The sequence below is a fragment of the Ammodytes marinus genome, assembly GCF_949987685.1.
Source record: "Ammodytes marinus genome assembly, chromosome: 16".
Lineage (NCBI taxonomy): Eukaryota > Metazoa > Chordata > Actinopteri > Uranoscopiformes > Ammodytidae > Ammodytes > Ammodytes marinus.
Genome location: NC_137220.1, coordinates 21,595,337 through 21,653,977, shown reverse-complemented (window position 1 = coordinate 21,653,977; position 58,641 = coordinate 21,595,337). Strand labels below are relative to the sequence as shown.

The window sequence follows — 58,641 nt, the reverse complement described above, 5'->3', positions numbered from 1 at the left end:
AGTATTGAATAATTATTTCATCTCAAATCAAAACCTTTTTTTTAGGGACCTGGAACCAAACGTAATCCCAGAATATGTTTGTAAACAAAACTGTGGGCCCTGCTACAAACCACCATGAAACTGTAACTTTTCTAATTTAAAACAGTGATCTAATTTTAATGCGGGGAAAGTGTGTTTATTCAGTTATGAGAATACTCAGAAAATGTTCACTTCTGCGTCATTCCCAGAGTGACATAGTACACCTTTAAAAGTATATAAATATATAAAAAAAATTCAGAGACAATTGGCAGCAGGTGACACGTTCACCGACTAGGCGCATTAAAATTAACAAATTTGGAATTGGATTGAATGTTTACGTCGGATTGGTCAAGTTTGCATTTGTACAAATAGGCTACCAGTCACAGAGACCTAACCACTGTTAGTATCATTTACTTTGAGCAACGAGACATATCCACAGATCTAGCTAGATTTTCAGCATGTATACTTTAAGCGAACAATTCATTACTTGTATCTATTTCAACCCCTAGCATTGATCTAGCTTTATATCAAAAATGTATCCATTTGGATAACTACTCATTGCATTGACTTATACATTTCAACCACTTATCCATTAGTTAGGCTAGTTTCCATGTACTGTCTATCACAATGTGTAGGCTATGTTCAGTTGCTACCAACTATATCTGCTTCTTTAGCTGGGGTTGTTTTAGTTATAGTGAGCAATTCCAGCATTCAACCCTGGTTAATAGAAGAAATATGGCTGGGTTAAAGTCCCTGGTTCAAAAGAAAGAATCTGAAAACACAGGAGATTATCAAATGGTGCGTGGCACACAAGAGTTGAAGCTTAATGAACATTGCCAGTGCAGGTTATCCTGGAATCACAAAACATACAGGTTTGATTTTGTTTCTTTTTTTTATTTATTAGCATTTGTCTTTCTCTATGTCATATATGGTAAACCCTCGAGTCCTTGCAAAATTAAGTTCCCAGAAATGTACAGCTTGATTTTTCTTTCTCCAGCGAACGCCCCCGCCTTTTTCTGTACAGCAAACCGTCGCGTCTTTAGAAGATCGCAGAGTTCCCTCTTCTCCGTGTCACGTGTGTCGAGCATCAAAAGCACTTTGTGTGACTGACCCAAGCTCTCGGTGGCCAGGTCTGTTCTCTTCTTACGTTATAAAAAAAGGGGGGTGGGGGCAGGGGACTGAATACATCAATGGATGAACAAGAGGCGCTTGGCAATGTTATATATACAAACAGTTATATATACAAACAGGAAGTAGGAATGCAAAGGGAAGAGGAGGGCTAATAGGAGACTCCATGGTGTGGTGTTAAACGTCCTCCTCTCCTTGTGTGGCGTGGTCCCCAAATGGACAGAAGAGCTAATTCCCTGTGTGGTCCACCAATCCCAGAATGCCATGTGAGTGAGACCGGGGGGGGGGGGGGGGGGCAAAGGTCATAGTCAGGATGTAAGGAGATTGAATGGGCTTGTTCGGATGGACTTTCAAAACCATTCTTCATGTGACTTTGGGGAGGGGGGGGGGGGACGCAAAAAAAAAACGTGAGAAATTCGAACATTCAGTTTCAGGGCTGGCATCACAGACAAACCAACCCAAGTTTACCCCCCCCCCCCGCCCCCTCCAGATTACACTCCAGAGAATGTGTGTTTTATTTTATATATATATATAATACATGTTTAAGTATTGTTTATGTTTTCTTTGTTGTTATTTTACAAGATTCCCTGATGGCCAGTGCAGAGGGGAAAAAAAAAAAAAAAACGGGAGGGGACAGGGAGGCTTATTGTCCAATTTTACATACAGTAGAAACCAGTGGTGGGAGAAGAGCAGAGGAGGGCACAGTGTCTGGATTTGTCCATAGGGAGGAGCAACGTTGAGTCAGATCAACCCCAGTCGCATTGAGAGGAGACCGGAGGGAGAGGAGAGCAGAGGGCTGGAGGAGGACTAGGAGGAGCCTGGTGCCTCGGTGGGTCTGTTGGCCCGGCCTCAGTCGCTCCGCTGGGTTGTAAAGTATTCTGTAGTCCTCCTCCTCTCCCCGGGTTGAAGTGAGCGATCAACGGAGCTCTGACTGGCCCATTAAAGTCCAAACAGGAGGACCCATGCTTTCACTCTCCCTGAAAGACAAGTTCAGGAGAATGAACAAGAGATTTTACAGAGACATACCTACATGGTAAATTAAGTTTATTTTTTACCAAACTACACCAAAATGTTTTCCAGACTAGCCAGGTTTGTTTCAACCAAAGGGTTGTACAAGTTTTTAAAGAGTAAAATGCAAGCACTTTTCCTGCCCTATTGAGATACAAGTTGAACTTTTTCATGAAGCCTGAAGCATTAAATATATATATATTTGCTAAAAAAAGAAAAATCATACCTAGCTATGGTTTTCATAAAATGTATAATGACAACCGCCTAATAAAGCTATCAAGAAAAACACATGAATCTTCCACAAAAAATATATATATAAAAAGAAGAAGAACTAAAATCTGATAGAAAGAGGAGTGTCCTCTGTAGTATTTATTTCTGGGTCTGATTTTATGACACTAAATGTGGAAGCTATTGAAGACAAATACATTTTTCCACATTATAAATCAAAATGAGTGTTCTACATTACAGTAAAGTAAAGTAGTACATTAAAATTGGTATCGGTCGATCCTGAGGAAAATAAATCTGTGATCGGTATCGCCCCCAAAAATCAAGTTTGTGGCATCCATCAATGGCAACTATTTAAACGGAAAGTTATTACATCATTGGGTAATCTATTACCATGTTAAAATCTCTGCACAATGGACAAAGAGGAATCTGAGACGCCTAAGTTCTATTCATGTCGACACAGGATCATCAAGTCATCAGTTGTACTGGGGGTTACCTTATGTTAGCTTCTTGGCTTTGTTGTAGAGCGAGTCCACCACTTTGCTCATGTTCTGAATGGTCTCCAGGGCCGCCGAGTATGTCTTGTCCACAACCGGCTCCTCAAAGACAATCAGCACTCCTTCGCCTTGGTCCAAAATACCTGTTAGGATGGGATGGGGTGATAAGGGAAGGAAAACAAGAGAGAGAAACTGTTAAAAAAAAAAGATATTGGAGTGCTGTCAATCACAAGAGCCAACTCACCAACTCACTTGAGTTCATTTCATTCAGTTACATTTACAACAATAAAGTCACTTGTATTTAGACGTGTCCTTGTGCAGTGTAAAACTAAAACAGCAGCAGACACGTACCGTGAAATTTCTCGTCCAGGATCATTTGTGATAATTTCCTCTCCACGTCTCCCTGCATGGCAGACACAATCACATTTGAAGGAATAGTATGTCAAAATCTTTAAGTAGGAAATTCAGGCGCAGAGTGGAAGTCTAAAAGGAAATATTGACAAAGACGAGGCAAATCTTACCTTGGAGAGTTTGATGAGGGAGGAAATGTGTGCTATCTGTTTGATAAAAAAATACAATTGAATAAGTATATTGCACATATGTTGGTTAATATTAGTCTTTGATGCGTTACATCAGTTTTTCAACAATAACCTTTTTCTAACAAAGTGACTGCGAGGAACTTTGTTGATTGCACAAAAGTGTTAATGTTTTTACGACACAAGTGCTTGCTGTCCTATGACCTTTGATAGCGTGTGTCGGCGGCGTGTGTATTTGTTGCGAGTGAAAGAGAGATGGCAGGATGCATGGAGATGAGGTTATGTATTTCTATGTGACTATGTTAGATCAATAATGGTAATATGACGCTGGTGAAGCAAAGTAAACTTTGATTTAGTACTGTTTGGGAAACACAGGCTTTTCGTTTTAATAACGAATATCGATATAGCATTATTTTTCACTGATGTTCTGGTTTGCCGTTACAGGTCATTAGTGATCAGAAAAAAATGAGGCCGTTTCATGAACATCTAAAGGTTCCTCGCAGTCTGTCCCTGAATCGGTCTGATTGATACACTATCCAGTAAAGTGTCCTGGATAAGGTTCTGTCCAATTACCTGGACCCTGGAGAAAGGCTCGATGACCCTGATGAGGTTCTGCTCCAGCAGGTTGTCATACAGTGTGTCCAGGTGGGTGCTGATGACAGGGTCATCCCTCAGCTCTGCTTTGTACTCTGTTAGTGCCTATGGGTGGAATGGGACAATTTAAAATCACAAATGAGGGGAGGAGAAGCTCCAGAGTCCACAGCCCCTAGAAAGTTACAACACAAACCTTTTCAAAGTCAGCCAGCGACCGGTTCTTGCTGGCTTGAGCCACACTTTTCAGAGAGTCCGTCTGTAGAAAAAGAATGGTGGGAAAAAGTTATGAGTACATGAAAAGCTGCTTGTTTCAGGCAAAACGTAGTCCCAGGGCTTGTAGTAAAACAAAAAAACTGCGCTATATCTAAGTAGTATCTAAGTAGCAAGACATATAGCAAACAGATCTCACATGACTTGAACTTGAACATTTTTAGGGAAAAAATAGTAATACCTGTCTGCCAGCGTGGCGCAGAGCCAGCTTGCCGCTGATGAGAGACTGGACATCCTCTGGCCTGAAACAGACATATAAGCATCAGACACATCAATACAATAAAATATAAATGAATCCGCTGCATTTTGGCAACTTAAATAAACATTTTATACATTCGCAACCGAGTCGAACATTCAATGTTTTAAAATGTAATATTCTGCAGAAATAAAATTATTCTAAATGAATTGTGCGGGGCTGTGTTATTTGGGAGTAGAGTAGCACTTACGCGTTGAGCATGATTTTGCAGAGCAGCATGTCTTTGAGGGCTGTGATGGCTCGGGGGCTGTCCACCGAGTCATAACCCTCGAAGGCCTCGTAGAAGTAGGAGTAAGCCGTCTTCCAGTCTTTGTCCTCCGCTGCGTGGATGATCCCTGGAGAAAAATACATCAATGTCTGGTTAACCACGGCAGGAAAAAGCAACTTAAAAAAAAGGTGCTACGAGGAACTTTTTAATATTTCTGAAACAGTCAAATTTTTCCTCTGATAATCATAAATTACATGTAAACGCAAACAAGACCATCCGTGCAAAGAATGCTATTTTTATATATTTTTTTTTCTTAATGGCTTTGTCATGGACGAGCTCACCCGGGAACAACAGCTGGCGTAGTGAAAAACACTTGCGTTTTTTGTCCAAAGGGGTTGCAAGAATTAACTAAAACTGAAAGTTCGTCGGAGCACCTTTAAGTTTTCTTCACCTACTGCTGTGATTTGTGTGAACATTATCTGAAGCTACTTTAGCGACAGTTAGCTCACGACCTGTGGCGCTGCATGGTACCTACCTGACTGCATGTCCAAAGCGGCTTGTAGTTTGGGCGGGCAGTAGATGGCGTTTGCGGTGGTCCGGGCAGACGTGAGTGCAGCGTGGGCCTTGGGCAGGTTGCTGAGCGCGTGGTACGTCTTACTCTCCAGCAGCTGCACCTCCACCAGCAGAGCCTTGTCGTCCATCTTCTTCAGCTCCTGCAGCAGCTGGGTGCCTGCACGGAGAAGCAAGTCAGTGTCACTGTCAACGCACCCTCAAGTTATTATTTATTTTCTGGCGCATATAGGGAACTAAAATGGGACTTTACACAAGTTTGAAATGTTATCTCAAGCTAACAATCTCACCTTGTTTATTTTTTTACACACATGTTTTCATTTGTTTTTATACACATTCTGATAAGTCAAACAACAAATTCAGGAGATCGGCCACCTACCAAGTGAAAGTGCCTCCTGGTAGCACTTTGTGTCGAAATACAGCGAGATGAGACGAGACTAAGGAGAGAGGAGAACAACAACATCTGAGTGCCAGGGGTCTTCAACCTGTTTTGTTTAAAGGGTCTGCCCGTAAAGTTCAGAGCTACATCATAGAAATGTGCATTAACTGTCGATTGAAGATAGAACATAAATCCACCAGATCAATCAACCGGAGTACAAGATTCTGAGCAGTGAAGAGCACAGTATGTGTTCACCGCTTCAATGCTTGTTACATGACTATTATTATACATGTTATATGTTACACACACAAACAGTGATAAATTGTTAAGAAAGCGTCCCAATAAAAAGTGCACATTGCTCCGTTGTAAATAATGTTTTTTTTAACTACTGTTGCAGCCAATAAATTGCCACACAATCCAAGTAAATAAAGCCTTTCAGCAACTGCTTTAATCAACATACTGACAAATGCTGCCAACAAATACAATAATATAGCCAATAATTCTGCACACCTTCCAGTCTCCATTTAGGGACATAAATCAGATATGATTAGCCACACTGGGCAGATCTAGCACTTCATAGATAGTTTGGCCATTTGTACTTGTACTACATGATTGCTGTTTGTTCACTGCATTTAGTCCAGCTGATGTAGACACCTGCTCTGGTGGAACAGTTCTTCTAAGTAGAAAAACTGTCATGCCAACGATTTTCTCAACATTTCACTTTGACCAGTCGTTTGAATGAATCCTCAAAGAAGGTGGGAATGAGAGTTAATGGCTTTTGTTTCAATAATGTTTGCCAGTATATATACTTCTCTCTACTGCCTTTGGCTAGCTTGCTAAACTGAAGTACTTCATAATTAATTAAATGAAAAAAGACAATTTCAAGTTAACCAGCTAGGGATGTCAAGTTGTTGGACCACATAGCTAACTAAACCAGACAGCCACAGGACAAGTCGATCCTAACCCCATCTATTGGGGAAACAATGAACCACGTCACAGATTGTATGGAACCGTTCTGAAAGCCAGAGGTCAGCGGGCATCTTGGCACGGCCGTGTGTTACCCGAGTCTGAACGAGCCCTGCGACAACAGCAAGTCTCACCTCTAGTGCCTGTCTGAGGAAGGTCCTCTTCTCAGCCTTGGCCCACTCTATGCACTCCAGACAGAGCTCCACCTCCTGGCCCGTGGCGGCCTCCATGTCCAGGAACAGGTCCAGCAGGGAGCGGACCAGCCGGGCTGCCTTGGCCTTGGAGATGGAGTTGAGGAAGGGCCGGACATACTTCAGCAGACCCCCGAGCTCTGAAACGAGGAAAGAACAAATCTATGTAGATGGAAAACTGCTGGAGATGAGGTGAAGAGCTAACATTTACAATTGACCTGCACTTTTGCCTTACAGGTGGAGTCAGTGATTCTGGAGAATGCTTGTCAAATTCACTGAATATCTCCTAACAATCTGCTATCTGTGCATAATGTGTGTGTGCTAAAGATAAAAACACAGTGTTCATAAACAGCCTAGACTCTGTAAACAGGCATGTTGCTAGTTAGGGTGGACCCCCTATTTTTACATACCAATTTACAGAGCCTAGGCGGTGTATTAACACTGGATATTCATTCAGCGCACACAAAGTTGGGACAGGTAGCGGACTGCCAGGAGATATTCACAGATTTTGACAACAGTGCTGACTCCACCCATAAGTGCCTTGCTGATCAGCATTTGGACTTTGTCAACATTTCACAAGTCACAATTAAAAAATGTTGAGGTGCTCCCATGTAAAAACATCCATTTTGTGAGTCCTTCCTGTTTGCAGAATAGAACTAATTGTGTTGTCAGCGAAAGAACAATCCAATTAGATCAACATGAGTGTCAAAGCCGGAAATGCTGGGTGACTCAGAGAGTTAGCATTTGTTTATAAGTGAGAGCACCATGTTGTGTTACCTGCAGCCTGTCCCGTCTTGGCCAGCAGCCCCCCCAGCTCCAGGATGCTCTGCTCTTTAACACGTACCGCCTCCTCATCGCTCTGGTGGATGTCCCGCTTCACTACGAGACACAAACACACACACAGAGAGTAAATGATCCGTATTGAAAAGCATCGGACAAATTGTGATAAAATGCTGATGTTGCCCTCTTTACATTAAGCTACATTACAGTGTGGAAATGCTAGTTACAATGGCACGCAGCCAAGTGGCTCGCGAGGCTATTAAACAACGGACCTGTCAACTTAAACAATACAACGACAATGACAGTTATACTACTACGCACGCTTAATTATCAACTGATGGCATCACACTAGCACAAACTAGAGGCCGTGACAGAGCAGGCGAGGTTGAGTGAGTCAGCTCAGTTTCATGTTAACATTACTCGTCGGTCCTGACACTTGACAGGACGAAGAACAGCGGCTTAACACCGGCTGGATGCTGACAGTAACTAGCCGGCTATCACCCCAGTTCCTGTCAAATGAATGAGCCAGGGCAGCTAACGCTAGCATGCTAATAAGCTAGCCGGTGCACTGCTAGCCAGCTAGCCCACTGCTGCTGACTCACCGTGCAAGCTAGGAGAAAAAAGACATGGCCAGCACTGGGCAAGCTAACCTAGCTTAGCTGCTACCTGGCTGCTCCACATATGATGGAGGGGTTGTACAACTTCAGCGTCTGGCCGTAACAACTATTCTTTTGTAGCGCCGCAATTTGTAGATTGTATTTACCTATTGAGTGTAAGATATCGATAGAAGCATTCCGGTCTGTTCCAAGAAGAGACTGTGCTCTCTGAAACTCAGCCACTGCCGCGGCTGCCATCTTTCCTCTGCCTGCCTCCGCTCCGCTCTGCCTGGCTGGCTGTTTTCCGGTCAGGTCGTTCACACGGTCGGAGCAATGCTTCCCCTTAGCGGTGATACCCAGTTCTGCCGCAAAACAAATGTAGCAATAAATCTGTGATTTGATAACATGAACTCAAACTGTGCATTCTCGTCCGATATTAGTCGGTAGCAGCAGGACATTACAGCCCGTACTCCAAGAGAGGTTGAGCAAAACTTTTACTTGGCAATTTGAAAATGCAGGGAAAGGATTATCCAGAAAAAAAGAGTAGGCCTATTTGCAATGCCATCATTGTGTCGTGAGGAGGGGTGGGAGGTTACAGGTAGGCTACAAGTAGGTGGGACTCAAGTGAAGTTTCAGCTTGGCTACTTCTGTCATGTAGCCTAACTATAGAAGTCAGGTTTCATTAAAGTAAACTGAACCTCTTAATAGTTTCAATCAAAATACCTTGAATGAGGCATAAACAAATATAGCTTAGAGAGGTGCTTTATTAGGTACACCTGTTCAATGGTTTATAAAAACAAAAAGCTTATCAGCCAATCACATGGCAGCAAAGTAATGCATTTATGCATTTAGACGTAGTCCAGACAATGTACTGAAGTCAAACCGAGCATCACAATGGGGAAGAAAGGGGGTTTAGGTGACTTTGAACATGAAGTGGTTGATGGTGCACGGCAGGATGGATCCATACTTTCATGTTGTTTACGCCAAATTCTGAACCTGCCATCTTAATGTCGCAACTGAAAACGAGACTCATCAGACCAGGCATGATTTTTCTATCTTCTGTCCAATATTGGTGATCCTTTGAGAATTGTAGCCTCATTTTCCTGTTTTTAGCTGACAGGAGTGGCACCCGGTGGGGTCTTCTGTTGCTGTAGCCCATCTGCAAGGTTGGTCGTGTTTTGCGTTCAGAGATGGTATTCTGCATACCCTGGTTGTAACGAGTGGTTATTTGAGTTACTTTTGCCTTTCTATCATCTCGAACCAGTATGCCCATCCTCCACTGACCTCTGACTTCAACAAGGCATTTTACGTCCGCAGAAATGCCGCTCACTGGATATTTCTTCTTTTTCTGACCATTCTCTGTAAACCCTAGAGATGGTTTAGAGTGAAAATCCCAGTAGATCAGCAGTTTCTGAGATACTCATACCAGCCCTCTTGGCACCCTCAACATTGCCATGTTCAAAGTTACTTAAAACCCCTTTCTTCCCCATTCTGTTGCTCGGTTTCAACCTCAATAAGTTATCCCGTCCAGGTCTGCATGCCTAAATGCATTGAGTTGCTGACATGTGATTGGATGATGAGTTATGTGTTAACAAGAAAATGAACCACTGTACTTAATAAAGTGGCCGGTGAGTGTAGAATGGTGCAATTAAACACATGGAATATAAAAAAATAGTCTTTATTTGACAAAACATACATATAGCACACAAAAATTCAAATAAAAAAATCACAAGTTGAGTCTCTCGCAACTGCTGTGTGGGCCTTCACAGGACGATGGACAGGTAGTCACAAACCTGAAAGACAAAAAAGCAACAATGAAATTGTACCATTTTGTGTTATTATCTTCTTTCTTTCTCTTCCGTCTTGGCAGTGACCATGCCGTACCTTGCAGCTTATCATGAGGTTGGGACCCCCGTCTGTGTTGGGAGCTACTGAGAAAACTGGGTTGTGGAGACAGTCCTCCATGTGCTCTGAAACCCTGGCCTCCAGGAGGTGCCGCAGGATATCGGGGGTGATGTTCTGTGTCTGGAGAAAAGCAGAACAACTTTGAAGCATGTCAGATAAAGACATTACTGACTCCATTGAACTCTACTTAAAGCCTGTACATGACCAGTCACCAAAACACATTTTCTATACAATTTACATATAAATGAGGTTGTGTTAGTCTACAGATTTTCAACACAAGGGCACATAGCTGTATTGTGTGACTGTGTCAGTGTTGAAGTGTTAACAGAATCATTTTGACGGGACTTTGCTGCTTCAGTCATACATTTTCCTTGCTTCTTTTTGGAGGAACATGCTCAATGTGTTGGAACTACAGATGTAAACAGGAAACATAATGGCGTCGGTACGCTGGCCATCCAGTATTTGTTGATATTTTGCACAGTTCAATGATGCCAAATTCATTATATATTGTTTTTTTGTTGTTGTTTTTTGCAATCTGGCTCTAAGGGCAACATAGTTTTCTTAAAAGACAACTATGGCATAGGTCATGATTCATTTCCTTGAAAGGATCATGTAATATAAACCAACTTCTCTTATTAAAAAAGGTGGAGTCAGCAATCCTGGAGATGGTCTCTGACAAAATCACTTTTAGTTAGTGAATATTTCCTCACAATCTGCTACCTCTGTCTGTCTGTCTGTCTGTCTGTCTGTCTGTCTGTCTGTCTGTCTGTCTGTCTGTCTGTCTGTCTGTCTGTCTGTCTGTGTGTGCTAAAAGAAAACACAACGTAGGCTCTGTAAACTGCCACGTTGCTGCCAGCGGTGGGGTTTGCTTTGTTGACATATACATTTAGAGAGCCTAGGATGTGTATTAACACTGTGTTTTTCTTTAGCTCACACACAGTACATACAGGTGGGAGATCGTGAGGATATATTAACATATTTTCACAAAAAGGGACTTACAAGCTTTCTCCAGAACAGTTGACTCCACCTACTTCTTAATAGGTAAAAGTTCAAACCTTAGTGTTAATGTACAGTCCACAGGTGCAGGAGATGAAATGGCTGTTGATGTTCACGTTGTTCCTGCGTGACACAAGACATGCTGAATCATAAACATGTATTTTATCATTATTGTTAACATCATTATAACCTTTATTTGGCTCTCCGGTGTAAAATTGAGGACAATACCTAATTTTCAATGTATGCATTTGCGCCTTTAAATACGAGAAACTCTCAGCGTTTATCATTTTCTTGGACTCACATGTGACATATGGGGCAAATAATATGCATCTCTTCCATCTCTTCCATCCCCTCGACGACAGACGATATGTACTGCTGCTCCCACTGCTGGTTCCTCTCGTACTCCTCGATGATAGACATTTCTGTGGCACAAACAAAGCAATAAGACCCAAGAGCATCTGCATGAGCATCTCGGTCATTGCCGCCACATTCAATCACTTTCGGTTTGCATTAATTTGAAGAAGAGGTTTCCATAGAGATGTGTACCGTGAGACAGGAGCTCCTGCTGGATTTCTTCGAGCACCGCCAGCTCATCGTACTCCTTCATGACGCTGAACATCTGTGAGTATAGAGGAAAGATAGCAGCAGATCTCTGCTTGTTATCAATGACAGATGTGAGCTACAGAGGATGACTCCTAGGGTGGAGTCAAGTCATTCTGGAGAATGCTGATTGTCAAAATCAGTGAACATCTTTTCACAATCAGCTACCTGTCCATACTGTGTGTGCGCTTAAAAGAAATCCAGTGTTAATACACAGCCTCGTATGTTTAAGCTACAGTAGACTACTTTGTTTACATAGTCCTTCCCTTTGTTTACATATCAGTTTACAGAGCCAAGGCTCCATGTTAGGGTCAGGGTGGATTGTTTTCCAGCGCATATACAGCAAGAACAGATAGATGATCCTGATGAGATATTCACTGATGTTGACAAAATGTGATTTTGACAAGTCTTCTTAAGAATCGATGTGTGAATTATTTTTTAGTTCTAAAATATGTCTGAAGGCATAGATAGATAGATAGATAGATAGATAGATAGATAGATAGATAGATAGATAGATAGATAGATAGATAGATAGATAGATAGATCTCTCTTGGAGATCATAGACTAGGCTACATCTGATATAGGGATACAACTTAAAAGACCAAGAGAAAGAGAGACATAATGGACAGATATAGAAATAAGAAACAGGAGCACAGAGGCCGTGTGCCTGCCCACTGAGATAGGGAACGACAGGAGAAAAAGATAGTGAGAACCGGGAGGGCCAGACCGACCTCTGCCATGCCGTGTGGTCCCCACAGAGAGGGCAGCCTCCGGTCCTCTGACTGCAGCGCGCTCCACTCCTCCTCCATCACCTCCTGGACAATGATGGAAGCCCCGGAGCCGCCGCCGAGCTGCTGGCTCTCCCCCATCTGCCGGTATCTGTCCAGCAACCTCGACCGGCTGTTTTTCAGTCTGTCCACACAGCGCTACAGAATACACATAAAAGTCACACAGTGTTCAACTCTGACAGCTACACATGCTAGCCGGCTAACTGACGACATAAACAGTTGCTTTTTCACCTTGCGGTAGGTTTCTTTCCATGGCGGAGTGGTTCCTTTATAAAGTGAGCGGTGTCTGTGCAACTCGTCCATCCGTAGAGCCACAAGCGAGTGTCAAACGGACACACATACAAAGACTTATTGAAACAAAGTGGCGAAAAAAGTGGGGCTGGACTTCAAAAACACAACATTTCAGCTTTTAACCCGGTGTCCCGGAAGTTGATGTGCGCCGCGGATTGCATGATGGGTAATGTAGTTTAAGGTCGCAGAAAAGGCAACTCCTGCCTCCAGTGGAGAGAATTAATGATTGAGAAAATGTCTTGTATGAATGCTCAACACAAGACATGTTCTCAATCACTTTTATTTTAACATTCACTTTTGTTTCCCCGCATAATCGCAATGCTTTTTAAATGCCAGGAATATCAATCTGGTGTAGAAATACTAATAGTAGATTCTTTATTTTTGTATTAGTTAAAAGTGGTCAAACATTATCCGTATATAATCCAATTAGCGTATTAAGTGATAATGTAAAAAAGTACTCAAACTCATTGAATTACCATGCATATTTAAATGCAGTCTATATCAGAAAACCAGAGAAACTATTCTTCAATTATGTGTTATACAGTAGGCCTATATAGGGGTAGGCGGGCATAGGTAAGACAGGCACTGGGAAGGGTCATGATTTTTACCAGCAGAACAAGAGAGACAAAGGAGTTGAGGTGGCAAATTCCCATTGTTGCACATTTGTTTGTTTGCTTGCTACATACTGGAAAATAAACCTTCAGTAACCCAAAAGCCTGACTGGACAGTTGACTCTTTCCCCCTCCCTGCGTAAGATTTGTCCCCCTGGTGCCTCAGTGGCTGTTTGATTATGTTGCTTATTTTGATTTCTTTATTTTCAAGTTTTATTGAAGACAAATCGCCGAGTTCTGTTTTTTTTTATTTCTAATTATTTCCACATCAAATCTCTTTGCAGGGGACTGACCTTTGTACTCGACCTCTGTCCAGTCTGAAACAAGCTGCTTTAGATATTTACAGTACATATACGGATATTTGTATCACTAAATTATGGGAAATTAAACCTTTCCGGCATTAGTGGACAGCTATTTAAAAACAGTTTTCTTGTATTTGCATGGATTATGATATTTGCAAGGCATTAATAAAATAAATAAGATATTAAAAGATTGTGCTCACAAGATGTGCGGTCACAGTGAAATTGACCTTTGACAGGCGACAATGTCACATTTGTCCACATTTGTGCAAACCTTTCTTGGGATATTGCATTCATAAGGCAACAACATCTAATCAACTCCTCTTTGAATCTGAGTGGACATTTGTGCAAAATTCCCCTCAAATAATCCCTCAAAGCGTTCATGAGATATTGCACTGACAGGAATGGCCTGGACAGACGGACAGAGAGCACAAACGCCTCCGGCCTCCAACTATTGCCGGCGCAGAGGCAAACAAATCCTGACTGGTTCGTTGTAACTTGTGCAATGATATCTCAAAGAGAGACAGGTGTACACCATGATGCCCAAGGTCAGACAATCAAAAGTTGAAAATGTTGCAGTATGGATGGATTATGTGCATATGCCCTGTCAATGCTACGCGCTACACTATTGCATCATAGTCAACGCATTTAGGCTATAAAAACTGTTTCAATGGATACCTTTATTATCATGTATGTCTGTTTTTCTGACTTTGTCCTTTTGAAAAATGTCAAACCAATAAATATACTCAATTAATCCATCACACCAAACATTAAATCAGGTTTAATTTCTAAACATCCTTTCTGATTTATATATCTGTATGTTTTTTTACACAGCCAGTTGACTCACTTTGCCCTATCATGGTCTAGAGCTCAGCTGGTGTGGTTCTCCTCAGCATTCAGATGCAGCAGCCTATTTAACAGGCTTTACTAATCCCCTACTCTCTTCCAACTCTGGGGCCTCCTTTGCCTGTAGGTATACCTATCTAGAGCTGTTTTTAGGGTTAAATTCAAATTCAAATAAATCCACCCTATCTCTGGCTTTCAAACTCCATACTTGCTTTTTGGTTGTGGCTAAAAAGGTAGAAAGTGTTGGTGTCATTAGATCACATACAGTATATGGCTCTGTCTATATGACTTCCATCTGGAGAAAGGACACCATGCTGATGTTCCCTTGGGTATTCATGGCTAGCAAATATCTGTGGCATTAGAGATGTGGATGTTGAGGATAACTTTTGAGGGTGGGAAACAACTAAACAGACAAAAATTTAAAGAGACACCTGTATTGATTTGGTAGCATTTAAGTAACGAATGGGGTACATGACAACCTGGGTAGTTCACCATCAAATTCAACATGAATGCACGTCACACTGTGTACCTCAAGGCTGCTTGGTAATATTGTGTGAATATCATTTGTCAGAAATGTTAAAAAATTGAGAGGAATTGTTCTTGTTGCAAAGAATAACCAATCAAATAGACAGACACTGACACTGCACGGAGATGTAAGGATCACGCTGCTTTTTTCACTTTTAACAAAAAATATCTTGTGTATCCAGACCACCCAGTCAGGGCCAGTAGAACTCAAGTTGAGACATGGCAGGCAAAACAATGTTTTTTCAAGAACTGGTCGATTTTGAGACTTTGACAAATTTGCTTTGATAATATGGCTTCATTCATACTAGTAGGCTATTAGATAAAGGTCCAAAGTGTACAATTTGGTGTTTTTCACTCAACCTTGTCTGTTTGTATATTTCTCCTATACAACCATCTCATCATTAGTTATTTTTTTATTTTTTACAATACTCTGAGCCAAATATCAAGTTCTTGAGCATTTACATCAACACAACTTCCCATAATGAATCCTAGCAGTAATTCAGAAGGGTATTACAGAAGGATTTGTTAATGGTCGGATTTGTGATTCATGTTGTACTTAAGAACATGTCAAAAATTGAATTTTAAGACCTGTACATATAATTTTTTCATTCATAAAATAAGTGTAACCAAAATCTGTTATTTAAAAACAATTGACACTAGGTTGTAAAAATGAAATAAAGATTAAGATTCCGGCTTTATCCAACATCTGAATTTGAGTTTATTAAAGAGATGCAAATTTAGTTAGATATTGCCAAACTTGCATGTTTATTCATACATTTCTGAAAAAGTTTCATGAAGATATCTAGGCTATAAATTGAAAATGTTACCTTATTCACCTGCAGGGACTCGCCTTTAATAATCACAGCAAGGGGGCGTCAAGCATTTTAGCACCCTGCACTGTCACAACAACACGTTTGTTTAAGGGCGGATTCAGAGCCTATATGACACTGATTCATAAAGTCCTCCGTGTAGGCTACAGCATCCCTCGCTCCCCCATCCCCCCGCCACAGCAGCATCAGAGGCGGCTTTAGACACATGTGCCGGGCTGGTTCAGTTCAGCACCTTGGACAGCGACCTCTCCCATAGGCTGGAGCCCGACGGCGGCCAATAACTGGCATAGAGGCGCACGCCTGTGACAGCCACAACCAGCAGCAGCAGGCAGCATCTCAGCGAGCAATCAGCCAATGAGAGGGCGCCGTTTCTCTCCCACATCCAACCCGAATAACTGCAGATGCCCGCATCTCTCTCTCTCTCTCTCTCTCTCTCTCTCTCTCTCTCTCTCTCTCTCTCTAGCTGAGGGTTTAAGCTGCTGTCTATTTTTGGAATTCATAGTGGCCATTTTTTCTCACTCTCGTCTTCTTGGTCGCCTTTGTTTTGATTTAGGGTTTTGCGGACCTACATGTAGTGATGTCCGGGGGATGTTTGAGCATCGTTAAGCAGGTACATTAGCGGCCGGATGATCGTCGGCTCTCAATGGAAGACGTCTTCCCACTTGCTGCGAGCGACGGGTCGAAGATCATTTGGCATCTGCTTCGCATCTGTATTCCCATAGGGGAGCGGGGGACTTTGAAGCCTATAAATGAAGATTTGTAGTTCACCAGGAGACAAACCTGTCGGCCTGTAACGCTGGGGGGCTCGCTACATTATCAGGGAGCGTATACTGGTTGAGCCTTGTGTCGGCAGCGGCGGTGTGGAAACCGAGCTGGAAAGCATTTTCTGACCGCATTTGCCCAAGCAGCAAGGGGGGTCAAGGTGTGATGTATGGATCCCACAAGAAGAGGCGATTTATTTTAAGGTAAGAAAGACACTAAGGAAATGGAAGATGCTAATGGAAGCACCATTTTTTTCTTAACCCTGCAAATGATAAAACACCAACCAGCCAAATGAGAAGGCACATGTAATAGCCCAATCAACCACCTAATGCACAGGTGTGTGTGTGTGTGAGAGAGTGTGTATGAGTTTATGTGAAAGCTGTCTTCTTTATACTTATGAATCAAAATGGATAATACAAACATTGAAGACAACAGCATCATATCCCCTATATGTGCAGGCCTGCAAGCTGGTGTTGCTGAAGCTGCCTTGTGTTGGAGGGGCTGTTTTCAAGGCTTCCATTTTGAAGCTAAGATGGATGCTTGCGCACATTTCTTTCTCCTTCCTCCGTGGCCTTATCTTGGTTCTTATATAAGACTGATGAACTGGTGCGGCGGCAGGCCCGCCTGTGAGAGGCGATTCATACGCTTTCTGTAGGCTAGAGGATTTAGGCAACACTGTTTAAATCAAAAACAGTGAGGCTCTGTTGGAGATTAAAAACGAATGAAAATTAAAATATATGGTTGATGAGGTCTCATCTGTTAAACTACAGAAGCATGCCCATCTTCTTTCACAAGAAAATAAAATGCAGTCTTCTGTTTTAAACCGATGTTTAGCATTTATTGCACAGGTGCACTGTTGTGTAGGCTACATTACCTCTGTGATGGAATGCTACCACATTAAGAAGCTGTATCATTTATAATAGCCAGGGTTTTTCTGTCACTTTAAGATCTGAAGTATATTTTGTAAAATTCAATGAATGAAAATTATTATTTTTTGCGTTGCCTTCTACAACATTTTGTGATGTTTCCTCAATAACCTTTCTCCTCACTCATTCCTTACAAAAACAAGGTAATCCTCAAGTGTATGAGTCTGCACTGTAGAAACAGCCGTTAATAATATATGATAACAAATAATGAAAAAGATCTTAACTTGTGGTACCCATAGGTATACATGATTCTTCTGTAGGTTTCAACTGCATCTCATGGTTTTTCCCTGGGGGAGGCACTTTGCTCAGTTGTCATGGTAGCTGCATGGGGGACAGTGACAGCACTGTGAAAGTAGCTAAAGTCCATCTTCTGAAGAAGAACCTGATAGACATTTTGAAGCTAAGAATGACCAGTAAGTTGACTTTGTGCTTAGGACTTCTTAATCAAATTAAATCTTGACAAATGTACTCTTTCATTACCTTAAAGGCCTACTTCACCGGTTTGAATATGAAGGTGTATTGAATTCTGAGATCCTATGTAGTATAAATGTGCAAAAAAAATTGAAATCGGTTCATCCTAGCCTGAGAAAAGGCAGAAAGAGTGTTTTTTTTAACCCTATACTTCTCTTTCTCGTGACATCACAGAAAGAGAAATATAGGGTTAAAAAAAACGTACTTTGTAAATATTACTGTGATGTCTTTTACTGTGACACCGGTGAAGTAGGCCTTTAACCTTGGTCATTTAGTCATTAAATATCAAGTTTGTTGATAATTGATTAATTTTGCATCGCTATCTACATGTATTTGAACTAATAGTTAATACTTCGACACCTCCCTATTCTTTGCTCACAGGTTGGACTTCCTCCAGAAGTAAGCTACCTTGGTCCTCTCAAAGCTCTTTGTCTCTAGACCAATCGGAGAGCTTTTCACCTCCGCTGCCCCGCCCCCTTTTCCTCTGACCCTAAGCTAACCCTCGCCCAGGCATCATCATGGGTACGGTGCTGTCGCTGTCTCCCAGCTACCGCAAGGCCGCGCTGTTTGAGGACGGTCCGGCCATGGTCGGTCACTACACCGCCGTCCAGAACAGCAAGAACTCCAAGGACGCCGCCGCGGCCGCCTCAAAGTCCCTCAAACGCCCCTCCATCATCAACGTGCTGCCATGGAAACGCATCGTGGCGGCGTCGGCCAAGAGGAAGGGCTCCAAGAAGCTGCAGTCGGAGGGCGGGGACGGCGGGAAAGGGAGCTCTCCGGAGGGCCACGCCGTCGCTATGGCTAACTCCAACAGCCTGAAGCTGAAGAAGAGTCAGTCCTGTGCCAACCTCTCCTCTTACACCTCGGGACAAGACCCCACGGCCACCAGCACCACTACCTCCTCCCACCTGCCCACCTCCAAGACCCTGACCAACGTGGTGACTGTCGCCGCCAAAAAGAATTCCATCACAGGCTCCGGGATCCAGCCAGCTACCGCAGCCGGCACACCCAAACGTGTCATCGTCCAGGTAACCCTAACCCGAACCCTAAACCTGACTCAACCCCTTACTGTTTCTTATAGTCGCTACATTTGTATATTGAAGTCATTCTATCATCTTTAGCTACTTTGAATGATATCAAATCAGTTTAATTTATACAGCCGAAAATTGGAAATAGCCATTTGCCTCAATGGGCTTCACAGCCCATACACTACATTACACCCTCTACCCTTATAGACTGAGGAAAACTCCCAGCAAACCATTTTACAGTGAAAGAAATATTGAGAAACCTCAGGGAGCGTTAAGAGATCCCCTCTCCCAGGATAGACAGACAAAGCAATGGAGTCCAGGTGTACAGAAAAATCACAAAGGACACACAAGCTTATCTCTGCTTTATTTCACAAATCCTTCCCCCTGAACCCACCAATCCTTACCCTTTATTTTCTTGTCTTTTTCTGGTTCTCTCGGTCCTCCCCAGGCCTCCACCAGCGAGCTGATGCGCAGCCTGGGTGAGTTCCTGTGCCGTCGCTGCTACCGGCTGAAGCGCCTCTCGCCCACCGACCCGGTGCTGTGGCTGCGCAGCGTGGACCGCTCCCTCCTGCTGCAGGGCTGGCAGGACCAGGGCTTCATCACGCCGGCCAACGTGGTCTTCCTCTACATGCTTTGCCGCGACGTGGTCTCCTCGGAGGTGGCGTCGGAGCGCGAGCTGCAGGCCTCGCTGCTCACCTGCCTCTACCTGTCCTACTCCTACATGGGCAACGAGATCTCCTACCCGCTCAAGCCCTTCCTGGTGGAGGCGGAGAAGGAGGCCTTCTGGGACCGCTGCCTGGAGATCATCAACCGCATGAGCGGCAAGATGCTGCAGATCAACACCGACCCGCACTACTTCACCCAGGTGTTCGCCGACCTGAAGAACGAGAGCAAGAAGGAGGAGGAGAAGACCAAGCTCCTCATAGGCCTCGACCGATAGGGAGGGAGCTGCAGGGAGGGGGAGATGGAAGGATGGATGGAAGGATGAATGGATGGATATATAGCAAGAAATATGATATGAATAGGTTGAGTGGACGACTAATGTGTTGCGTTGTATAGCGATACCTTGGAGCACTATGTTGTCTGGCGTCTCTACTGGTTTATCATGGTTTTATCACATTTGTTTACATCATTCGAGTGTGGCAGTGAGACACCTGATCTCTCACAGGCTTTTTAGACAGAGGCAATAACCCATCTGTATTGTCTCGCCCGAAGGCAGCAATTGGCTCACGGGGCAATTTTACAGCAACAAAGTAGATCAAATCAGGCTTGTTGTGGTGCTGGCTACATAATTTGACATGATTGGATCTGATGAGGGTTCTCAAGGCTGACAGGCTACTGGTGGGTAGCGCCTGGGTCACAGGATATGGCATTAAAAAGCTGTAAGGCGAAGATAGGATCTTTCCCTTTTCGTCACTGACAACACAGACGAGAGAAGCCGTGTCATGTCAAAAGCCTGGCCAGCAGGGTTAGTGATGTGACATTAAAATGCTGCGAGAAAATGATAGTTATCATTTTTATCTTTTGCCTCAGGCCCAGTGACACGCATCAGTCAGATCTTTACCTTGTTTCCGTGAGATAAGGAAATAAATCTGATTGATGTATCGGAAATATTTTGGATCCAAACAAATGGGGTGAAAAACGCCAGACAACACAGATTGGCCATTTAGGCAAATATTATATATATATACATAGAGATACATAATATTGATACAATGGTAATGTGTGTGATAGCATCCAGGCAATTTCGCTATAGAGAAATGTCAGGGTAAAGAAAAAACAAGAACCACCTTGCATGAGGTCACTTCATATGTCCATTTGCACATGACCACCTGCTTATTGCCAACTCCATTTGACCTTATTCCTTATTGTCCTGCCCAAGCTTGTTGCACTCAACGACACTGGTTTCAAGGTCCACTGTTGAAACTTTAAAAGCAGTCAATAACACCATAACATGGATGAGCTAGGATTCACCAAAACCTGACCTACTTTGCAAAAGTGCAGGACTGTGAAATTGAATTGCGTAATCCTACTGTGGTGGAATAATTAATCCGCATCTAACATAAACTGTACGTATAGGTGAAAATTTAGGCTCATACAGTCAAATGTGCTATGAATTGGGAGACGAGTTATTTATTTTTTAAGAGTATGAAATGCTAATCCCCTGGGCACAGATTAAGAATCATTGCACAAGCCCTCCTGTAAACTGTGTTTACAAAAATATGGGAAACTGCAATCGTGACCACTCCACAGTGTATTTCACAAGGGGAACTATTTCATTCCTTCCTAGTTCGGTTCCCCTTGCACTTTCTCCCACAGTCCATATTGGTGCTGTTCAGAAAGAAAGAAAGAAAGAAAGAAAGAAAGAAAGAAAGAAAGAAAGAAAGAAAGAAAGAAAGAAAGAAAGAAAGAAAGAAAGATTCCGGTTTTGAAACACTGCACTCGTGATGTGTGCTTCATACTGTATGAATGATTGGTTGAGCTGGGTCCTCGGCGGACGTGTTCAAAGAGTAGACAGAGTAATCTGTCTCTGGCAATGACAAAACGCACGTCAGAATGAAAGAACATGTAATTATATTTCAGGTGTGTGCGGCCTGGGCCAGAAAGCTACAAGTGTACATGTGACTTTTCTTCCAAAACCCCTTCTCTTTCATCTTTTTCTCTGCTCATTTCTCTGCGCAGAAAAACACGACAAACTAAAACCAGACGGATTCTCTCTCTCTATGTGTCCACCCGTTCCACTCTGCTCTAAACCGGTCCCATCCGGTCTGGTCCAATCCAGATGTCCTATATTTAGACACTCCCTGGTCCACTGACCTGATGGCTTACATATTCACCGAGTTGTTTGACATGCATGTGTGCTTCTATAGGTTTTCCCCTAGCATGCTGCTTTGTGTTGGGCACGCCGCGCCACAGGACACAGAAGAGACTGAGCGGTCACCCTGCGCTGAACTGCCCAAAGTTAGACTCAGTGATGTGACATCCAGGCCAATGAGCAAGAGGACTCCAATGAAGGACTGTGTGAACAGCTAGTCGTATCCTTGCCTATGCTGCACACACATTGATAAAAGCAAGTGAAAGTATCAGGACCCCTAATCAGGATTCACATTGTTCTTTGTTCAGTTGTGCATAGAGAACCCACCAGAACCTTAAAAACTCCTTACCACTTTCAGAAAGCACTTATATAGCCTAGAGAGGTTGGATCAGTTTGAGAGGATATTTAAGGGGTTCACAAATGATCCAGGATTGCAGTTCAATAACATTGTGGGCTTCACGTGAGACACATTTACGAAAAATCAAAATCTAAGCTAGGGATGCCGACTGCCGAGATAGCCTGATTTTTGGCCCCTAGTATCGGTGTGGGTCAGGCTCCGAAAATGCTGGATCCTGCATTTCCAACAATGCAAATGGTTAGGGCATTCCCTGTTCTTGCGAACACCTCACCTTATGGCTTTCAGTTCAAAACTTTAAGTCTAAAGCCCAAGCAGGGATTACCCTGATAACATTGTCTGGATATATATATTTTTTTAAGTTTTAAAAGCTCCCTTTCAAAGTCATTGAAGATCTGAAACATCTGAACATCATGTAAAAAACAAAAAATCAATTAATGGAGTGCCTGAAGAGATTCCTTGCCTTGATGATGTCACATCACTAAATCTAACCGTAGCCAATAAATTGTCTACAATTTTAGAAGAAAAAAAAGCTCCGCCTTCCCTGAGACAGGGCAGAGATCTTGTGCCATATCGTTCTAAAGACTCATCATCGCAACATCATCACACTCAAAAAAAAAAACAATCAAAGACAACGAAACATGAGCCTACTTCAAAGTCTCCGACTGTGGATCAAGAAAAGACTGTAAAGGAATCATGATGAACAAGCTTTTTCACAACGTTGCTACGTCATGTGTCAGAGAATGCAGACCTGGAAAAGAGGGGGCTGCTTGGTTGGCAAAGATGTGCGGGGTCGAACATAGAAAGCTTGTGATTTTAATACACAGTGAGGTTTTTATGTTATCACTTGTGTTATTTGTGTAATCCAAAATTGGAGTCACCCAAAGCTGGAGCATTCAGCATTCTGTAAGTGAAATTATAGTTAGTTAAAATTGATCATTTGGCCCGTCTATTGGTGTGTCAAAAAAAACGCTGAGGAAAGTTCCCCATTTACTTCAAAAAGATTTTTTTTAAAAAGTGTTACAAAAAAAGAATGCCCTGCTTGTCTCCAGCCTGGGTGTCTCCATGCTACAGGTGATGTTTTAACTCTGCTTGTGTTCTGATAATAAGCCATTGGGCTGCAGTAGGTATACCATGCTGTAAACAATAATGTAGCCTTGGTGATACAGAGTCAGACCTCACCAGACAAATATGCACATGACGTGTGAATCCGTGGCAAACAAGCTTGTTTTACACGACCTCACTCCTATAAGCTGTTTCTGATGGCTTAAACAGTACAACAAAGTAGCATTTACTCCCAATGGCATTCCTGTGACGATGATGAATCATCATTCTTTTTCTTAATTTGTTGTTCTGAGAAGTCCAAACTGTGGGTTTGGTTTGGGAGTTACATTACAGTAACCCTAATGGATTGAGACATGTTCAAAGGTGACAAGACATTATGTGAACTGAAAGAAGTCACAGGGATGAATATAAAAGTGAGTTCCTAAAACACGGTACTATCATCTAGATTTGGTTGAGTGGTGAATTTGTCGTTGTGGGAAACCTAGGTTAAATTGACCGTTCGCTAAACCCTGCCACTTTTAGCTACTGTTGCTACGCCTATCGAGCTTTCTGGTTTGTCACAGCACATACGCAGTTTATAATGTGTAAGGCTATGAATGAAACGATGGTTCCTTGATTTCCGACAGAAGTAGACCAAGGATTTGTTCGTCAGCTTCTTATATTAAACAGAGCAGTGGTTCGATTTTGCTGGCTAAAATGGCGACTGGCAGTTTTGGTCAGGGTCCTGGCCCCATTAGGATTAAAACACTGTCTTCAGATGACCTCTTAAACATTAAGTTAATGTTTCCAGCTGAGCCGTTTGAAACATGTGTTGAAAAGCTCTTCAATATGCACAGTCCACATACAATATGTGCTTTGGTGCTAAATAGATGGTGAGGCTGGGGAGAAAAAAGGTGAGGCAACGCTAAAATGTTAGCATCACCCATCATGTAGAATCCATGAAAATACAGAAATGGTATTGGAGCCATTTAGTCCTTATACTATTACTATGATATACTCTTATTTTACTCACAACGCCAAATCCAATAAAGAACAGGACAAGAGGGGCTTACATCTTATCTCAACTTTAATGGCATCCAGGATTGGTTTGTGTCAGTTTTGGAAAGTCTTAAGAAAATAAAAACTCTTGAAATGTACATACTATGTATATTGCTTCATCCAATAGAGAAACCAAAAGGTATGGGATTCAGCAAATGGACAGTTCTATTCAAAAATGTAAATGTGACACCTTATCTTAGGTAGAAAAACACACCCTCAACACGCTCAAGAGTAATATATTTTGGTTATTCACTACCATTGATGTCAGATGATTGCTTTTGACTGATAAGAAGGAGGAAATTATATATCGTATCTGTGAAACAAAAGAACTGATGAGCGAAACACCCTCTATGTTGTCCACCATTATTGCTTCCATCCGCTCAGGTCCTGCCAGCATTACGGGGAGAATGAAAAAGCGGGACTAGGAAAGCCAGAACGGTGGGCCAGCAAAGGAGACTTTTCCTCTGAATGGACCCAGAATTGGAGGGAGAAGTACAGGGTTGACTACAACTCACCCCCCCCCCCCATACATCCCCCTAGCATTGATCAACTCATAACTATGTGCCATATTTTATCTTGCAACACGTACAAGACAAAAAACAAACTGAAGTGTAAGCCTATGATAGTGATGATGAAGTTATACATGGTTTTTCCTCCCTCTTTTCATTTGTGAATCACATTGTGTAAACAAGAATCTTTGTTGAACAAAAGTCGAGGCTACCAGTGTTACTAGAGTGCTGCTGACGCTGCAGTCTGTTACTATGTGGATGTATGAAATATGTATGTGAGAAATAAGAATAATTTGATCAACTGTGACAGGTACTTTATATAAAAACCTTTACAAGCATGGTCTCGCTCTGTTTTATTTTTTCCTGGTGGTGTCATTTTTAGATAGGAGGATGTTCTCAGTTGGACCACAGCATTGGCTAATCAGGCGAATATTATATTATATAGCACTAAACTTGAAGCTGCTGAGGAGGAGTTTTGGTTCATGTCAGGGTTGATGTGGTATTTTGGGAGTTTAGAAAAGAACAAACATCACACTATGCAATGCAATGATTGTTCTCTGAAATACAATACAACAACTGGAGCAAGGAGAACTTCCTGTCTACATATTTGAAACGGTGTGGGCAACATAAACTTGACTTGTTCAGGTTAACACAGTCTGCACACTTGACAACAGAGAGCTACACAAGTTCAATTTCGTCATTCCATAATTTGACTCCCAGAACGGAAACACATCTGTATTTTACATTGGTTCTTAATTTACATGTTTCAGAAATACACAAAAAGTTAAAATGTATTATTCTTCAAGTTGGTATTATTGTTGTTGTTGTTGTTGTTGTTTTTTAATAAGCAGGGATGGGGTTTACAATTACATTTAAACTACTGTTCTCCGAGCTACCATTCAGGATATGAAATACACACACAATAGATTGATCACGATAAAGTTACTAAATCCATTATAATCCATTGACCATTATGACTATAGCTGAAAACGTCAACTGACTATTTGCTTCAAACTCAGCTTGCGTTGGCGTTGCAGCAATTTAGTGGCTCATATTGTGTCCAACTGTCTGTTGTTATTTTCCCCTGTACACTATGTTTGGCATTGTATCATTTTCAGTTTTTATCCATCTGCGTGCTTACACAGTTTCTTACTCTTCTCAGCAGCATTTTGATGCTGCGGTGTGACCGTGACTCAACAGGGTCGCTCAGTGTGTGCAGCAGGGGCGCTGTCCGTGGTGCTGGAGCACAGAAGTGCGATATCTACCAAAATAAAAGACCATGTTGAAAGTGGTATCAAAGGTGGGATATAATAAGTGGTAGGCACAACTTTAAAAATAAACGATTAGTTTCAATTCAGAAGTATTACACAAACAGCGTGTTACACATTTTTCAATGAAAAACTGGCTACGCACGTCTCAAGTGCATGGGCATCATTTGTCTGTGGGCAACACGACGCCTACTGTGTTTATGCAGAATCCTGTCAGTCCGACACGTGAGTGAGTCACGTCTTTATCACGGCATAGGACCACCACGGCACGGACAGATGCAACGACGAGAGATCCTCCTCAACCGCAAGCAAGCACCCAGATAACATGGTGACGTCACTGTCGTCCCTTCCGCCTGACTCAGCCAATCAGAGCGAGATGCGCTGAAGCTTATAAAGCCCTCTGCTGCCGAGCATTTCAGCTCACCGTCTCCGCTGTCCTATGAATCATTGACCCGAGCTGCATCCCTGATCTACCGCAACCGTGAAGATGGCGGCCCGGGTAAGATAAATATATTATTGGGGAAAACGTAGGCTAATTAATTAGAATAAAATTCCCGTTTCTACCTAGGGAGAAAATGAGGGGGGTAAACCTTGCAGGGCGTAAAATGTCGGGCGAACCATGTCTACCATCGAATTGTAAGCGGTCTTTGGTGCCTATAAGCGCCTGAATGTCACCGTGAGAGCAGTATAATACAGTGTTTATATTTCACATGATGCTGCAGAACCACGACAGGTGGAATAATGTCCTCCTTGAATGCTGATTAGCCCCGGAATGAGACGCCCCCTCAGCCCTGCTAAACGCCGCCTTGTATGTGAGGACCGCGGCTTAATCCCAGGCTCTGTTTGTCCTTGAACCGACACTGAAAAGCTTTTACGGGCTATGCATTAAAAGACGACAGCCGTGTTCGGTTTGAGCGGAACAGCGCGGCCCGCCGGTTACAACCAGCCCGTGTCAGCATGCATTTAATAATAACGGTAATAAACAGTACAGTGAGGAACAGCGTTGCCTCGTTGTAGCTGCGTAGGTGAGCGGCGTGGTGGAGCAGCAGCGCAGGCATGGCTGACTGATTCATTCGAAATGGTCGTGCAGGACCTGTCGACGTACCAGTTTCCATCTGAGCTCCTGTCTGTCACCTTCCTCATCCCAAACCTTACTGTATAGGGAGGTGGTTTCATTAAACAGGCAGGGCCAGACATAGCCCATGGCCCCCCTGGAAATCCCCCATCCCCTTTCCAAAAAATATCCTCCTTCATTTGTTTGATTTGCTGCATCTTGAAAGAAGCATCGACAGATTCCAAACCTGGCTATGAATACTGACTGAGGGGTAGGGCAGTGCTGCAGCAAATCTGCAGTAAATGTAGTGAACTGAGCACAGACGGAGAAGCCTTGCTAGGTAACAATGCTTTCAGGTTTACCATATAAGCATCCAAAGTTTGTTTCTTTCTTATAGCTCTGGACCAGTGGTTCCCAAATGCGTTGCTTCATGACCCGTTAAAGGTGGAGTCAGCGATTCTGGAGTATGCTTGTTGTCAAAATCACCTTTTGTCAACATCAGTGAATATCTTGTAACGGTCCACTACCTGTCCGTAGGCCTACTGTGTGAGTGCTGACAAATAAGTCCACTCTTAATATGCAGCTAGACTCTATAAACTGGTATGTAAACAAAGGGGCCCATTGTAGCTAGCAACATATCAGTTTACAGTGCCTAGGCTGTGTATTAACACTGAGGTTTTTTTTTCCAGCGCTCAAACGGTAGCCTACAACAAGCATTCTGCAGAATTGCTGACTCCACCTTTAAACAAAGAGCTATAATAGGCCCTATCTATATAGACCTTTTGAAATAAGCATTCTCCGGTACAGAGTTGGATAAAAAGATTGATACCACTCTCATGTGTGCACAGTAAATTTGAAGCTACCTACCACCAAGAATTATTTAGCTTAGCTTAGCTTAAAGACTGGAAACAAGGGGAAACAGTTAGCCTGGCTCCGACCAAACCTAAAGGTAATACAATCCACCAGCAGCAGCTCTGACTGATTACCACATTATGCCTCTAGTTTAATACGTTCATAAAAACATAGTGTTGAAAGGACAAAGCCGCACAGTCATTATTTCATCCGATAGTTCGCTGATGGGTTACCTCACTAACTGGCCTGGGCTTTGCCAAAGCTCTAACTCGTGTTGCACTGTCCTTTTTCTAAGGGTCAATATTAGTTTCAAATGATATAGCAGGTTTGTGGTGTTGTGCGTCTTAGCCGGCAAGTGGCATACGGTCTGCAGTGATTAGTTTTTTTTGTCAGATTTTGAAAAAGCCAAATAGTTCCAAAACTACTTAAAAGGAGGGACTATTCTTCTTGTGGATGATGGCTTTGAACTGATTCCAGCTGCTCATTGGCACCCATTTTGGCACGGCAGTATCTTTATTCCACTCTGACTGCAAGCCCGTCTGCCAAACTTACCTCTATTCCTGCGACGTGATTGGCTGATCTTCTTTTTCTGGTTCATGGCGGTTGGCAACTAGCAGTTAAGGTGCATTAGTGACCCCCCCCCCTCCAGGTGTTTTGGTGGATTCATTATATCAAACTTTTAACAAACATTTGTTACGTTTGTATCGAGGAAAATTATTTTGAAATATTGAGATAATTATAATTTTTATCTCCCAGCCCTACAGGTAAAGCTCCATGTTAAACGGAGCATATTGCTTTGGCACCCTTTGTGCTAAGCTAAGCTAAGAAGAACGACTGTGGTTGGAGGTTCGATCCCTGCCCTGCCACCTGTGTCATAGTTGTTGTGTCAAGACACTTCACCCACCTTGCCTTGTGTGAATGTTGATAGTTAGCCTGCTATCGGTATGTGTGAATGGTAACGTGGGAAAGGAAAACAGGTCTCTCTTGCAAAAGAGTCTTCGGTCTCAATGGGATATACCTGTATAAATAAAGGTAAAAAAAAACACAAGCTCAGGGCAGTAGCTTCACATTTACTGTGCAGACATGAGAGTGGTGTCTTCTCATCTTATTCTAACAGGATGCAAATAGGTTGAGCCCAAAATGTTAAATGTAGCTCAAAATCCAGTTATTTCTCCCATTCTGACATACGTGTATTTGAGTTTATTTTTTCTATCTGTGTTTATTTTGGTGATATCGCAGTGCAGGCTTCATGCTGAGTCATGAATCGAGGTGCTAATAGTCGTAGCATTACGCAGCAAGATGGTTTGATTTTGCTCGCGTCATGCTACTGGGACAGTGACCATAAATCGTGTACATCGGTGAATGATGGTGTGCCTTTGTTCTGGGTGACTCAGCATATTTAAGCAGGGGGCTCATTCATAACATCTGAGAGCACGCCAACAATCATTTTAGCTGAAGGGAGATGCTGACCCTGGCCCATTTTTACTGCAGAGAACAGCAGCACATAACAAACTGACCACTGGCTGACTAGTGCAGGGGCTTGAAAAGAACTTCAAAATATAAAATGTTTTAAACAAAATGTAGGGTTTAAAGCAATGACTGACTGAATACGCTTTGAATGGATTCTGCACCACACAATAGAGAATATTATAAAACTGGATCACATTTAGAGAGTGGTACATTATTCCTCCTCATCCAGCATGAGTCAAAAAATGCCCAATGGCATGATCTCCGCTGACACACACACACACACACACACACACACACACACACACACACACACACACACACACACACACACACACACACACACACACACACACACACACACACACACACACACACACACACACATAACCTTCACCCTAACATGCCCAGCAGACCATGTACTGTTGCTGGGCATAATGCAGCTTGTCATAGGGAGTCAGGACAAAACAAACAGTTCCACACACTGACATCATGACACTATGGACTCAACATCACAAAGAAAGCATAAAAGGTAATTATTTATAAAACAAGTACAATGTAGTATGGGATATTAATGCTTTGAAGGTGACTGTGATGATTGGTTAAGGGGTTGGTAATTCTCTATCATTTCACCGTTTATGTCGTCACCAATTTGCCCAATGGTGTTGATACGTTGTGTTGTAAATCAGCACTCCTAAATCTCACTTCCAAAGCAAGTGGTTTTCTAAAGGCTGCCTGTTCATCAAATGTATTCTTGAATCTTTTGTGGATATCATGATTATACCGCCAGGAAAGCAGGGAAAGCTTTCAGCAGGGAAAGAAGATGATTTGTAGCCTGACAGTTGTCAAGCCTCTGGCACTGACTTCCGTTGCTGATTTTGCTGCAGAGGGGTAAAAGGCAGAAAGATAATTCATCACTGATGCCATAATGAGAAACACTGTGGTTTGCCTGCTCTAATGCTGCTGATCTCAGGCAGGGAGAGCTTCAGGCTAGGCATGTTAGGGGCATGAAGCTGACAAGGACTGTCCGACAGTGTGGGACGATGCAGAGACAGTGTACATGTGCCTAGCTGCTAGCCCGTCACTGTGCATCTGCTCTATTCATCCACTGTGCAGCAATTGATTTGCTTTGATGATGATACATTGCACACATCACTCTCACTACAACCCCATGCACACGCTACAGAATGTAGAGATATCTTAAGTATGAAAGGTCGGCTGTGCCTTGTTACAGTTGCTTAGCTAAGACTGGACAATTGTTGTTAGCAGTATATAGCCTACTTATAAAGGAATAATGGAAATAATACTTACTTTCTACAACAGGTTTAAGGGCCCAGAAAATCTTTATCAAAGCATGCGGCACCGTTAAGATTAAGCTAGCATTTTGGTGATCAGTCTGTCCATCTCAAACAATAGTGTGCACTATCGAGACGTTAATGGATTATTTATCTGTTTTCTTAAATGGTGCTGACCTCAGGATTCACAGGGGGATTTCCTGTCTTTGCCTTGAGAGGGAGAGGGAGAGCAAAAAGGGTCAGTGACTTGCACCGACTCTTGGCTGTGGTGTATGGTGGACCAATGACCTTTCGTCCACTATAGGCAGTCTCACCAGCCATCTGGACTTCATACAGATGCTGGATTAGAGAGCAGCCACTCAAAGACTTATACACATGTATACAGTAGGCTGCATATATGTTGAAGAATAATACGGTTAAAGCCATACTTACCTGAAGCTGACCACACTACCTGATTTTTACGCTATTATTGTGGGTCCCCTGTGGTGCAAAAACATGTTGCGGTTTTCGTTTGTTTTTTGTCAATTTTGATTCGCTGTCTTAGAGGAAAACCTGACATTTTCTTTTTGGTCATAAAGAAGCATTTTCCACACCTTTTCGCTGGCAAACAGTTGACTTTTGCAACCACTCTGCTTGCGGGACTGTTAAATTGCTAATTGCTAAACCCCATTGACAACCTGTAGTGGGTTACTCTGCCCATGGCAAAATAAACAGCAACACTATTGTATATTGACTCTGTGTACTGTGTGGTAGGATATAGGAGGGCATCAAAGTAATTAATTATAGCTATATTTACATACAGATGGTTTCTGCAGCATGTCCAATTTTTCTCCATTGCTGTCAACACTTATTTTCTCTCCCGACAGTGGCAGAGATGGTGTTTTCGGTGTGTTACTAAGACAACCCGATTGATTTAGCGTCAGATAGATATAGCTGGGTTGCTTTTGATCCTACGATCACAGAAGAAGAAGAAAAAAAACACCAATGCACTTAATTGTGTGATGGAACAAGTGAGTGGGCTGCAAAAGATGGCAGCGCTGCCGTTATGTGTGTATATGTTCCCGTTTGTTAGTCAGCTATCCTTTGCTCACCAGCGTTTCGTCAAGAGCCTGTTGTCTTGTTTCACGACTCCCGCTTGTGTTTTTAGCGCCCACACCCAATTCTTGGAGGTTGCAGACTGCATCACCGACGTGTGAGGCCGTTAAAACGCCTCTGCAGTGGTTGGCATTTGACAAACGCATCCCTCCCTGTAACCTGCTGCAACCTACTTTACCTACAGCTGCAGCAGCACCAACCCATTGAATTAAACCATTTCTTTCCAGTAATCATCCAGCATTTATTTATTTTCCTTTCCTTTTCCTCCCTTTCACACATGTACACACATTAGTGTATAGATTAAAAAAAAACATACAGACCCTGTAAGAAGTCTCCTCTTATTTAGTCCTAAGATTTACCAACATGTAAAATACTGAAATCCAATGACGAATCAGTCCCTTCACACATTTGGCATCTTGCAATTGAAACAATGAACACAAATTGACAACAGGTATGCATGCATATTTTACCACCATATTCAGTGTTCAGTATAAGAGCAGGTGTGTGGTGTCTAGGAATGTATAAAGTGTATGTGCGAGACAGAGAGGGAAAGAGAGAGAGAGAGAGAGAGAGAGAGTAATGGTTAATCCGTGGTTGCAGGCCCTTCTGTGAGCTGTTGCTATATTTAGAGACCTGTGTGCAGTCAACAAAACAACACGCTAGCAAATACACGAATGCACACGCATTGTGTGTCTGTGAGTGTCGTTTGGGCCGGACTGTGGGTTCGCTGAAGACAAGAGCGACCTTCAGAGAGTATTTGCTTTGTAGGCTGAGTGGGTGCAGTCTTAATATGTCTTGCTGATTAATTAATCATGTGTATCTTCGGCCTCCTTTGGGGCTTAATAACAATGTCATCATCAGTGGGGCCACACGTTTTCATACATTTTTGCGTTTCTACATGCAGTAGTTTAGGAGGAGGAGCGTATACAAAAAGTGGCGAAAGAATAATAATAAACTGAAGAATTTGGGATAATAATATATGCTGGCCCTCAAGCACAAAATTTCTGAGCTTACGAGGTACTGATAGGTGGGTTTTATTACTTCAGTACAGGGCCAGACTAGCCGGCACGGTTTTACAATACAGATTTGCCTCTTTGGTAAGAGGGAGGGTATGTGTAAAACCATTGACGTTACAGTTTAAACCACTGTATAATGTAGATCCTTAATTCAATTCCCACTTTCCTGCAACAAGCCCAGACAGTTTTTTAAGCATACTTTGGGTATGTCTTTTTAATTATTTGCAACACTTTCTTATATCTATTTTTTATATCCATTACTTAAGATCCTGTGAATCCCATCCTGACACTTAGTTATGTAGTTTTTTTTTTCGGACAATTCCACACAATACACAATTTTCTCTTTCACATATTCATACATATTACTTTGTGTTGTCCGAAGGGTAACAGGAGAAGCCAAAGGCTTATCAGGTCCCGCCCCCATTTTCATCAGATTCAGATTCAGATACACAGTTACTGATACAGAAAAAAAACACAATTTTGTTGATGTTGATGTTGATGTTGATGTTGATGTTGATGTTGATGTTGATGTTTTTTTTTTTTGTTTTTTTTTTTAAGAAGCTGCAGTCCAATACACAGTCAATTTTAGGTCTCCTTAGAGACCAACTTAGCAGTTCCATGATCAATCTGACAAATGACTACACAGTGCGCCCAGATACCTTCTTGATGTAATACCGTCTTAAACAGAGGCCTGACAAGGAATTACTTACTGTGATTTATTTGAAATGGGAAATTGATTTGGCTCTGTTATGCAGCTTATTTATTTCCCAATGTGGTCTCTGAGGGCTGATGGTTGATATTGAATGTGTTGGTCTGTTGGTAATTACCAAGCAGGAACTGAACAAATCCTTTGTTGTAATTTGGCTTTTTATCAAACGTGCACTGGTGAACATCAGTATAAGGAGGTACAAGTATGCACTTAAGCCCTGCTTGTGCTTAATGTGTAGTTCTTATACATGTTATTGTGTCAATTACAAACATCCTACAAATCAAAAATCTTCCATATACAATGGGCTTGACTCATAATTCATTGACTTGGAAAACTTCAACAAGAACAATTTCAAATTGAATTGCAGTGCAGCAAATGCAAACTCATTGGTTTGACATTTATTTTTCTGATCTTATGTTGCCAGACCGAGCCCAGGGCCTGCCATGCTTTCACTTAAGTGATTAAGATTGCAAGATTGAAGATCACACTGCATAATGTTTTACTGGTCTACAAAATAAATTGGCAACTCAGTGTATATTCTATTCTTTTTTTTAAATATTTTCCAGAGTAATTATATTGCTTTTTTTTTTTTTTTTTTTTTTTTATAATTTCATGGGTGGATTATATTAAAACTCTCAAACTCCCTGGAGCTGAGGGACACTGCAGAGTTAGCTTCAGCTCTCTTTGGGTTCAAACAAGTGACCTCATTCATATTACACACCCGTTGTCCAAGTAAAAAATATTGATTAGTGAAAGCTTCCACCTCAAGAGAGAGTCCAGAAATAATGGTATGCCAGGGTGAGAGGTAGAGAACATAAAATGAATGACAAGGTGCTTGACAAGTCCAGAGCCAGGTAACATTGACCATTAATTCAATAAAAGCAAAAAAAGGAATGTAGTAGTCTGGCCGCAGCATCCTCGTTACCAATGGATTGCTGGTGCAGATATCTGACGCCCCCACAGGCGCAGCGGGATGAATAATTTAATGCTTGGAATAAAAGGGAACACTGAGAAGGAGCTGCAGGGAGTGATTGTTTGTGTTTGAGGCCACACCCTTCCAATATGGAGGAAAACACTTTCTGAATAAAATATTTCAGAAATAGGAGGTGTGTTGGAGGCTTGGGGAGTCGGACAGAATTGCTAGTAATTAGTGGGGAGGGGGGGGGGGGGGGGGCAATTAAAACGGTAGGAGAGGAAATGAATCTACTGGAGATAATGTTTGCTGAAATGGAGGCATTAAGTGATTACATGAGGGCAACGCAGTGACGCAAAGTCATTACCCAGAGAGCTCTGAGCATTGGGAGATTGAACCAAATGAGATGATGTATTTGGAGCTGGAAAATAGAAACATTGAAGCGATTGCAGGGAGAGAGGGGGGGGGGGGGCTTTTCTAAGTGCATATTACACATTGCTAACTAAGGGGACTCACAACAAACTGTAGCTTTTTAAATTAATAAAAGAAGCAACTGAGCACGCAGCAACTCCTTGGACGGCAGGCGTTTTCTAATCAGCAATCCAGATGGGGTTAATCAAACAGAGAGACTGTTGAAGATGTTTATCATCTACAAGGAGAGCCCATTGAGAAAATCTCCATAATGGAGGAAAGGCAGCAAGAAGGGATGAAGAAAGGAAACAAGGAACTATGGAAGGACAGTCCTGATGTTACCAGATCCTGGAAGTATTTAGAAACTAGATAACTGTCTCTATACTGTATCTAGCGTTAATATATGGAACCTCGCAATAGCTCTCCAGATAAATAAAAAATGTGCATGATGATTCACGAGATAGAAACGAAGAAATAAAAAAACATATTTTTTGCTACTATTTCATCTGATTTATAGTCTAATCTTTATATATTCACTGGTGAAAGTATATTAGCAGCATAGTTATTGGAGAGGGTAAAAGACCCGACCGTATCGGATTGATATTGGTATCAACAGATTCTCAAGTTTGCAATACCAGTATAAATTTCCCACTCGTGAAAAAGTGTTATTTAGTCGAGCCATCCCTGGTTGAGACCTGAGACATGAGAGCGGTATCTTCCTTGGAACTCTTGGTGAATCGGCGTATTTCCCGTAAGGTCAAAACATTTTCTCTTAACATTAAAAATCGAGAATCCCTCCGATTTCAATTCAAGCCAATACTACCAAGTATTCACAATTCACAGAAGCTGAGACTTGCATTTTGGCTTTGTTCTGCTGAGTTTAAAGAGCTGTCAGGGCTACCTTGAGGCAAATGTAGACGCAGCTCGGCTCTGAAAATGAAGCAGGGAATCAAACATGGAATTCCTGCAAGGCAAAATGATATTAACCTGACTACTTAAAAACATGTGTTCATGTATTTCCTTCTGACAGTGTTCCAATACCTGTGATGTCTTGTCTTTTTGAGCATGCCGGCTAACGCATACTGATCCAATGCTAACAGTCATAGCAAGGAAGCGGTAGACTAAACACAAAGCAATAACTAAAAACTAGTACTGTTGTGAGTCACCATCCTTTACTGTAAGGGAATGTAATTCAATATCGTAAAGTATGGATTTTCAAATGTTTATTCACGATTGACTGATTTATGGATCGGATGAAATGTGAAATGAAATAACAAGACTAAATGAACCTTTTTGAGTTAAGACTACCATAAGGGCATTTAACAGTAACAGTTCCCATTCCCAGTATGGTCACATTACGGACATTTCCCCTCTTATCCATCTTACCACAATAGGACAGTTGGCTCTCTATTGTGGGAAAGGGATACAGCCTTATCACGCACATAACGCTTTATGTTTGGCATGGCATTCTGCACACGGCTCACACCATCATACCTTCATACCAGATTTGGGGTGTCATTTGTAAGTGGAGAAAGTCTAAAATTGGCATTTGGTAAAGAAAAGACACAAAGTCAAGTGTCACAGAAAGAATTGGAAAAAAAAGAAGACATTTGATTGCAAAAATGTTTTTTGAACCCAACCCAACTCTGGCCTGCATGCACCATCCCATGTGACCTCTCTCTATGAGAGTTTGCTGCATGAGTGAATCCACACATGTGAATGCCACCCGACCGCAACCCGTCTCCAGCCACCAAAGCTTCGCACCTCAACCCTCAGCAGCTTGCTTCCGTCTCAAATACTGTCTTCTGTCCTTCCTCTCTGCTTGCCCACACTGGCGCCCACAAGGTCGTAATATTTTTCAAGGTATGTATGGATACACACCTGTTGAACATTCAGAAAAACGAGCTGCTGCTGCCACACCTCCTCGTCATGTGGAATATATCTGTTCTTTTCCGCTCGATAGTGTGCTACTAACCGTCTGGATGGCTGCGTAGAGGAGACGCGTCACTGCTTTCAGCCCCCTGCTGCAAGGATGGATAGCTGGCTATAGCACCTCAGGGTGGGGCAGGCAACCATACACATAGCAGTAACCGTAGAATGTCCGGCGACCATTGCAACCAGTGACTGAGCTGCAATGTCAAGCTGGTGTCACATGCAGGCCGAACGCACACGCTAACTCATTAGCATCCATTAATCACCTCCCCTGTCGCACTGCAAACTCTGAAACGCTTTGTATCTAAAGCCCAGAACAAAATGGACTTGTTCCGTCAGGAGCTTTGCCATTTTGATTCAAGGGGCAGGTAGTCTGAGTACAGATGCAACCCCTCAAGCTAGATTGGTATTATAGCAATTTAGCCACGTTTGCAAGTCCTAAATGTGAAATGAAAAGTGATATTTATTATAGATATTTGGTAATATTGCCATATCAGGCCACAAATAATGCGGTTCACTAATGTAAAGAGTATATACAACATAACTACCTTCTAAAAGTTGTCTGTGAAGGTTTGCTCCACCACAGTGGTTCTCACTGTAAAAAGAACGCTTCAAGCTAATAAATTCATCGCCCGCATTCATCGGCCCCTTCCAGAGATTGAACCTTCACCTAAACTTTCAACCCAGATTTCCTACAAATTCAGCAACAAGCACTTGTCATGTTTAGCCATCGTCAATCAATCTTTTTTATTTTCCAAACTGTAGACAAATGTGATGCTTATTTGTTTCTTTTTCACTCGTCATGCATTGGTTTGCGCATAGTAAATTGCTTAAAAGAACAAAGTTTCTCTGATAAGATGTGACGCAAATGCTCCTGTGTGATGGGAAAGGGAAAGTGTTTTCTAAAGACAACAGGAAGCTGGTTATTGTGGGTGTACTCTGAGCCCCAGCAGTGGCTCTGACAGAGCTCATGGAGGCAATTAAGGCATTTTGTCACAATGTGTAGTTTACGTTAAGACCACATCGCCTACAACATCCCAGGCACACTTTGATACTGATGTCAAAGCTTGATACTGTATGTTTAGATATGCATAGGGTTGCACTTGTAGTGCAGTTCAAGGGAAACCATCATCATTAATATTTGATTTCTTTGGAAGAGAAACATATAAAGGAATCGCTGTGAAAAAACTTTATTTTCATACTTTATTTCTTCAAACGGTGTTGCTTTGGGTTATAAATAAACCATCTCACAACGTTTGATTTTTCTAGGTTACCCAGATAATCTCTAGTTTGACCCAATTGGGATGCAGTTGCAGATAAGCACAGCAAGCCCGTATTTACAGTTTATTCCAGCCATGTTATCCATATCCACTTTGCTGTCCCCGCTGAAAGAAATAATTCCATTTCATATCCATTACCACTCAATGTTTTTCACCACATTTGTACTCCGTTCCATTCCCCAGATTATGGCACCGCCTTTTCAAGAGAAAATGGCTTAGCTTGATTGCCCATAATAATATTTGAGATATTTGCAAGTCAAATACGAGGGTAACATGACAACATAACATGATATCCATATGGCTGTTCAGTGCACTATACTGCAGTATTCAAAATAACCAAATTAATATCTCATAATAACTCATCGGCTGGTATTGCAATAGAATGTGAAAATATAAAACTGAAATAATCAATATTTCTGCTTTGCTTGTTTGGACTAACAGACAATTATCACCTGACTCTGAAGTGTTGATTAGCATCAGTGTAAATGTGCCGTGGTTAGCTTGAATGCTAATCTGCCACCGTAGTCCCGAGACGCGCTCACCGCAACCACTCAAAATGTGATGGTGTTGTCATTGTATTGTTCACACCTTGTTAGTGGCAAAAAAGGAGAGATAAATAATTTAATGCAGCTTTCATTTTGCCAAGTTTTAACTCATTCAGACAAAAAGCCTATACATTATGATTTTGAGAGGTTATCTTTAACATTCTAAAATTGCCTTATAGGCTTCTGTTGGTTGTGTTTCTGTATTGGTTTGTACATTATTACTATCTATGGTTTATACCTATTATTTACTATCTATGGTTTATACTAGGATAATCAAACAATTCTATTTGGAATAAAAAATCAAAACATTGTAATCAAATATATCTTTCCAGTGATGTAATCCTTTCCTGGAGGAAAATATATACAACTACAGAAAATAATTGGGAAGAATGATAATTTATTTGGAGTGGTGGGCCCCTTTAAGGCTTGTGTGACACGTCGGTTTTGCTCTGTTTCACCTGTCTGGCCACACTACGGGAGAGAAGGTGATGTGGGCACGATGCCAGCACTGCAGTGTTTCCTCCCAGTCCCTCTCATTATTCACTGTCTTCTTATGTTCTTATTTAGAAATACACACACAGCTAGTCTAGAAAATATGTATAAGATGTACTGTTCCTATCTTTAGCTCTTTATCACTGTCTCTAGCCCTCCCCCCCCCCCCCCATCTCTGTCTGTGTAACTAAACCTCAGGGTGCGGCGACCATTTTAACTTATGTCGTCTTTTCCCTGTGACTGATGACGATTTCTCTGTCATCAACAGGTTAATAGGCACAGTTATTGGTGGAGAAATTAAAAGCTGCTTCAAATCTTATATCTAGTTTGCCCCTTTTGTCTTATTCTGAAAAAATTATGTCAATTCAAATGTGTTGTTGTAGCTGTAAAAAGGATAGAAAACTTATTTCGTCTGTTTTTGCATGTTCCAGATAAGAGATTAACAAATGGGCTTGGCAATAATTTGGATTTGGGATTTCGCACATGAAACCGTTTTCTATCCGTTGCTTTTGCTCTCTCTTAGCAAGGACTTTAGACAATTTAGCGGACACACAGCACTCATAGACTGCTACCGAATGCTTACACAGCGACAGATGTGTGTTTATACATACTGTACAACAACAGAGTGACTTAAAAAGTCGATGCCCCCACAGCTATATTACATGGCCCTAATCCTAACTTACTTTTCAGTTGTCCACATGCATCTGCTCTATAGCTTGGTATCGACTCATTGTTTTCACTTACCGGCCTGAAACTTCACTGGTTTCGTTGATTCTCTCCGCTCCCATAGCGTTGTTTCGGGCGCAGAAAACGCAGCAGTTTTTAGAAAAAAATCTCGGAACAAAAAACTGCAAATGGTCTGCACAACACCAAACAGCAGACAGACACAGTTGGCCACTAGATTGTGAACAAGGTGGAGCATTCAGTGTTATTCAAGCTGAAAAAAAACGCTCTTTAAGTGTGGAGGTTTCAACAGGTATTTGTAGAAATGAAACACTTTGGTTAAAGCCATACACAGAAGAACACTGAGATAAGAGCGTATCAGTGTAGACAGTGAGTCCAGGTCTGTTGTTTTTGCTTTTAAAAGCCTCGCTGGAATACATTACATTAAAACAACATTTGCTTGATCTTTGGCTATGCTGCCATTCAAAGCCGTGATGAATCGGCCAGCACTGAAAGCCTGATTTATCGTCACTGGCTCTGCATGACTGCTCAGTGCAGTTCCCATGGTTACCCCCTTTCACGTGCTATCTCGCTTCAGTCATGTGCTTTGGAATTTCTCTGTCTTCTCAACCTTGAGTCGGATTCAGGTACCTGGACCAAGCCACAGAATGGCAGTGTGTGTGTGTGTGTGTTCTCGGTAGAAATTCCAAATTTTAACATTCATCATACCTGTGTTAGTAGGAGGCTCTCTGAAAGATGAGGCTCAAGTGACATTGTTGAATGTTGTAATGAGAAGTATGGGGTTGAACACACACAGAAGAGATAACAAAGACAAAGTCATGGGCTTTTGTGAGGTGGATTCTACTGCTTTATTTCCTTTACGTCCAGCCTGAATAAGGGAGAACAGATTTGGTTTTCATTCTTGAAACAACCGAAAGATCCCAAATATTATCTGGCCATATACCACCCATCTGGTGATGTAAGAGCTCATAAAGCTAATGGCCATACCACTTTTCTTCACCGCCTCTGAAGCACTGAAAGGTTTTCCAGAATTGATTCTTAACTCACTTAAGAGTCTGATACAGTTATTAAGAACCTCTTCAGATTGCTTTTTTTTTGTTGTTTTATCCCAGTACTGTTTGGAGGGCTGCTGGAACTGGTTCAGTTGGAATGTTCATTTAGATTAGTTGTGCTCTCATTTTTCTATGTAGACTTAGAGTGCTTGGTGTAAATCAGAAACTAATGTTCTGATTTAATCAGGCTGTGTTGTAGAGCATCCTTAGGTAGGGCATATCTGCGTGGCATGGACGGTAACCTCTGTGTTCAGTTCAAATCTAAACGTGCTGGTGCAGTCTGCCATGCAGGTGATGGGGAGGACTGAACACCTCTCCTACCGTCCATCTATGAGCAGTGTGTGGCCTACTCGGACAAGTACAGAGAGTTTTATTGATTGAGTGATTCCTAAGGGTTGTCCAATAGCGTCACAGTGTTCTATGTATGTGGCTCACGTTGAGATGCATTTTGTTTACATACGGTTGTTGTTTTTTAATTTTTCTCTATTTGATTATCTATTTTGATCTATTCTATTGTCTTCTTTTATTGATTTTATTTATTGATCTCTGTTTTTTTACTGTTTCTATTTATCTCTCCTAATTGTTAGTGAATCCAAGTTGTTAATGGCCGGTGAGCAAGACAAGTTTCCCCAAGGGGACATTAAAGTGTATTGAATTATGCCATGTTTTCATTTATTTTCTTTATAGTAATTACAGTGCGTAGTGCGTACCACGGTGAGACATGATAAGGAATGCCTGTATGTCACGGTTGTTTTCATGACTGAACGGTTGTCGACTCAACTTATTATGTCAGTGCTTTTGAGCTATTTGTTTTTAATGTTCAATTAACTCACGGTAACACAAGTTTTTTAAGTTGAACCGTCTTTTAGCGAAATCAGTCCGATTTGTGCTTTAAAAAATAAATAAAGTTAATATCCCGATAAACTGACAAGATTTTGCTTCCTTCCCAATAGCCGTTTCAGACGAAAAGGCGACATTCCACTTGCGTTGTCGCATGTGAAAAGACAGGCAAAGGAGCACAATTCGGATTTCATTCATCAATGTAGTCACTAATCTGATCTCAGGCTGCGCAAAGAACATCTTCAATTGATTTATAACAGCTTTGGTCAAAGTGGGTGTTCGTCACAAATCGTCGATCCGTAGGCTAGTTTTACAAAAATCGCCATGAATTCGTGTTCAGCAACGAACAAAGGCTTAAACATAAAATAAAGAACTCTCTGCTGGAATACAACATTGTCTCTAGTATTTCTTTAACATGGCTCTGTTTCTCTTCCTCTTGGCAGACCATGCAAGCGGCGCGCTGCCCGACGGACGAGCTGTCGCTGACTAACTGTGCCGTGGTGAACGAGAAGGACCTGCAGTCAGGACAGTGAGTTATCGCCCTGGCATCTCTGCAATAGTTTTTTCATCTATCTAATACTTGCAGTGTATGATTAGCCTGATTATTTAGATGGATATGGAAATGAGAGTTATCGAAGCTATTTTGATTTAAAAAAAATAAAAACATATTCAGCCTGATCTGTTTTGATAAGCGTTTTAGTGTAAGCTCTTAGTGTATTTATTCCTAATTCTTCACTCCACCACCAGGACAAAGACACATACGCCTACATTTTGATTCCCACGAAAAGTACCTGTGATCATTTTAACAATAAGATAAATGATTGTTTATCCAAAACAATACAAGCACACACTGTGCTTGTTATTAAGTGAAAAGCCACCGGTCTCAAAATAAATGTGTAACCTTACTTTTTCCTACACTTTCACTGCCATGGCAACTGTAGCCTGGTCGATTTGGCTTGTGTGAGGAGACGGTACCTGTTTCCTAGTAACCAGTGGAGATGAACAGGTTACCACTATTCAATAATGCCTCTGGGAAAATTGTCCAATTAAATAGTGCTGCATGGATATTGATGAAGGCAATGTGTTTGCTAAAACATAAGTCATTGTCAAAAAATCATTAAAAAATCTATAAAAAAACGTCAAATAAGTTAGTTTTTTTAAGATGAGTTAGCACAGGGCTATAGGACATATGATTGAGCAATGTCCATCTGTCTCCTCTCTCTTCAGACATGTGACAGTGAAGACCACACCCAATCACAAGTTTGTGTTTACAGTCAAGACCCACAACACTGTGCCAGCTGGAAGCATCGCCTTCAGCCTTCCACAGGTACAAACACACACACACACACACACACACACACACACACACACACACACACACACACACACACACACACACACAGACGATAACTCCCTTACTTACACAGTTTAATCCCTCATTGGTTTCGATGTTCGGATTTTTCTAATCTCTCTTTCCCTGATCTCTCCTGTAGAGGAAATGGGCGGGTCTTTCCATCGGCCAGGAGGTGGAAGGTAAAATATCCTATATTTGAATATTGAAAATGATGATTAAAGGTGGAGTCAGCCATTCTGGAGAATGCTTGTTGTCAAAAAACACTATTTGTCAAAATCAGTGAATATCTATACACACGGTCTGCTAACTATCCGTACTGTGTGCACCATGAAAAAAGAATCCAGTGCTAATACGCAGCCTATAGGCTCTGTAAAGGGTTATGTTGCTAGCTACCAGGTGGGCCCCCTTTGTTTAAATACCAGTTTGCAGAGCCTGACATTTTTTCCCTAGCACACACTACAATATATTGTGTGCTAGTCTGAAGTCTGAAGAGGTTGTATTTATCTATCTGGGTTCCATGTGATCCATCAATTTGTCCCTTTGTCTGTCCCTTCAGTGGCCAACTACAACTTTGACAAGTCCAAGCAGTGCATCGGCGCCATGACAATCGAGATCGACTTCCTGCAAAAGAAGAGCACCGACACCTCGCCCTACGACTCGGACAAGATGGCCGCCGAGTTTATCCAGCAGTTCAACAACCAGGGCTTCACCGTCACCCAGCAGGTTAGCATTCACGTGACTCAGAATATCTACAAACACACACACACACACACACACACACACACTAATACTGAATTTAGTGAAATACTGTGCATTATCTGTATAGCGTGCAATATCATTACTCTCATGGTCCAATATCCGCTACTTACTGGTTTTTGACCATTTATACTGTGTCATTTGCAATATGTGCATAACCCATACTGTATATAGAAATCCTATTTATTCTATTATATTTATTCTTTTATGGATATTTATATAGCACCGCAGAACTGTGCACTTTATGCACTTTTTTTGCACTATTTATTACATTTTATATCTTATTTTTTTATTCTACATACATCTCTGCACTGAGTAGGAGCTGCTTTTAATTTCATTGTACATGTGTACAGTGACAATAAAATGCATTCTGATTCTGATAATAACACAGACTTTGAAGCCTTTGGACTTTTTTTGTTCATTACTCTTTCGATGTTGCTTTTTTTTCCCGATTTCTTCGATCATCCTCTGGCGTTTTCTCCCCCGTCTCTCAGCTGGTGTTCAGTTTCTGCGACAAGCTGTTTGGCTTGATGGTGAAGGATATCGAGGCCATGGACGCCAGCATTCTCAAAGGAGAGCCGGCCACTGGAAAGAAACAAAAGGTACCTGAAACCTGTTCTTTTGATCGGGTCAGAGATTAAACATAAAAAAAAAATCGGTGAAATGGAAAACTCAGGGCGGCGCTATTCGCACGCCTCTCTCCAATCAAGCTTCTGTTCAAATGACTAATCTGACCTGGCCTATTCAGAAGGAGAGTCTTTATTTAGAAATCTCCACAAGTCAGACAGAGGAATGGTGACACGCTGTTATTATAATGAGTATGAAACTTTGTAGTATAGCACGGTTCTAAAAATGTAATTCAGCTCAAAGTGCTCTACAATATAGAAATGACATGCATGCATCACAAAAGTGATTTGCATTGAAATAGAAAATGGAATGAACATAAAAACAGGGATTGAAATGAAAAAGAAAATAAGAATAAGAATTTTTTCAGAAATATTTGAACACAAATGAATTTCTAAATCATTGGTCGATTTCCGGGAATGGGCGGCCTGAAGTGTTTGATTGACAAGCGGTCTCTGGCTCTAGAAATAAACAAACACATGAAAAAGATTGATTCGTCCTCCTGTTTGATGCCATTGCTGCCGTGTGAATAATGTCTACGGTGTGGATTTGACAAGGTGCAAACAATGCCACTTCTCTGAATGGAGCATGGCTTGAACGTGACTCTTGATTTCTCTTGACAGATCGACAGCGGGCTGATGGTGGGCAACAGCCAGGTGATTTTTGAAAAGGCAGAGACTTCTTCCCTCACACTTGTCGGTACGGTTCCTTATTTCTCCTTTTCAGGGAGCGGATATTTCCCTCAAAAAGCCTTTTTTGGGGGGGCTTCTGAGGGGCTAAGAAAAGCAAAAATAGGGGAAAACATGTTCTATTGTTTTAAAGAAACCTGGGATATTTTAGTACAACCATCATAAACCTGACCCATGCAGCTGTCATGTAAAAACCCCCGTAACTATTTCCTCCACTGGATGGCAGTAAGAACACATGGCAGTATCTCTCACACTGACACATCCTAAATCCCCTCATAAGACAATCAGTCCTGCAAAGGGACAAGAGAAAGTCTTATAAAGCAAACGCGGCTTTAATTTTTTGTGATTTTTGAATATATTGTCCAGCTCCTCAGAAGTCCCCTCATCCTTTCCATCTGGATAAATCCTTTTGTTTTAGTGTTGAACAAATATCTATCGAAATCTAATCCATCTAAATATTCATTCCTTTGTGGTGTTTGAACAGGTAAGGCAAAGACCAAGGAGCAGCGACAGACAATCATCAACCCAGACTGGAACTTTGAGAAGATGGGAATCGGAGGCCTGGACAGAGAGTTCTCCGACATTTTCCGCAGAGCCTTCGCCTCCCGAGTCTTCCCTCCCGACATCGTGGAGCAGATGGGTGAGAAAACCACGCCTATCCTCAGTCGTCATTTTTTTAATCTAAATGTTCACATTTTATATGTTTTTGGTCTTACTTACTCCACATCCTTTATCCTTTGATCATTTTGATGAATTTTCCTCCGGATTTAAGATATTTAAAATGTCGCTGTCCTATTATGACGTACATGTGAATGAAGGTATACTTTTCTTTTTTACTATAAAAGTCAGCGATTCTGGGAAACGCTTGTTGTCGATATCCTTTTTGTCAAAATCTTTAATATTTCCTCACGATCCGCTACCTGCCGATACCGTGTGTGCGCTGAAAAACAAATCCAGTGGTAATACACAGCCTAGGTTCTGTAAACGGGCATGTTGCTAGCTACAGTTGGCCCCCTTTGTTTACACACTAGTTTTCAGAGCCTAGAGGCTTTGTATTAACACCAGAGTTTTTTCCGCGCACATACAGTACGTACAGGTAGCGGATCGTGAGGAGATATATTTACAGATTTTGACAAAAAGTTATTTTGACAACAATCGTTCTCCACAACTGATGGTTTTTCCCATCAGCAAATGAATGTAATTAGATACATTGATTTGATTTGATGGTTGAAACAGTTGGATAGTATAACCTTTTTTTTTTTCTTTATTTTGTTCTCGCATCCCTCGAATCTGATTCTTTTTCGCACTCCTCAATGCCTGTTCTCTCTGTTTCCAGGCTGTAAGCACGTGAAGGGCATCATGCTGTTTGGTCCTCCCGGCTGTGGTAAAACCCTAATGGCCCGGCAGATCGGCAAGATGCTCAACTCCCGCGAGCCCAAGGTGGTCAACGGGCCCGAGATCCTCAACAAGTTTGTGGGAGAGTCGGAGGCCAACATCCGCAAACTGTTTGCTGACGCAGAGGAGGAGCAGAAGAGGGTGAGAGACCCTATTTGTTGAATAAAGAAAAACAAGTGTATACTGTATATTTCAAAAAACAGGTTGCAGAATATTTCACATTTCTGTAGTACATTAACATTATTTTTCTAAAGTAGCTTTTGCGTTACCTCTGTAAACGGGACATGGTTGATTTTTACAACCACACAAAGGTTAAATAGAGCCGATACTGAAGGGCTTTGTCAAGACGGGATCGAATAAAAAAATTCCAGGGACCTTGAGTATCATCCTGCCTATATCACCTTTGAAGAGTTAAGGCAGCCTGTTCCATAGATAACAAGTCCTTGCGCCACTAATCCAGTCTGAAACAATTTGGTTTGCGTTCTTTCCAGTTATATTAAAATAAGCTGTTGGGCAGATTTTAAAAAAGCCAGTGCAATAATACTGCTGTATCATTTCTGTATGGACATGGGCAGTGGATGTTTGTGCAATCCACATTTTTAATCATCCATTTATTTTTCCAGCTGGGAGCCAACAGTGGCCTTCATATCATCATCTTTGACGAGCTGGACGCCATCTGCAAGCAGAGAGGAACGGGCGCCAGCAGCACGGGCGTGCACGACACCGTGGTCAACCAGCTGCTGTCTAAGATTGACGGCGTGGAGCAGCTCAACAACATCCTGGTTATCGGTCAGTAGCATCACCCAGTCACTGCCCTTACACCTCACTACTCAGTATGGATGCACCGATCCACTATATGTCAGAACCATCCGATTCCCATATCTGGGTTTTGGATATCAGCTGATACCGATACTGCCCGATATCATACTTATTATACATTTCTTTGTTGGTGGTGATGTTATGTGTAAGGATAGGAAGGCTTAAGCAACACAGCAATTCTAATTCAAAGAGCAACAAATATACACAAATGCATGTAGGTTTATCTTAACTGCTTTGAAGGATTTGAATGCAGAAGAACATCAGAACTCAACTTTTGAATTGCTAAATTCTAATATTAATGTGTGCTGTATAACATAGCTATGGTCTGAAAATGAAATGGATTTAATAGTTGAAATCATTTAGATTAAAAAAAAAAATAAAAATAAAAAAATCAGATCATACAACATTCTGGGACCCCAACGCATCAGCGTCTGCTCACGCGCCAAACAAATCCCTCTTATGAAATGGGCCCCGGATCTTTAATGATGCAGTGATATTTTGGGATATCTTCTATTTCTCCATAATACGGTCACTTACTCCTGTTACTGTTTGCAATGGTCTCAGTCTGTTGTTGTTCTCTTCTCTTCTCTCTGCAGGAATGACCAACAGGCCAGACCTGATAGACGACGCCCTGATGAGGCCCGGCAGGTTTGAGGTCAAGATGGAAATCAGTGAGTGTTTTGATAGGATCCTTCAAGTGCAAAAATCTATCTATCCATTCCGTTTCTATGGAGAGAATATTTGAATAATGAGACACATGCCTTATTACTAGTGTAACCCTTTTTACATGTTTAACAACTCCCATCTTGTCTTTGTCCTTCCCATCACTCCCATCACCTGGTTTAACCTTCCAGGTCTTCCCGACGAGAAGGGCCGCGTCCAAATCCTGACCATCCACACCAACAAGATGCGAGGCTACGGCATTATGGCCCCCGATGTGGATATCCTCGAGCTGGCCTACGAGACTAAGAACTTCAGCGGTGCCGAGCTGGAGGGTCTGGTCAGGGCCGCTCAGTCTACTGCGATGAACCGACACATCAAGGTCACTAAGCTTGTGCTATAAGGGTTTGGTGAGGATGTGTGGTGAGAAGCCATTTGTAAAGGCAAGGTTAAAGGATAAAAAGGCACACAGGCTGAATAGTACGGATTAAGGATTAAACTGGATCGGGTGGAGTGTTCCTTTTAAGGCAAGGCACTAGAGGGGGATTGGGTCTCATTTATTTATTTTATTTATTTATCTCTGCAAGTTGATTTCTTACTTTCAAACAATTATTTATCGTATTAAAATGTTTCAGAAATGTTTGAATCAATATACAAAATTCAAACTAATTATACTTCAATTTGCATCTCTTAAAAAACCCAAAATCTAGATTTCTTATTTACAAAATATTAGAGTTTTTACAGAACAGATTAACGATATCGTCTTTTTTCCTTTATAAATAAAGAAATATGCTATAGACAGGTCTTAAAGATGCATTTTCTGCATGGTTTAAAGGACAAATTGTATTATAAATCATATGAAACATATGAACAAATCAATCTCAATCTTCAATCTTCAGAATCTTCAGAATAGTGCTAAAATTGATCATGGAAAGTTAAGTTGATGTACTGCAAGTGCTTTAGAAGATGAGATTTTCGCTTCAGAGTATTGAAATAAATCAAATGTTGAGATAATGGCCATTAAAGATGGTTGTATAGGGAAAATATACAGATGCAAACAGACAAGGTTTAGTCAAATAAACACCTTAATGTACATTTTGGACCTTTTATTTATATTAGTATGAAAGAAGACATGTTATGGAAGCAAAATAGACAATAATCTCAAAATTGATCGCTGCTTGAAAAATGTATGTTTTGCCTGACATTGTGTTGATGCAGTTGCATATGTTCTTTTCCAGGCTACATCCACAGTGGAGGTGGACACGGAGAGGGCAGAGAAGCTGCAGGTCACCAAATCTGACTTCATGGGATCCCTCAACAATGACATCAAACCAGTAGGTGTCAGGTCTTCTTTTAGACTATGAGCCCTGTAATAGGAAACGGCCAAACATAGATTCTAACATTTGACTTGTGTGTTACCCAGGCGTTTGGTACCAACCAGGAGGACTACTCCAACTACATCATGAACGGCATCATCAAATGGGGCGACCCGGTCACTCACGTCATGGACGATGGAGAGCTGCTGGTACAGCAGACCAAGAACAGCGATCGCACACCGCTGGTGGCTGTGTTGTTGGAGGGTACGCAATCACAAACACAAAGCACAAAAAAGGAAATACTGGACATGTGCTCAAATGTACCAAGTGAACCATTCAAGCGAGTAAATTGTTCATTCTCAAAAAAAAGTTGTTGGACTTTTCTAATTTTCACATTCATAGAACCAGAAATAATGCAATAAACCAGAATCATCATTTAAAGGTGGTGTCAGCGATTCTGGGGAATTCTCGTTGTCAAAATCACTTTTTGTCAAAATCTCCTCAAGGTTTCCCTACCCGTATTTACTTTGTGTCCACTAAAATAAATCCAGTGTTAATACACAGCCTAGACTCTGTAAACTGGTATGTAAGCAAAGACTATGTAAACAAAGGAGCCCACCCAACAACACGCCTGTTGACAGAGCCTAGGTTGTGTATAAACACCATATTTCTTTTTCAACCCACACACAGTACAGACAGGGAGCGGATCGTGAGGAGATATTAACTGATTTTGTTAAGGAGTGATTTTGCCAACAAGCGTTCTCCACCTTTTAAGTGACAAGGCATCCAGATAGACACAATGAATTACTTTGTGCTGAAGGACTCAAACGACACAGCAGCTGTCGCCCCACGGAATAGCTTCACCCATACAAGAGGGTGAATTGTCTCCCCCCCTTCCCCCCTCAGGTCCACCCCACTGTGGAAAGACGGCCTTGGCAGCAAAGATTGCAGAGGACTCGCAGTTCCCTTTCATCAAGATCTGCTCTCCAGACAAGATGATTGGACACTCAGAGGCCTCCAAGTGCATGGCAATCAAAAAGGTAAGTGCTGCAGTGTGCACTTTTCACCCTCGTAGTGTGTCTGCAAACAATGAAACATTTGCATTTAAACAATGGCTAATGGAACTATTCAATCTGGACAAGTACTATCTATTTACCTTCCTGAATCCTGCCTTTGTTTACCCTCATCCATTAATGTTGTCCTTCATCCTCCATGGCTGGCTTTTCCTTTGTCCATTTCTTCACGTCTTTTGTGTGTCCCTTCCTCCAGATCTTTGACGATGCGTACAAGTCCCAGCTCAGCTGTGTGGTGGTGGACGACATAGAGCGTCTGCTGGACTACGTTCCCATCGGCCCGCGTTTCTCCAACATGGTCCTCCAGGCTCTGCTGGTGCTGCTGAAGAAGGCTCCGCCCAAGGTCAGAGTCCATCTGCTTTCCCTGTATATCATATTGTTACTGTATCATGCCTCGTTTCAACAGAGCAGCACAGTTCAGTTCGGCATGGCACGGTTCGGTTAGGCAAGGCCCGGTAAGCCTAGATCTGGCTTGCGTTTCCACTGTCGACAGTTACTTGGTAGGCGGGATGGCAACTAGGTAACTATCGTGACATCATAGCACAGGACACAGTGTGGACAAATGACTCTCAATAAATATGTAGCTGCACGCTGACATTTTAGGGGGGGTCGCAAGAAAAGGAGAAAGAGTTTAGGAACCACTGCACAAAGGCACCAAATGTGTATTCATCCATAGCTGAAAATAGACCCATTTACAAAAAAAAATTTAGATTTGCTTTTAGTTTAAAGGTATAGAAAATATCCCCAGACTGGTGCTTTAAAGCAATATTATGTCACTTTGGGAAATACTTGATTTCTTTATGCTAAGCTAAGCTAACCACTTGCTGTTAGTGGTTTCATTTCTAAAAGATAAATCCGAATATTGCAATACAACTTTTCATCTTCCTGCCAGAGAGCTAAGAAGCATATTTCTCAAAATATGAAATGTTCCTTGAAGATGAAAAATTATATAAGATATAATAATCAAGCGATAACAAAATATTTATTTTTATTATTTGTTTTGTATCACTTTTCTCTCTTTTTTCTTGTTATCAAAATCAGGTTTTATTACACAGCCCTTGTAAACAAAGGGTATGTGAGCAAAGGGGGCCCACCTTAGCTAGCAACATAACAGTAAACACAGCCTAGGATGTGAATTAACACCGTATTTTTTTTTTAAAACCTTGAGGTCTGATGTTAAACTTTTGATAGGAATTAAAATGTTGAACTGGAGAATTGGCCATGCACGTACAGTCGGTGTTATTGACCAGGGACATAACATTTTTGTATTTCTCTGGGCAGGGTCGCAAACTGCTGATCATCGGCACTACGAGCAGGAAGGACGTGCTGCAGGAGATGGAGATGTTAGATGCCTTCAGCACCACCATCCACATCCCCAACATCTCCACTGGAGAGCAGCTGGTCGACGCTCTGGAGGTATGACATCATGGCACACCATCACTTTCTCAGATGAGATGCTCCCATCCACTATTTTTACTTACGATCTGATTCCAATACCTGGGTTTTTGGATATCGGCCCCGATACCGATACTGTCCGATATCATAATTATTATACTTTTCTTTGTTGGTGGTGATGTTATGTGTAAGGATAGGAAGACTTATGCCACACAGCAATTCTAATTTAAAAGAGCAACAAATATAGAAGATGCGTACAGGTTTTTATCTAAACTACTTTGTTCGGTTTGAATGTTTTTTTCTTTTATCGGAGTTTATCCCATCCGTGGATTGCAGCCATATTGCTCCCGATACCAATATTGGATCCGATCGGTCCCATCCCTACTTTCTTCACTATTATTGTAGTTGACCAATCGCTTGAATGGGCAATGCTCTTTACCGTGCACCTATGCAAGGACGCGCAGACGAATGTAACAAATTAGAACCCCCCCAGAAACCCCGCTCGCCCCCCACTATTCTCTTGAGTAGACATTCACACACACACATGCTCAGCCTTGAACGATTCAACTCTGTAACCTTGGTGCATGTGTGGGGAGAATACCACATTGAAAAAATGCGCAAGGTGTCTACAAAACAAATGGTTGTGTGTGTCTTCCTACTAGCGAAGGTCTCTGCTCAACCTTAACCGTTGCCTTTTGTTGCCCTTATTGTAGCTGCTGGGGAGCTTCGAAGAAAAAGAGCGCGCCTCCATCGCAAATCAACTCAAGGGGAAGCGAGTCTGGATCGGCATCAAGAAACTCCTCACGCTCATCGAGATGTCACTGCAGGTACGGGGGGTTGGGGGAGGGGCACTGATGACAGTAACAGCTTGTGAACCGCCATGTTTAGACGTACAGAAAAGGAAATAAGATGACTTTGTGATTTAAAACAGACCCAGTTTGTTCATATGAGAGTCCAGGGATACTGTGAAGGCCCATTATGTACTTTTGCGACCGACGACGACTGATTGATTTTCCTTTTTCTCCGTCTCTAGATGGAGCCGGATTACAGAGTCAACAAGTTCCTGACTCTACTCAGAGACGAGGGGGCGTGAGTACAAACCGCACTGCACTGCACTCCATCTCATTCCTTTTTCCATCTCTCGTCAATGGCCTCCGTCGAAACATAAAAAAAAACTCATTATAATTTGTCATCTTCATCCATGTTTTATGTTTCTCCTCCTTTTACCCTCTCAGCTGCAGGTTTTCCTTTCAGACCATTATGTGTCACCATATTGTTGACAGAATATATATTTATACTTTTGAAGTCGTCTTGAGTAATGTCCCACAAGAACAATTATCGGGTACAGTGCAGCAACTGACCTTAACGGCTTTATTTTGCAACCACCAGGTTGAATGAAGGCGATCAAATCCGAATTTAAAGCCGTGGTTCACTCTCACTGCACACTGGTAAGGTCAACAGCAAAGGCAGTAGACTAGTGCCTGAAGGTTAGTGGTACAGAACCCTTAGCTTGCCAGTTAGCTTTAGATTAGCATTTCACACATTTGCTCATTTTCCAATGCTCCGGGGTGTGCATTGCAGTGTCAAGCTTCAAATACACTGTTTAAATTGTGTTTTTAGTGTGTGCAGTACATTTAACATGTACAAATAATTGACACTGAGGATACAGATTTGTCATTTTGCACCATTCATGTCTCCCTCATTTAAAGGTTTAAAGCCAGACTATGTAACTTTGGTTGCCCACAGACTGTAGTCATTATGTGACATTTGCATGATAACTGTAAATGCAAGGTAAATCGTTTGAGAAACGGTGTGTTATTAAGTTAAATAGACTGGCTTTAGTTGTCTCTTACCCTGCCTATTGCTTTTCCATCAAAACATATTTTCTTAACATATTAGCAATTTTATTTTTACATGGAATTGCACATTTTTGACACCCAATATACATTCAACATTATAGTGATTGTCTAATGGACACGTTTCTGACTTGTCAATAGTGTTACCTCAAAATCCAGTGAATACTTAGAAACGGGGAAAGTTTGATTTTGTGCTGAAAGCTACACTATACAGACCTGGGGCTTAATAAGACAGAAAGCACCTTTAAAAACCATTAATGGATGTTATCAATGTGGACTATTTTTAACTCTCATACAACCACCTGTCTTATCATACAACTGCGTTCAGTTGTTCAATGAACCTTTGCAAGTCGTTAACATGGGCATCTTTCCAATGTCTACAATCCATTTGCCACAAACAATGAATTCGTGAATCGATTTAGTAAATCACTGGTTTGAAACTAGCTACTAGTTTGTCCTTGTGAAGGACGCCACACACAGAATATGTATTGCAGACTGATGGTTTTTAAGTTGTGGTTCTCTTCCTTCCTTTTTTTTTTTATAGCCCGTTAAAACCTGGTCGAACTTTTTTATTTCACTCAAGACACCGCCCGGCATTGTGCTGGTGTTGTGTGAGTACACATGGATTTTGTTGTGGGTTTCAAAAAAGGGACCCCTCTTAAAAGGTGTAGTCAGTGAATCTATTGAAAGCCTGTTGTCAAAATCACTTGTTGACTGGCATGTTGCTAGCTCCCTTTGTTTAAATACCCGTTTACAGAGCCTAGGCTGTGAATTAACACCAGATTTTGTTTCAGCCCACACACAGTAACACACACAGACAAAAATTGATTTTGACAACAATTGTCTCCAGCATTGCTGACTCTATCTTTAAAAAGGAAGTGTATTAGGGAGGGAAGAAATTCAACACAACCCACAGAAAAGTAAAAGTAGACTCTTGCTCTTGTCTTTCTTTTTCTGATTTTTTTCTAGTGATCGCAGCTTCTACGAGTAGGGGGATCGGAGCGTGAAATAAAAGCGAGGACGAAAAAGAAGAAGAAGAAGGAGAAGAAGAATAGAGCCTCCTCTTGTCCACCCACCCACAGATCCATCCGTCAAATCTTCTCAACCTAAATACAAAACTGGTCGGCGGGAGGAACACTCAAGTCCTCTTTATCTCAGCATGTTTCCAATGGGCAATATAACTGAAACCAACCGCCATCCTCCAGCCAACGTCACTCAAACTGACGCATCAGTGCAAAACTACTGGAAGTCGTACTGTTACAAATCTGTTAAGAAAATTGCAAAAGATGATTGTAAAAAAAAAAAAAAAAAGGAGAAAAAAAGAAAAAGTGCTGTTTTGTGCATTGTGCGTAAAAACTTCGATAGCCATGTATGTTTTTTCGCTTTAGTGTTTGTTGTGTTGGTTGCGTTATGTTCTCGACATGCTTAAGGTAAGTATTGTTCGTGCAGACATGTCCCCCCCCCCTCCCAAACACCACCCCCCAAACCCCTTTGGATATTTAAGATGTGAATTTCCGAGAGGCTTTTAGTGATATTGTAGTGGATGTAAAAAAAAAAAAAGACTGTTCCATGTGTAAATGTAAACCCTTTAATATATACATTATGTAACTGGTTTGTGTTCTGTAAATAGTATATATAGACAAAATGGAGTATATAATGAGAATAATTGAGATGATTGGTCTATATCAGTGTCTTCTTCCCTTTTTGCTCCGCACATCTTAGCAGGTGACTGTAATCGTGAAAGTAAATGTTGGGTTGTTGGACTGTCTGTTTTTGCCGTTGCGTACAGTACAGTTCAGTCTAGCTATAGTGTAGCTATCTCATTTTCAGTGTTACAGGTAATGATAATAATAACAAGCAAAATGTATTCGACACTTATAACATCAACTCAAAAGACCTTTAGTACTTATCTCAGCGGTTCTTGTGTCCGCTCATGTGCATGTGCGGGGGGAAATTAAATGCTGCATGTGTCCAGTGTGTGAGAATGTGTGTGTGTGTGTGTGTGTTTGTGTAAGCGTGCGGCAGCTGAGCGTGCTTTTGGAACGTGAGCATGTGTGTGTGTGTGTGTGTGTGTGTATTTAAGTGTGCGTGCATCTGTGTTTGGGTTAAGACCTTTTAAGTGGTTGATTTGTTTGTTATTTTCGTTCATTCATGTTCAATGCTTATTGTCCAAAGTTCTCAGTTTTTTTCTGACCATTGATTAATGTGTGTGTGTGTGTGTGTGTAAATATATATATCACATGCAGATGTATTATTGCAATAAAAAGCACAGATGCACAGGTAAAAAGACACTTTCTGTAATTGTCTGTTCTTATTTATAGATAGATAGATAGATAGATAGATAGATAGATAGATAGATAGATAGATAGATAGATAGATGGATAGATCGGGCCCGATCATTGCTTTTTTTGTGGTGAGCAGTACATTTATTAAAGTACTATATGCTAAAAATTCAATTTTGAGGTAATCGTAGGAGTAGTAGGGGAGAACGGGGTAATCTGAGACACTTTTTACATTTGCTCCCCTCTAAGCGAGCTAAAATGATTTATCACTCAAATTTACACATTTCCCATTAATTCAGGATGTTTCCTAGAAATGGGCATTAGCAGAATTTTTTCAAGACAAAGGGCAGTGAAAATATGATTGTTTTAAAAAAAGTTGTCATGTGGCTCACTTTACCCCAGCTGTGGGGTAAAGTGGTCAATTTTTTTTGTCAATTAATTAAGCAAAGCACATTTTCTAAACACTTGAAAGTAACTCTGAACAAAATCAAATACAACATATTATAATTCAAAAGGTTTTAATAAGATTAAAATTAAAGATAGAACCAGTTAGATTAGAACACAGTCTGGGGATCAGAACACAGGACCCTTAGAGCCAGCTTGTGTCTGGGGGTCAAGGAAAATCAGAACCAGCGAGAACAGACTTGGACTCAGAACACAGGAGAAGACCCAACTGGATTTTAACATCAGCTCATACTCTACAACTAGGCCTACTCTACAGCCCTGAAGGTTACAGGGAAAGATGAGAAGGTGCTCTTTCCGTGTGGTTGCCCCAGGTCGTCTTCCTGGTGTATTTCCTTGGCATGATGGCTTTTCTACAATTTGTATGACATTAAAATAAAACATATGTCATGTAATATTACATTAAAATATGTTTAAGACTAAACTTAACTTGTGCCTCATGGTGGGGGAAAGTGAGACAGTGGCTCACTTTCCCCCATAGCATTTGGCTCACTTTCCCCCACCACCACAATTTGAGAAAAAACTATACCTCTCTTAGCATTTCAGGCTAATCTTCAGTTATCAGCATCACATGGTTTCATATGTTGGTAGTTCATCAACACGTATGATAGAAGTTTTTCTACGTGAATACATTTGCTTTGGCACAACAGTTGATTAAGTTGACAGCAAGAAAATTTACTTTTACATGCAAAATACCTATTTTGGTGAAAAAAACATGCTTACCACAGCACCATGAGGTCCTCTCTTTCAGGGCCATGGGGAAATGAGAGGGGCTTGAAAACATATATCTCACATGACCACAAATGTTTTCCGTTGCCTAGATACAGGGGGTGGCTCACATTACCCGATGCCTCAGATTCCCCCGTTCTCCCCTATAGACTACCAGTATTATTCCCATTTTGATATAAAGTGTACTTTCACCTTTGTATGTGTAATGTATGATGATAATAATAATAATGTGTATTTTTTTTATGTGTAGTTATCATTGCTGGAGGTGGAGCTACTTTTTAATAAAATGATGTACAGTTGGATAGGTCAAACACACACACACACACACACACACACACACACACACACACACACACACACACACACACACACACACACACACACACACACACACACACACACACACAGACTGGTTAGAGAGACTCCTAAACCAGCTAGGGAGAAAACAGCCCATTCAAGGCCACAAAAGGTCATCTCATGAACTCTCATGAAAGTGATCATGTAGAGCCTTATACACAGACCCAATAGCTCCTAATCACCCAGATATCCCGAGTGGTCTTCTGAGGCTGTGGTCAATATCACCTTATTGGAACCAGCTTATAGTAGAGAGGGTCCCAAAGGGATGTGGACAAGGAGCTTCAAAACGGGAGATGGTGGCTACGGTAGATCTGTATCCTCGGAATCTCTGGTCTTCACTCGCCACCTTTTAATCAAAGGCTAAGAACCATAGCGTCTCGGAAAAAGATACAAAGTGCTAGTAGGCTGCCACCGGGATAACTGGGATTGTCCGATAGGCCTTTAATTACATAGAATGAAAGACAGACACAATATCTTTTATTAGGGTTAAATTGAGTTTTTAAAGCATAACACAATTGTAAATCATGATGTAAGCAGGGTGGGCAAACAAATAAGCAAACTTGGAAATGTATAGAGTATATAGGAGAACATCAAAACGATACCCCAACGGCAGAAGCCAAGGTGAAAACAACGTCCAGGAATGTCCTGCATGGGGCACAGGTGCAGGTACAGACAGGGTTCCAGATTCCCAGGGTTCCAGTTCAGTTATTTTCTTGCAACATTTCATTGCCTCTCCTCCAAAGAGCTTGGTGCTACCTCTGATTAATCAAGGATTTACAAGAAGCACCTCCATGATGTCACATTGTGTCCACCTCTGTTTGCTACATAGGCTTACCCTACTTCTTGTAACTTTCCTTCAGTTCATTTTTACCCTGAATACCTCATTGCCACAGGAGTGCATGTCTCCCGTAGTGCATACTTGTGCACTTCCACTTCAGGCTACTCATTTAGGCTTATGTGTATAGGCCTACCTCTCCTGCAAATGGTATACCTTAGTTTTCACTCGTACACTTAGGCCTATTCAACAAGCTATAATTACGAGGTAGGCTTGGCTGATCAAGCTAAATGTTTAAATGATCCAATAATA

The 58,641-nt window shown here is 41.7% G+C and overlaps 4 protein-coding genes across 4 annotated transcripts; 2 read left to right on the top strand and 2 right to left on the bottom strand.

Annotated features, from left to right (window-relative positions):
• Nucleotides 1-924: 924 nt before the first annotated feature.
• On the bottom strand, nt 925-8,503 carry LOC307263399 (26S proteasome non-ATPase regulatory subunit 11A). The gene is made up of 13 exons (XM_080044551.1): nt 8,390-8,503; nt 7,624-7,725; nt 6,790-6,986; nt 5,690-5,747; nt 5,276-5,470; nt 4,723-4,867; nt 4,458-4,518; nt 4,200-4,262; nt 3,986-4,111; nt 3,398-3,433; nt 3,228-3,279; nt 2,876-3,019; nt 925-2,123 (listed from the first exon to the last, which is right to left on the bottom strand). Exons 1-12 carry the CDS (start codon nt 8,478-8,480, stop codon nt 2,877-2,879), a joined length of 1,269 nt encoding a protein of 422 aa, XP_079900677.1. The 5' UTR covers nt 8,481-8,503; the 3' UTR covers nt 925-2,123; nt 2,876.
• A 1,423-nt stretch (nt 8,504-9,926) lies between these two features.
• rpain (RPA interacting protein) lies at nt 9,927-12,909 on the bottom strand. The gene is made up of 7 exons (XM_080043155.1): nt 12,743-12,909; nt 12,455-12,649; nt 11,670-11,742; nt 11,425-11,545; nt 11,183-11,246; nt 10,107-10,247; nt 9,927-10,015 (listed from the first exon to the last, which is right to left on the bottom strand). The coding sequence occupies exons 1-7, from the start codon at nt 12,812-12,814 to the stop codon at nt 9,986-9,988; spliced, it is 696 nt and encodes a 231-aa protein (XP_079899281.1). The 5' UTR covers nt 12,815-12,909; the 3' UTR covers nt 9,927-9,985.
• A 5,681-nt stretch (nt 12,910-18,590) lies between these two features.
• Nucleotides 18,591-20,040, top strand: LOC307262787 (cyclin-dependent kinase 5 activator 1-like; the record flags this gene model as incomplete). Its single annotated transcript, XM_080043764.1, has 2 exons — nt 18,591-19,100; nt 19,549-20,040. 2 exons carry the CDS (start codon nt 18,591-18,593, stop codon nt 20,038-20,040), a joined length of 1,002 nt encoding a protein of 333 aa, XP_079899890.1.
• Nucleotides 20,041-42,233: 22,193 nt separating this feature from the next.
• On the top strand, nt 42,234-53,288 carry nsfa (N-ethylmaleimide-sensitive factor a; the record flags this gene model as incomplete). Its single annotated transcript, XM_080044335.1, has 19 exons — nt 42,234-42,316; nt 43,015-43,114; nt 43,281-43,320; nt 43,698-43,864; nt 44,392-44,499; nt 45,145-45,220; nt 45,695-45,850; nt 46,547-46,746; nt 47,229-47,394; nt 48,021-48,095; nt 48,279-48,466; nt 49,323-49,418; nt 49,508-49,664; nt 50,307-50,440; nt 50,670-50,816; nt 51,755-51,889; nt 52,582-52,695; nt 52,902-52,957; nt 53,258-53,288. The coding sequence occupies 19 exons, from the start codon at nt 42,234-42,236 to the stop codon at nt 53,286-53,288; spliced, it is 2,229 nt and encodes a 742-aa protein (XP_079900461.1).
• Between the last annotated feature and the right edge of the window lie 5,353 nt (nt 53,289-58,641).

Excerpts from the sequence above, each read along its gene's own strand:
- LOC307263399 (XM_080044551.1), bottom strand. The coding sequence starts at position 8,480 with ATGGCAGCCGCGGCAGTGGCTGAGTTTCAGAGAGCACAGTCTCTTCTT. Across the intron at positions 4,868-5,275 it reads CGCTTTGGACATGCAGTCAG|GGATCATCCACGCAGCGGAG; the intron begins GTAGGTACCATG and ends ATTTTTCTCCAG. Across the intron at positions 3,280-3,397 it reads CCCTCATCAAACTCTCCAAG|GGAGACGTGGAGAGGAAATT; the intron begins GTAAGATTTGCC and ends TCTGCCATGCAG.
- rpain (XM_080043155.1), bottom strand. The coding sequence starts at position 12,814 with ATGGACGAGTTGCACAGACACCGCTCACTTTATAAAGGAACCACTCCG. Across the intron at positions 11,546-11,669 it reads GCAGGAGCTCCTGTCTCACG|AAATGTCTATCATCGAGGAG; the intron begins GTACACATCTCT and ends TTTGTGCCACAG. Across the intron at positions 11,247-11,424 it reads ATTTGCCCCATATGTCACAT|GAACAACGTGAACATCAACA; the intron begins GTGAGTCCAAGA and ends TGTGTCACGCAG.